Source organism: Nuphar pumila, chromosome 6, assembly GCF_984573655.1.
Source record: "Nuphar pumila chromosome 6, dmNupPumi1.hap1.1, whole genome shotgun sequence".
NCBI lineage: Eukaryota > Viridiplantae > Streptophyta > Magnoliopsida > Nymphaeales > Nymphaeaceae > Nuphar > Nuphar pumila.
The window spans coordinates 14,383,127-14,455,215 of record NC_143254.1 but is presented as its reverse complement, the minus strand read 5'-3'; the positions used below and the strand labels follow the sequence as shown (position 1 = coordinate 14,455,215).

The window sequence follows — 72,089 nt, the reverse complement described above, 5'->3', positions numbered from 1 at the left end:
ATGGAGGATACAAAATCATTTAGATTGATGCATGGAAGGAAGTCATGCTGGTTTGATTGTCACCGTCGATTTCTACCCAGCGACCATCCGTTCCGACGATAAAGGAATGTGTTTCGAGTAGGCACAACTAAAATAGAAGGTTCATCGACACAGTTGTCTGGCATAGAGATTTTAAGACGATTGTGATACTTTCCATATGGACTGACAGATGCCCGTAGTCTGACGCCCTTCCTTGGATTTGAGAAGGATCACAATTGGACAAAGAAATCTATATTTTAGAAACTACCATATTGGCTGACCTTATTGATACGACATAATTTGGATGTGATGCATGTGGAGAAAAATGTATTTGATAATGTGTTTAATACGGTAATGAATATCAAAGAAAAAATGAAAGATAATTCGAAGGCCTGTATGAATTTAAAAGTAATATGTGAAAGACCAGAATTGGAACTCAAAGAGTATAATGGCAAAGTACTAAAATCAAAGGTAATGTACGTGCTTGGACTGGATCAAGTAAAATAGGTATGTCAATGGTTGAGACAATTGAGATTTTCAAATGGATACGTCTCTAACATTGCTCGGGTTGTGAAGATAGACAAGGAGCAATTATATGGGTTGAAGAGCCATGATTGTCATGTCATTATGCAATGATTGATTCTCTTAGCATTTCATGATATGTTAGACAAACCTATATGGGGGGTATTATCAGAGTTGAGTAGATTTTTTAGAACATTGTGCGCATAAGAAGTTGTAGTAACTAAGATAAAGAATCTCGAAGATTCTGTTGTCCTACTATTTGTCAGCTAGAGAAGATATTTACGCAAGCATTTTTCGATGTTATGAAACATGTGATCATACATTTGCCATATGAACTTAGGTTGGTGGTCCTGTGCAATATCGACGAATATACCCATTTGAAAGGTATATTTTTATTTATATTTTTCTCTCTAATGTTATTGAGAATTTATTAAATTACGTGATGTGTATTGTTGACAGATGCACGTTTGACCTCAAAAAAAAAGGTTCGGAATAAAGCAAGAGTAGATGGTTCTATTTATGAGGCGTACACTTTAGAAGAGATTTCAAAATTCTCATTTATATACTTTGAACCTCACATTCTAACATGTTACACTTGCCCACTTCATAATGATGACAGAGAACAATTTACTGTAGCTAACAAACTATCGATATTTTAACCACTTGGGCATGCCTTTGGCAGTTGCCGGTCAAGACTCTTGGTAGATCAAGAGCAAGATGCAACATAGATCTATATTCTTTTTAATTGCTCAGCAATCAACCCCTACATCGAGTAAGTATACTTAATATGTAACACTAAGTTCTGTACGTACGTACATGGTTCGGTAATATAAATATTTGTTTAGTGCAGATGATTTGATCTGGGTTGCGAAGAAAACTTTTACATCTCACTGATTCAGAAGTACAAAAAAAAACGTGAAAATAAGTTTGTAGCATGGTTGAAAGAGTTGGTAAGGACAATGACATATAGTCTTTCCATAAAAACAACAATAAGTTAGTTAATTAGTCGTGATCATAGTCATTGTTTATGCTTGTAGGTCTGTCATAGTGATGTTAATGGCCAAGGAATATGTGATTTTGGAAATGGTCTGACCAAAGTTAGGCAATGTTACAATGGGTACATCATAAATGGTTATTAATTCTATACAAAAGACTACAATTTAAACAAGTCAATGATGAATAGTGGTGTGTGTGTCAAGGGTAGCGGTTACGATAAAAATGAATATGACTACTACGGTATTATAGAAGAAATCATAGAGTTGACTTACTTATGTAAAAATAACAGGGTAACTTTATTCAAGTGTTATTTATTTGATCCCACAACCATAAGAGTCGACAAAGTAGGCATTGTGGAGGTGAATCATAAATCAAGGTTTAGAACATATGAATCATTCATATTAGCCTCGTAAGCTCAACAAGTTTACTATACTTCATATATGAATACAAGGAAGTCAGATAGAAATGAATGATTGGTAGTTTGCAAGGTAAAATCTAAACTATACCCCGTGTATGATAAATTATAGGAAGATAAGATTGCTGAAGAGGGTGATTACTATCAATAAAATGATATATATGACTTTTTTTTGTCACAATGTCACATAAGGTATCCATGTCATATTTTCATTGTCTGATGGCACACGTATGGAAGAATGTGATCCAAATGATATACCAAGTGGATGGGTGCCCAATGAAGAAGAAGACGAATAGGACGAAAAGGAGGAGGAGAAAGAAGAAGAATATAAAAGTCAAACAAGTGATAAGGAAGCATACTTGAGTTAGTGAAATACATCTTCTAATACATATCACATCACTTTTTCATATGCTCTTATTTTTGGAGTTCGGATTCCATACTAGTCATGATAGTAGTTAGCAGGATATTCGAGTGCGTTTGCTACATGTATATATTTGACATTATTTTGATATGAATGATTTGAATGTATTGCAATATTTGATGTGACTGTATGCATGCTTCCATGAAGTGATTTTCGATTTGATTATGTATCCATAAAGATATAGAGTTGTGTAATTGATCCAAATAAAAATTTTATTTGTTAGAATATGGTTTGTGAAGGTCACAGTGGTCGAGCATTCAGTGGTAGTCAGTCTCAACCTTCATCTTCATGGGTTGCTTCGATAGGTATATCATTTAACTAATTATATACTTGATTAGTTTAAATGTGCATTGTGTGAATTTCTAACTCATTTTTCTATAGATGATGTTTCACCTGCACATGACTCACCTATACCAGCTATTTATACACGTCACGAGACAACGCTGGAGGCAGGGTCTTCTCAGTTTGACACACGATGACTCATTTAAATAGTGTATATCGATAGTCGACCATAAGTATTTTATTTTCACTTATCAAATACTTATCTTATAAATAGTGTAGATTGATAGTTAATGTATATCAATTCATGTGCAGTGCGAGGTTGGAGTCACAAGAAGTAATACGAGAAATTAGGCAATCACTAGTTCAGCATCTTCCAAAACTGATTGCCCAATAAAAAGAGTACTCAAATGAGGTGTTGGACAGATTGTGGTTCTCATTTATGGTATATAATTGTTTATCATAGCTAATGTATTTCATATTTAATTTTTTGTTATAGTCATGTCTACTAACTTTCTGAAATTATTTATAGAATTCAAATCGCTTCGCAACTACGATGAAAAAGCAGGACGTGCGGCAGGTGTAGAAAAATGTGGGATACTATCAGGTCAAATTTTTGGGATGCAATGTGTGACAAGTGGGCGGGGCATGAATTTCAAAACCGCTCAGCAAAGGCTACACAAAATCGAGCGAAGATGCTCGATGCCCATCTACATACAGGTGGATCTAGGACTTTTGAAAGCCATCTAAAGAAATTGGTAACTCATCAATATATATTATCAAATTTATAAGTAATATTGCATACTTTTTAAATGATTTTTTTATCATTTAACCTCGCAATAAGTAGAAAAAATAGGCATTGTGCCATACAAGGATGTGTTTGATGAAACACATAAACGTAAGAGCACGAAAAAGTTTATATCAGAGAAGGCGAGAGCGACAACAGTATGTATTTATTGTATTAATAGGTATTGTAATCTATAAGTTACCATGAATATTGTAATTCTTAATTATTAATCCATACTGTAATCTTTTCTTTGTAGGAGTCATACGAGCAGCAGATGATAGAGCGATATGGCAATGACTCCACTCAGCATCCGCCTTTTAATCCTGCAGCATGGGTGACTACAACCGATGAACCCAAAAAGGGCCGTGTGTTCAGGTTTGAGAGTAATATTAACATCACACCAGTCATTGCCTCCTCCAGCTAGGGTTCTCAGAGTTCTCTTGCCAGCATCAACTTCAAGCGTTCGATTGACCCAACTAATTCTTGGGCTAGTGTCTGCCAGCTTGTTAAGGACATAGTGCATGACTATTTACATGAAGAAATTTCCGACGTTGTTTGTAATAAGTTGTACAACTTTTTTGGGGATAGGAAAACTTCGTATGCAGGTGCCTGTGAAGTATGAAAGTTTCATGTCATTAGATTTCAAGCTAATATATGCATGATTTCATCACATATGAGCATGATTTCATCACTATGAAAGTTTTTGACTTCCTTATACACATATATGCATGATTGAATCACTATGAAAGTTTTTTGACAATAGTAGAAAACATATAAGCATGATTCCATCACTATGAAAGTTTTTACTACCTTAGAACACATATATGCATGATTGAATCACTATAAAAGTTTTTTGACAACCTTTGAACACATATATACATGATTGAATCACTATGAGAGTTTTTTGACAACATTAGAATGCATACAAGCATGATTTCATCACTATGAAAGTTTTTGACAACCTTAGAACACATATATGCATGTTTGAATCACTATGAGAGATTTTTGACAACCTTAGAACACATATATATTTGATTGAAGCACTATGAGAGTTTTTTTATAGCATTAGAGCAAATATAAGCATGATTTGATCACTATGAAAGTTTTTGACTGCCTTATAACACATAAATGCATGATTGAATCACTATGAAAGCTTTTTGACAATATTAGAACACGTATAAGTATGATTCCATCACTATGAAAGTTTTTTTTCTGCCTTATAACACATATATGCATAATTGAATCACTATGAAAGTTTTTTTACCACTTTTGAACATATATATGCATGATTAAATCATTATGAGAGTTTTTTGACAACATTAAAACACATATAAGCATGATTTCATCACTATGAAAGCTTTTGACAACCTCAGAACACAAATATGCATGCTTGAATCACTATGAGAGTTTTTTAACAAACTTAGAATACATATACGCTTGATTGAAGTACTATGAGAGTTTTTTTACAACATTAAAACACATATAAGCATGATTTCATCACTATGAAAGTTTTTGACTGCCTTATAACACATATATGCATGATTGAATCACTATAAAAGTTTTTTGACAACATCAGAACACATATAAGCATGATTCCATCACTATGAAAGTTTTTTGACTGTCTTATAACACATATATGCATGATTGTTGACAACTTTAATATATATATATATAGATAGATAGATAGATAGATATATGCGTGATTGAATCACTATGAAAGTTTTTTGACAACCTTAGAACACATATATAAGCATGATTTCATCACTATGAAATTGTTTGACTGCCTTAGAACACATATATGCATGCTTGAATCACTATGAAAGTTTTTTGACAATCTTAGAACACATATATGCATAATTGAATCACTATGAGAGTTTTTTTACAACATTAGAACACATATAAGCATGATTGTGATACAAAAGACATTTATTTGACAGCCTTATAACACATATATGCACGCTTGAATCACTATGATATTTTTTTGACAACCTTAGAACATATATCTGCATGATTGAATCACTATGAATTTTTTTTTGTCAGCCTTAGAACACTTATCTGAATTCTGTTAATGTCCTTCATTTTATTGCTAGCTAGTATATGTATAATTCATTTATGTTACTTTAATTGCTTTAGATTAGGTGCAATGCATATAATTTATTTCATTATATTTTGTTTATCAATACTAACCTTTTTTTCTCTTGTAGGATGCTGAAGATAATTAGCGTAGAGAAGCTGATGGAGGCATGTATGAAGGGGCAGATCGAGACAATGAAGGTGATGCTCATAATCTTGGCGATGATTAGATTCATGTGTTGAATTTGTTGCACATTCTTGTTGTTTCAAAAGAAACTCTTTGTAAATGTTCACTTGTAAATAATTAGAACTTGGCGAGGATTATAGTGGATCGATAATTTTTTCCACCTTATGTCTTATGTTAAATTTGTTTTAGTTGCTTTGTATATGTATTTTTTATGTGTACTTTGTTTTTTATACACAGGATATATAAATTGTATAACGAGATTTTTTTTTTCGATATTTATATTTCAAACAATTTTTTTTTATTTTGTTAATTTTTTACGATGAATTAACGACTGATATTATCCATCGTTAATTAGCATCAGCCTCCAATTTAGCGACGAATTAGGTACGGATATTTATCCGTTGGAAAACTGAATCGGCCGATATTTTGCGATGGATTATAATCTGTTGCAATTCCGTCACTACAATAGCGACGAAATTAGCCACGGATGTGTATATGTCGCAAAACAAAATCTCTGCGGATTAACGATGGCCTTGCGATGAATCATGGTATTTGTTAATTCATTGCAAATTAGCGATGAAAGTAACGACAGATATGTTATGTCACTAATTAGCAACTAAAAATTTGCGATGAAAGTTATCCGTCGCTAAACTGTTCAGCGACGGATTAGCGATGAATTACGACTGTCGCTAATCCACAGATTTCTTGTAGTGCCCATTTTTCATATAAGGGATCTGAGATGTTAGGCTTCAAATTTTTTCCAGTGATATATCCTAATTTGAATCTACCACTAAGAATCGATTTAATGGCCTTTGCCCAAGTTTGGTAATCAGTCCCTTCCCTGAGAATGTGTTTGTAATTTTAAGCAAAGGGGTTTGATCATGACGACTGACCTTATAGTTGACAGAGCTTTCCGCAGAATTGATAGGGTGGTCGGCCATGTTTGCTCCATCTTCTTGCATAGTATTGATGCCTGGAAATCTTTTCAACAATCGTGCTCGGATACCATGTTAAGAAAGCAAAAACAAGAACACCACAGAATAACGTGGTTCTGCACTGTTGGCCTACATCCACGGAGATGAGGACACTCCCTCACAATTTAGTCTGAACACTCGTACATCAGAGGTTTACATTAAACAGCTATATATAGGCAGCTCCAACCAATCCAAGAAAGGAGACAAGTGGCTGGAGATAGCCTTCCTCTCTTGGTTGATAACTATCATCTCTAAAAAAAGGCAAAAGACAATAACCATGGTAACAAAAAATACTGCTGTTAATCGTAAATGGAAGCATATCAGAGGCTAGAGGAAGATCACGCCATATGTGGAACGTCTACCAAAGGAACGAATAAGCATCAGTATTAACAACATTGACTACTCGGTTGGAGATCACCAAAAAGAACTTGAAGCAATGAGCGAGATCAACTATTGGGAACCTAACTAAGCGCATCAAATCCATCTAGGATAGCTGATTAATAACGAAGATTTCAAAGTGATCTCAAAAGAACTGCAATTGCAGGATGAGCTTCAGGCACTTTTAACAGAAATCTCGATGTAAATGGCTGGAGGAAGGTGATAAAAACACCTCCTTTTCCCACTTTTTATGCAACAAAAACGTCAAAAGGAATCTCATCTCCTTCTTAGTTCGCATGGATGGATCAATCATGCAGGATCCCCAGGAGATCAAAGATGAAGCAGTGCACTTATTTTCCCACTTGTTCAGTAAGACCTCTACTAGTGATGCACCCCTTGAAGGTGAGGGGGATCCAAAGGTCAGTGAGGAGGAAAACTTAGAGCTCAAGAAGGAGGTCACGGAGGAAGAGCTGAGACATACAATGTTTGAGTTGGATGGCGATAATACCTCGGGGCCAGACAGCTTCCTTGGATGCTTCTTCCAAATCTTTTGACACATTGTCGAAGGAGATACGGTGAAAGCAGTCAGAAGTTATTTTAAGACTGGTAAACTCCTGAGGCACGTTAATTGCACTCACAATACTCTTATTCCCAAGGTAGAAGGTGCAAATCGCTTCTCTTTTTTGGCCCATTGAATTAGGTAATTTCGTCTACAAAGTGATTACTAAGATCATGGTGAATCGGATGAGGAGAATTTTAGATTGTATTATCAACAAAAATCAGCAAGCTTTCCTCAAAGAGGCAGAGTATTCAAGAAAGTGTACCAATGGCTCACGAGATGATTGACTCATTGTTATCGTGTAAATACAAAAGTGTTATATATAAAACCGATCTAGCCAAGGCATATGATTGGGTTGACTGAGACTTAAGGAATCTCTCTTTTCTTTAAGGTTCGATGGGGGGTGGATTGGGAAAATTATGAGATGTGTCAAAACATCATCTTTTGTTGTGATTTTTAATGGGGAGGCATCCAGTCAGTTTTGGGGTAGTCGAGGGCTTAGACAGGGGGGTCCCATCTCCCCCTACCTCTTCCTGATCATCATAGAGAGACTCTCGAAGCACCTAAACTGGGTGTCTCCTGAAAGAAAGTCATGTCGGTCAAGATTGGAGGCTTCCACTGGCATAATTTTTTTTATGTGTATGATGCCTTCTTCTTTGTCAGAGACCAGAAGCAGTCTATTCAGCAGTTTTTCAAAAAGTATGAAACTTTTTGAAGAGGTCTCGAGCCACCTGATTAGCAAGAAAAAAATCAATCTTCGTTGCATGCAACATGACTCAAATTGAGATTAGATCTCTTGAATGCTTGAGTGGTTGGAAAGCAAAATCTCTTCCTCTCACGTATTTGGGACTTCCTCTCTTTAAAGGATGGTTAAGAAAGACCATGTGCAAACCTCTGATAAGTAAAATTCAAATCCAGGTTGAAATTCTGGGATAGAAAGCAGCTCTCCAGAGTGTTCTTACTCTTAGTATTCCAATATTTTTCTCTTTATTGGATGGGGTGTTTTTCCTTTCTACCTAAGTTCTTGCAGCCATTGATAGAATTCTTGGTTGATTTCTATGGAGTGGAGTCTCCAACACTGACCATATTCGTCTAATAAGTTGGGACAATGTTTGCAAACCCTTTCAAGAAGGTGGACAACTTCAAACATAATGACACAAATATATATAGGTTTTCACTCAACAAACCAACCCACTGGTTCATAAGGAAAAGTTCCACAAATTTGTTTGCTCAGGAATTTCTAAAATATGCAGAATAAGGCACCCCGTGTTTACAGGGACCTTGGAAACGGCCTGTTCTCCATGTGCAGCCACCCCGTGCACCACTTTAACAACCAACTGCAAGAGCCACCTCATGCACCACTTTAACAACCAACCTTCAGGCTTTTTCTTTTATGTTTTACTCGGAGAAACCGCCTCAGGCACAGAGACTGAGCCGTGCTGGCTCAGCCTGCCGTACTTACGTTATCTGTTCATGTTGGCATAAAACTCCGAGGGCAATCCCCTCGAATCCAGGGAGTCACCAAGCTTCGGCTTAACGGGGGTGACACCCATGGGATTTGAACCTAGACTGCCCGTAAAACGGTCTAGGCCCATCCCACTACGCCAAGTCCCTTGGTGCAAGAAATCACGTACATGTCGAAAATTATACAGAACGAAGATGGCAGTAGAAAATAACACAGGCCTAAACAAAATTCTAGAACAAATAATATGGCAGAATGCGCACCAAACCAGTAATTGACGTATTAGCAACATTCTTAAAAGCTAGAAGCCAAATAAAATAATTAACGGTCCATAAGAGGCATCAACCAAGCAATGCCTCATGAGACATCTCAGTGACTTCAAACTGCTGGATTCTCTATTATTGTACACGTTGCTTTTATTATTATTGGTTTTTGAAACAGAAGTCGCAGGAATTAATCTTGCATGACATTTCTTATTCCAGATATGCAATTACCCTGCAGACCCGAACGCCGAGGGAGGACCACCATCGGCACGCATTCTGTTGATAGGATAGGTTCCCAATGGCAAGGATCATTAAGCGTGCTGTCGAACAAAATCTCGTTAGTGGAAGGATGCTGCCACACCAGCGATTGAAGGGCGAGGGGAGTGCCGCATGAACTCCACAAACTGCTAGTTCAATGGTTCAATATGTTGATTTGTGTGCATTTTTCAATTTTTTATTTATTCTCGCAAGCATTTTGGTTATCAAATCTATTTGTCAAGCTATATCATGCATGTCTTTGTTTATTCCACTCAAGGATGCTCACTAAATTCGTGTTTGCTTTATGAACTCTCTTTGAAGGACTTTGTGAACTTTGCAGCATCATGCACAAGTTAGAAGTCTAGCTCTTACACCAATTGATGTAAACCAGGAATGTTCAATTTAAAAAAAAAACTAAATGGTGTTGTTCCTACAAAAACAAAAAAAAGCAGAAAAATATAAGAAATTGCAGAAAATCCAAAAAAAAAAAATAATCATCCAAATCATCAATTCTACCATCCCTAATGGCTTCCACATAAAAAAGTATTTATAAAAAAAAAATAAAACTCTAATTCCATGATGGATCTTGGATAAGATCGAAATATAGAAACAAACCCAAAACAAAAATCCAAATCTTAATTACTAACTATAAATACAATTGGATCATAAGATCGCTTATGAACCCGACGTGCACAGAGCTCCCTGCATCACTAATGCAACAAGCATAAGGCTGTTTCCATGAAATCTAATAAAGAATGTAATGCTTATTAATTATACACAGTAGTGTGATTGTTCCCTTGCGACTTACAATGTACAGTTGCGCTAAGAGTCTGTTTTGCTTTTGTTGAGTCTGATGTAAGTTGCCCGATTCAGGTGAATCAATACACCGAAGGGGCAACCCGTATACTTGAACTGTAATAGCCTGCGGGCAAAATTGTGAATGAAGTAAATGCGTTGAGCTTTCCTTTGTCCACCCTCGTTGTGATTACAATTTCTCTCCCTCTATTTTCTCTTGCTCTCTTGCACTCTGATTACAAGCTTCCGCGGACGGCAAGCGAGCTGACGAGTAGGCTTGCGGCGGTGAGGAAGGATCGTCGCATCGCGCTGGCCCATTTGAAGGAAATAGGCCCGTGACAAGTGGTACCAGAGCCCGTTCTCGTGCTGAGGAAGAGACTCCGTAGTCGGTGTCGACAGACATGCCGACAGACTGCGATTTGTGAGCAAGACATCGTGGTGCCTTATCAAAACTTGCGCAACACCAAAGGCAAGGCAGTTGCTGAAGCTGAGAAGATGAGTTCACCTCGGGGCCAAGAAGAGTTGACTGCAACTGTTAACAAGCTGGTGGAAGAGGTGACTTCGCATGATGAAGCAATTTCACGCGCATGTGAATCATTCAATGGACTGAATGATGTGGTGGCGAGCCTGCAAGAACAGGTATCCTTATTAATGGAGTAGGTCACTTCATTGATGACTACAGTGGTCGACTTGCAGACTGAAGTAGGGGAGCTTCAGTTGAAGAACCGTACGTTGCAGCGGACGGTGACTCTAAATGGCGAAAATGGTGAGAGGCCATCAATGATTGATGTGCCAAGACCCGCAAAATTCAATGGTTCTCATGACAGCAAGGCCATTGAGAACTTCTTGTTTCAAGTAGAAGACTACTTGGATATCCAGAATGTGACCCTCGAAGATCTGAGGATTAAGGCTGCAACGGCCTTACTTGATGGAGATGCTATCGCTTAGTGGAGGCGGAAGCGCAATGACATGGAGAGAGGTCAATGTGTGATAGACACCTTTGATGACTTCAAAGTGGAGTTGTGCAACTACTTCATGCCAAGAAATGCGTAGAGGCGGGCTTACCGGATGGTTCGTGAGCTCAAACACACTGGTTCGTTGCAAGACTATGTCAGAACATTCCAGAAGCTTATGTTGGAGATACCTCACATGCCAGAAGACGACTTGCTCAACTGGTTCATTGTGGGACTTCAACCATGGGTACAGTCTGAAGTTGAAAGGAGTAACCTTCGTATTTTGGAGGATGCATATGTGGCGGCAGAGCGCTTAGTTGACTCTCAGCGCAAGCCTTTCACCCCATCAACCAAAGTTGGGAAGAAACCTGACCACGGAGGCAAGGAGGATGAGCAGCGCAATGATAAAGGTGAGGCGTCGACACGCCATCAATCCGAAAAGAAGCAGAACTTCACAAAGCATAACAACAGCAACAAGGGTGTGATTGTGACATGTTGGTTCTGCGGTGATAGACATATTCTCAGGCAGTGCCCAAAGCACCTTATAAAGGACAACGGGCAAGCCAATGTTGCACGGGAAGAATGCAGTGATACTGAATGCAGTGACACTGAGACTATGCAACCAAGGATGGGGGTCATGCGATCGATTAACACAGCTAGAAGTTGCGCAGCTAAAAACATGCAGGTCTGTAAGGAACTTATGTACGTAAAAGTCATTATGAATGGAAAGTCTACTTCAGCTATGATAGACTCCGGGGTCACACACAACTTTGTCTCGCAGGAAGAGGTAGATCGGTTGAGCTTGAAAACTGGGCCAAAGCAGAGGACTATCAAAACAGTAAACTTTGAGGCCAAGTCCATCATTGGTGAAGCAAGAGATGTGACTACTCAAGTGGGGAGTTGGGTCGGCAAAGCCAACTTCTCTGTGGTGCCACTGGACGATTTCAAGGTGATTCTGGGTATGGAGTTTCTGCGAAGCCAGAATGTTATGATGCTGCCAAGGTTTAACACGTTGACGATCATGGGGTCAGACCTGTCCCACACAGTATAGTGCCTTACACAGAAAGACAAGTCTTCAGTGTTATCGGCAATGCAACTGAAGAAGGGTGTCAAGCATGGAGAACAGACATTCTTAGTTGCAGATGGAGGGAAGGTAGAAGCAGCAGTGCCACCGACCCTAACTCCACTATTGGAGGAGTTTCGGGGGGTGATGCCTTCGGAATTGCCAAAGCGTCTTCCGCCAAGACGTGAGGTCGACCACAAGATTGAGTTGACCCCGGGAGCGAAACCTCACGCAATGGTTCCATACCGTATAGGGCCAGCTAAACTGAAGGAGTTGCGCAGGCAGTTAGACGAGATGTTGGACGCATACATTATTCGTTCATCAAAAGCCCCATTTGGTGCCCCAGTCCTTTTCCAGATAAAACATGATGGCTCTAAACGGTTATGTGTGGATTATCGTGCTCTGAATAAGGTCACGGTGAAGAACAAGTACTCATTGCCATTGATAGCGAACTTGTTCGATCAGCTAGGCAGTGCCCGTATCTTTTTCAAGCTAGATTTGTAATCGGGTTACTAGCGGGTAAGGATTGCCGAAGGTGATGAGCCGAAAACAACTTATGTCACCCGCTATGGTGCTTACGAATTTCTAGTAATGCCATTCGGGTTGACAAATGCTCCAGCCACGTTCACGACTTTAATGAACCAGATCTTCTACCCTTACTTAGACAAGTTTGTGGTAGTCTACCTGGATGATATGGTGATCTACAGCAGTAACATGGAGGAACATGTCGGGCACTTGCGAACAGTGTTTCAGGTGCTGAAGGAGAATGACCTCTGTGTCAAACGAGAGAAGTGTCTCTTCGGGCAGGAGGAGATCAGCTTCCTTGGCCACGTTGTGGGGTATGGTGTGCTGCGTATGGATGGGCAGAAGATAAGGGTCATCCAGGAATGGGTTTCGCCAAGCAAAGTACCAGAATTGCGGTCATTTCTCAGTTTGTCAAACTATTATCGGCGTTTCATCGAATGTTATTTCCTCATTGTTGCGCCCATCACAGATTTGTTAAAGAAGAATCAGGTATGTCTCTAGACAGGAGCATGCCAAGATGCCTTCGATGGCTTGAAGAAAGCCTTATTGAAGGAGCCATTATTGTGACTGCCTGATCATTCGAGACCCTTTGAAGTCCACACTGATGCCTCAGACTTTTCCATTGGCAGAGTTATTATGCAAGATGGTCATCCGATCGCATATGAGAGTCGCAAGCTGAAAGATGCAGAGAGGTGTTACACAACGCATGAACGTGAGATGACCGTCATTGTGTATTGCCTCAGGACCTGGCGACACTACCTTTTGGGTGTCGAGTTCGTCGTCAAGACGGACAATGTGGCCACGAGCTATTTTCAGACGCAGAAGAAGTCGACGCCTAAACAAGTTCGATGGCAGATGTTTTTGGCTGAGTTCGACTTTGCCTTGGAGTACAAGGTTGGAAAGACCAATGTTGTAGCAGATGCCTTGAGCCGTAGGGCTGAATTGGCAGCTGCGCGCGCGGAGCCTACAGAAGTGCAATTGGAGGGTGTATTGCTGAGCCGCATCCGCGAGGGTACGCAGCAGGATCCGACCGCACAATACCTTGTTTCTCTGGCGCAGGTAGGGAAGACTCAGCGATTTTGGTTACCAGATGTCCTCCTCGTAACAAAAGAGAGGCGCATCTTTGTGCCTTGGTGGAAAAGCCTTCGCCGAGAGCTACTCAAGAAGTGCCATGATACACTATGGACCGGCCATCCTGGTTAGGAGCGTACCTTAGCACTCTTTGAGTGTGGCTACTATTGGCCGCAGATGAGAGACGATGTTGAGGGGTATGTGCGAACATGCCTCATCTGCCAGCAAGATAAGAGGACAAACCAGAAGGTTGCCGGTCTCCTTGAGCCTCTACCAATTCTAGAACGTCCTTAGTTCTATTTTGGTTATGGTGGATCGTTTCTCAAAGTATGTTAGCATTATACAAGCTTCCAAGGAGTGCCCTGCAGAGAAGACTGCAGAGTTGTTCGTAAAGTATGTGGTGAAGCACTGGGGCATACCAAAGAACATTGTGAGTGATCGCGATGCTTGCTTCACGAGCAAGTTCTGGCGTGAAGTATTTCGGCTACTTGGCTCTGAGTTGCTGTTTTCAACAAGCTTCCATCCGCAGACAGATGGGCAAACAGAACGCATCAACGGGATACTGGAGCAGTACCTTAGGCACTTTGTTAGTGCCAATTAGAAAAATTGGGTAAAGCTCCTTGATGTGGCACAGTTTTGTTATAATCTGCAGAAGAGTAAGTCTTCAGACCACAGTCTGTTTGAGATAGCCACGGAGCAGCAACCACTAACCCTGCACACTCTTGCCACACAAGAAAAGGAAATGTCATCCTTCGCCTATCAGTTTGTTCGCGACTGGCACGAGCAAAATGAGTTCGCGAAGGCATTTTTACACAAAGCGGCAAAGAGAATGAAGAAGTGGGCGGACAAACACCGTCAGCTCACAGGGTTCCAAGCTGGGGACCAAGTGTTGGTGAAGTTATATCCTAGTCGCACATGCATCTTCCGCGGGCAGCACCCCGAACTACTCAGAAAGTATGAGAGACCCTTCACCATCACAAAAAAGGTGAACAAGCTGACATACAAACTGAAGGTTCCTCCAGACTTCAAGGTGCACCCGGTGTTGCACGTGTGCAACCTCAAGCAGTTTCATCCAGATGATGGAAACCCGGAACGCAGTGTTGCACAATGCGCTCTCATCATGTAGAGACAATCAACAGCACAACGGGCTAAGAAACACCTCAGTCAGATCCTTCGCCACAAGGCCAACTACTTGGGACAAACGAAGAAATACTTGATGCAGTGAGAGAAAACAGCAGTTGCAACGTGAGAGCCTGCATTTCGAATGAACAGTCGCTACCCGGCTGAAGTCAGGGCTTACCACGAAACAAATGGCACCGAGAACGACGCATGATTTGAAGGGAGGAGCATGTTCCCTTGCGACTTACAGTGTACAATTGCGCTTAGAGTTTGTTTTGCTTTTGTTGAATCTGATGTAAGTTGCTCGGTTCAGGTGAATTACCCCGAAGGGGCAGCTCGTATACTTGAACTGTAATAACCTGCGAGCAAAATTGTGAATAAAGTAAATGTGTTTAGCTTTTTTTTGTTCACCCTCGTTGTGATTGCTTCCTGTGATTGCAATTTCTCTCCCTCTATTCTTTCTTGCTCTCTTGCACTCTGATTATAAGCTTTCGTGATCGGCAAGCGAACGAGTAAGCTTGCAGCGGTGAGTAAGGACCATCGATCCACGCTGGCCCATTAAAGGAAATAGGCCCGTGACGGTGATGTTTGATATATAAATCACTTGAAAAGAAGTATCTTGAAAATGCAAACTCAAGTTAACATACTATAGGTTGTTATACATGCTGCCCCTTTAAACATGTACTAGCATCAAGTCAACCAGGGAAGTAAAAATGTCGGGAGACACCAAGTCTATGCACAATAGAAATTAGCCATGAAAAGAAGTCTAAAAAATCAACAGTGCTTGTGTGTGTATGTGATTCACGAATGCTAGAGCCGATGTGTTTGATAAAATATATGCAAAAAAGTAAAGGATTCATCAATGCTAGATCAAATGAGCTTGATAAAGATATGCAAAATTTATGCATTCAACAACCGCTGGCAAAATTAATCCCCAAGCAAATCATAAAACTAGCGATGTCATGCATTAAACTGGCAGTTTGCTGAGGAGCCGGGATCTCACTTTTCGGTGCGCAGGAGTAGGGATCTCACTTGTTCTGTCACTGAATTTTTTTCAAAATATGTTTTCTGCAGCCTAGTCCATTCCCTTTCCTATGGTACATGCTGAGTTGTGGGCCAGATATCTCCTGTTTGGCCCAAAGGAGTTCACCCAGCTGGAAACGCTGGTGCCACTGAACGACCACCACCTGGTGGAGAATATGGAAGCGAGAACTTTCAGAGACTTCCTCTAACGACAACATACAACGTCAAGTACTTTCAGATATGTTAATGGTAGAAGGGATTTCCGATATGTTAATGGTGGGCGTAAGTGTGGATTTCGGCTCGCCCCACTATTTAAATGTAATCGGCAATGGGGTTAATGTCCGAAATTTTATTCGATTAAATGAAATGTATATTTTCCACACAAAAAATCTTGGGGGATATAAACCAACGAAATGATAACTGATTACTTTGGAGAAAAGAAAGGTTTGAGACAAGTAACGATGGGAAGGAGCAACCATCCATGCAACATGAGAGGGCTACAATGACCAACGTGATAAAGTAAACATGAAATTATTTACACAATTCAGATTGTAATAAGCATTGTCGAGTTCACTCAGACATCAGCCAGAACAATATCGATGAAATATTAGGGTAGATATATTGGATGGCTTAGCATGCAATATTCAATAACCTACATCCGAAGAGAAACAAAACGAGGGTTAAAGGTCACCAACGGCCATAAAATGAAAATCCAAAAATAGGATACCCTCACTTTGTCATACACCGTGCTGCGGCTCTCTCCCGTTCTATCCATTCCCGTGGTTATAGAACTCTGTGGCTACCATGAGTCTCCTCAGTTGGATAGCAGCTGATATTGAGACGTTCTGTTGTAGTGTTAAAACATATCATATTAATGGTTTCCATTTGTTTGGAAGATTGGTGTATCATTTACAAATCAAGCCAAAGGCAATTAGCATTTACATTTTCCAGCCACAGAAGCCAACTTAAACAGTTCTTCAGTCAATGCTTTTTACACATAACTCTTTGAGATCACATGCATACACAACCTTATATAAGAGATGCATGACAGCAAGCACGCCTTAGCAACTCGGCCATGAAAGGCTTAGGCGATGCTCACGAAAAACCTAGAAACCTAAAAGATGGAAGCTAGTCACAGAAAAAAGACTCAGCAAAAGAAAAAGTACATTCCTCAGACAAATTCCCTGATACTCTAGAAAGAAAAAAAACAGAACTTATTGACATACAATAGAAAAATGAGAAGAGAGGGAACTTCGTGGGTAACTTGAACGACATCATTTCATGGGTACAGAACTGAAAGTAGAAAGAAAAAACGATAAAGAAAATTGCAACTTCAGAGAAATAAGATTTCAAGAAAAAAGTATCAGGTGATTTTAACTTGCTTTTCCTTCGGCTGTGCGTTTAGTTATGCAAGAGAAAACATGAGAGGCATTTTAACTCAATCACTCTGAAGGTTTCTTTTAGTTATTTGCTTGCATTAATTACATTTATGTTATGATTAATGCAATTATTGCTGCCCAAATACCTTTTTTTTTTACATTTACACGAAGAAACCAACCCCAGGATCATAGACCTAACAGTGATGGCTCTGCACGAAATTACAACTAAACGAAGAAACCGCCCACAGGATCATAAACCATAAGGATCAAACCATCTACAAATAATCAATCAAGTAATCTGTAGTGTGATCAGAAACAACAAGGATCTAGTAACTAAGTGACGACAGGACAAAGCAACTTGGTGTGATCCATACAGTATGACCCCAAATCATCACCCCCCCATAAGACTAACCCAAATTTAAGTCAGACTCCATTGATAAAGGTAAAGCCAATAAATTCCTCTTTGAATAATGTCAACGTTGCTCAGTAGCCTAATCAAGGAAATAAAAACTGAAAAAACCCATTAAAGGTTACCACTCACAGAGGAAGCAGAAACAAACAATTAAAAATATTTAGCAGTGAAAATCAACGGTAAATTCTCAAACAATTTTTTTTTCTGTAGAAGAATTCCGAAGTCCATAAGAAAAACCAGTTCTAATGAGAGAAGCTAAATGGCCATTCACTATTTTTTTTACCATGTCGGAAATTCCTACAAAAACACATTTATTGCTTGTTACTCGACTTTGAAACAAATTGCATCAGCTTCATTGAATTTCACTTGCCTGTCCCAATTAGCGGTTTATATTTTAACATGATCAGGAGAATCTTAATCAATATCATGGTTTAGCTCCATCACATGCTTGCGATTCTTCTTTCTTTCCTTCATATGCTTTGATACTTGGAACTAGACGGGAAATTTGGTAAGGTGTATGAATTCAATGGTTCTGATTGTAAGAAAATGTATTGGAGTAATGCTTGGATCCCTAGGTCTGATCCGATTATGGATAAGACCTGAACCGAGATTTTGAAGTGGATCAGACCAGTCCCTATTTGGGGATGGGTCTATCCTGCTTCTTTATTTCGGTACAAAGATCAAAAGGAAAAAAGATATGGGTAGAATGCAGTCATGCGGGTTTCATGGGAAGCACATGATTGTAGAACCGAAATTTCACATTGAGACTGAATGTATTATAACGATAGAATCACTCCATATGATAATAGAAGATAGATCCTTATAAACCATTTTTAACCAACATAAACTTGAAAACCCCAGAAAGATCAACATAAGATTGTTAAAATAGAATCCAAAGCTTATTCTAAAGAAAATCAGAGCAAGTATTAGAAGCACAGATGCCATAGGCAAAATAAGCATCTGAAACCAGAAAGATTGGAGATAAACAAAAAATAGAAGGCCTTGTATTTCTTTTTATGATAGGCATGCTGACATTTGTCAGACCCCTACCAGTAACATTAACAAAAAAATGGCTGTACAAGTACACACAAAGCAATTTGTATATAAGGCAGCCAATCTGGGGACTCATTCTCCAAGTAGGCAGCTTACCTTGCCTGATGCCATTAGAGCCAAGCCAAGGCTTTAGCAAGAGCACAAAATATAAGCATTAGTTGAAGCTACGGAACAGAGAATGGCATCAAATTTCTAACCCCAAAAAAGACAACATATCAGGATCAATAAATAAGCTCTCCGAGGCAATTTAGATATCAAATATACAACAACGGCATATCCAAGTGAAACCTTTAACAAGGACACACACACAAAAGAAGCGCCATAAAGAACCCGTTAATCAGTCCTATGCATCGCCTAAAAAGCAAGAGCGAGTGATCATTAAAGTTTAACAGTAGCCATACCTAATATATTAATCTAAAAACAAATGCATCAATAGTAAAATAACACGATAAAGCAAACCACGTATCCCTAGGTGATAGTTACCAAGCTTACGTAGCAATGACTACAGCAGTAAAAGAGCTAAATCTTTAGGCCAATGGACCATGTACCACCATCGACTTTAACAACGATCATGCGATGTAGATCAACTAATACTAAATGCAAGCAATGAATCTATTTATTCAAAAGGCCACCTTCAATACTAACTACCATTGTAATCAAGCAATTGCTACTAGTAAAATAAGTAGTAGTGTCCATGGAACATTCTGGCGTTGCCCACAACTTCCAGCCAAAAGAAACCACCCACCATAAATTAAAAACATCCAGGGGGAGAGAGCAGCTCACATGAATGATGTACAATGGTTTTTTAATGGATGACTTGCTTTAAGCCTTTGAGTTAATCATACTTACAGCAAAAAAGCCATCCACCATGAATTAAAAAAATACGAGAGAGAGAGAGAGAGAGAAATAGAGTAGTCAATGGATCATTTGTTTTGAGTTCCCCACGCTTCCAGCCAAAAGAAACCATCCACCATGAATTAAAACATACGGGTGGTCTAGAGAAAGAAAGGCTTAGATGAATGATGTACAATGGTTTTCAATAGAGGCCTTGCCTTGAGGATGTTGGGAAACGAAAAGTAGAGCTCCCTTCAATCCAAAGAAGGGTCTAACATGAATAATGCAGCTCCTGGGTCATGCAAGCCACAAGCCTATCCGGGTCTTGAACCCAATGGGTAGGACAGTGGGATCCATAACTCAGCAGCTCTATCTATTCAGCAAGATCCTCATTTGGACCTAAAGGAACTCCACTCATCATCCCCCTCACAAAACCACCAAAACACCAAAAGGAAAACAACTCAATCAACTGAACCAAAAACAACCATGAATCACATCTATAAACTCAGCTAAGGAATCTATGGCGAACAGTACCCAAAAGGAGGAAGAGAAAGGCTACAACAGAAAAATTACATGGTAAAAACTTCATCAATATGGAACAGCAAAACGCCCGAGGAGCCAAAACTCCAATGAAACCATAGACTCATCCAAGGAAACTAGCAAATAAAACACAGTAAAGAAAACCGAACTGTAACTATGATCTTCATGAACACCAACTACTAAAGGAACTAAAGTCTCGAAACTGTTGCCAAACGCATTGAAAATAATTTTGCAACTTCTCAAGAAAACTCAACCATAAAAAAAATGAAGCTTTGAAACAAGCAAAGCCCATTTATCTTCGTAGGGGCTAAACTCCACCCACAAAAACCAAGGCAAAGGTAGGAAGAAAAATCTGGACTTGATAACTACCACGGAGTTCCAGCAAAATCTTAGCAACCTTCCTCAACCACAAGACAAATCAAAATATCTAATGAGAAACAAGAGGACGACTAGGCCAAGTTGAGAAGGAACTATAGGACAAGGACAACATTATGTTTCTCACATACCAAATAAGTAAAAACTAAAGAAGATGGAAATTGGATTGGGATAAGGCTTGGAGACTTCCCTAGTTCCTCCTACCACTCGAGGTTTGTTAGGCGGCTTTAAAACCGGCCTAACGCCCAGCGGATTAACAACATCCATAAAGAGAACAGTAGAACCTGTGAAACCAATACCACTGGACTAGAGAGCCTGAAGGTGGTCTTTTAGAGACAGAGAGAGAGATAAGATTTAGGAAGCGACATGGTTTAGTGTGTAGAGTAGGCAGAGTGGTTTTTTGACTTTTTCCTCAACTTGAGAGGCCTCGGGAAGAGCCTAGATTCCCTGAATCAATTATGATCACACGTGATGAGAGAGAGAGAGAATATAGGCAAAGGTAGAGACGACGAAAATCGGTTAGAGAGAGAGAGAGAGTTGGCAAAGTGAGTTATGGGTTGGGTAGAGAAAGTGGGTGTACAACGGTACCAGAGACAGAGAGAGAGAGAGATGAACAGGAGCACCATGAAAAGAGATGGGTAGGAGTGAAGCTATCAAGCCATGGTCGGCGAGAGAGAGAGAGAAAGAGAGGTGGTCAGGAGAGAGAAAGGGGCAAGAGAGAGTTGGGTAGCAGTATAGAGAATCCAGATGCAGTTGGAGACACAAAGGAGGCAAGAGAGAGAGAAAGAATGGTGGGTGTGTAAAAGATGGAGGGAATGGGGGAATAGGATGGCATCTTATACGTGTCCGAGGGTGGGGGTGGGATGTCAGAACATGAATTAATAGTGAAAGAAAAAGACCGTGGATTAGGGTTCTCTGACCTTAAATCATGTGTATTTGAAAAAATGAAAAAAGAGACGTGGACGTGACGTGACGATCAGGTGGCAGTAATCAACAGGCTTAGGAGAGTGGGCTGCTCCTTATTCAATGCCTCCTCCTCCTCTCTCTCTCTCTCTCTCTCTCTCTCTTCCCGGCAACGCTCTTTCTCTCTTATCCCAGTTACGAACATACTCTCTCTCCCCTATTAAAATAAAACAACAAAATCCAGCAATAGATTCTCTTGCCGGTTGCCGCCTCCTTATCCTTTCAATCTTTTTTCCAAAAGAGAGAGAGGACTTGGTGATACGGTTGGAATGATAAAGTGGGCATACAGTAGCATATACGTATGCTGTAGGAGTTTGATTTTGAAAACTCATACAGAAATCTCACAATTTCCCCCTTCTTCACTGTAAATAAGACTCTTGATAAAATCAAAATTCGTGCAATAATGGACTTACTCTTGCAACCGCGATTCTCGTTAAAAAAAATTTATTATTATACCTTTATACATATTATAAAAATAGATATATATATATATATAACCCTAATGTAAAATACTTTTTCAAATCTCTCCTCTCTCCTTCCAAACTTGGGGTGCCCGTCGGTTCAAACGCGTTCAAGTTCTGTGATTCGGGACCTCTTGTTTGGTCTTATGAGTTTACGAAACAAAAAAAAAGGAAGATTATTGTGGCGGGTATGGTTGTTTTCAGCATGGTGGGTGATATGGACCGAAAGAAACAATATCTTTTTCAGGGGCATTAAATTCAATTTTGAAAGTTATGTTTGATGTGTATCTGACTCTTAAATTACATAGTAGAGACGGGGTTTAGATCTACTTGTACTCTGAACTGTGCACAGTCACCATCTAGATGGTGGCTGTGTTACTCTTATGTTCCTCTCTCATCTAATATTCGGTTGGATGTATTTTGGTAATGTTGAATGATAAATGTTCGTCTCTCCTTCCTCACTTTCATTTCTTTTCTCTCTTTCCTCTTTCTCATTTTTCTTCTTTTCTTTTCTCTCTTTTCTTTAACAAACTGGGCAAGTTTCTATTTCTGTCATCTCCGTTCTCTAACAGTGAAAAAATGAAGTCTTGTCCCACGGGAGATGAAGGATATGAAACTAAGAATGAACCGGGAATGAAGATTAAAATCAAGACCCATGCTAAGATAAAAGTAGAAATGGAAGGCAAAATTTTGAGATGGGACGGAGCGTGGGTGGGAGACCTTGCTCCCTGCCCACTGCCATCCCTATTTATACACATTTTTTAAAGATGCTAGCTAAGAAAATAGTCCAAAAACGTGCTATTCTTGTGTTCAAAACTATGCATGAGAAAAAAAAGGACTCGGACGAGTTGTGACCTTTCCTGTTTTATTTGTTGAAGTTTGAATTTTGAAACACATTCTTGCACGGAACGTGGGCCTTAACCCTTCATCTTTGATAAAAGCTCACAACTACCCTTTCTTACTTTTGATTGCCTATACTTTCATTGGTTTAATATCTTAAGAAAAAAAAAAGTTCCTCCCTTTTTCTCTTTCTTCTACCTGGTCGGACGGACTAACTAATGTCATCAACATTTTGAAAATATTGTGAAAATGCGATATTTAAATCACCATTTTAAATGGCCAAAATGTTGTGATATTCAATATTTAATGTTTTTGTTTTATAGTTACTCATTTTCAACGTATTTACTTCTGCTGAGATTTTGCTAATAAAATGTGAGAAAACAAAAAAACATGTCAATATAACGATATTTTCACAGACGATAAATTGATTTGTCACTGTCGGTGATGCAATGTACTCATATTATCATATATACAAAAGATAAATGAAAACTAGAACCTTAAAGATCGACAAAACATACCATAGTCACAAATATCAGCCATTTCAACGTGAGATTTTCAAAAACTGTTATAATCCAAAAAACAATGATATTTTCAAATTGCTGTTTATTTTGAAATCTGTTTTTATCGTGATTGTATCATGTTATTAATGCAAAATTTATATTTTTATATTTTCATCTACTTTTTCTTAAAACTTTTATATCTTTTCTTATATATTTTAAATTTCAAACATACCGATATTTTGTTGATATATTTCCATGAAAAACAATTTTTTTTTTATCCCAAGCTTTTCCTTTGCAGAAAAATTCCCCCACAAAGGGATTTGTGACTGTGTGACTATGTTATGTATAAACAGATGCTCATAGTCAGCAAAAGCATGCAACAGTTGCTTGATTTTAACCGAGCCAATTTCTTTAGTGCTGGAATTTTTATTTTTATTTTTATTTTTTTGACATAGAAAGCTGGGGTTAGGCGGACCCCTACCAGTTTATTGAATGATGAAACAGAAATCAAAGCAACTTTACAAAGGAGGAACCCAGTCTGGGTTCATCGAGGACCAGAATTGTTCCTCCATAGAGATAGCAGAAACAGCCATGGATCTGGCCATTCTATTACATTCTTTAGGAACATAAGAAACCACACATCGATCAAAACGGATGAGACAGCCTATGAGATGGTCTAGTTGAACCTGAGACAGCCATGGTTGGTAGTGCTGGAAATTAAAAAAAAATCTCTCAATATGGTTGGACCAACCTCAAAACCAAAACCCAGATTGCTCTTAGGTTTGGCACATATTTGGTAAAATATTAGCCCTTAGACCCAAGCGTAGCCTGATCAACCATGTGTTGCTCAAGGCCTAGCTCAGGTCAACCACTGGGTCTCACTCGAGGTAAAAAAATTGTGAGCCAAAACAGTTAAATTTATTGGCCCATTGTTGGGCCAGCCTCAATGACTTCAAAATTCAAAGGGCTATACATTAATTATTTTGCAGTAGGTAGTGAATGGCTCATTCAAGGTCCATGCCCAAATGGTCCTGCTGGCCTCTGGCCACCTTAAACCAACCACAGTAGATTTACTAAAATGAAACAAAATCATCATTGAAATGTTGACACTGCCGTCCAAAAGGATACTTTTTGTATACTAGTTGCAAGACGACCCACAATGGGAATGATGCAAGCAATTGGAGGGACTCAAAGAGAAAGAGCTATGCAGGGTATCTTAAACAACCCCCATAGGAAAAACACTTAAGTTTGTACACATTCATAGGCGATGGTACCTAGTATGATAGTATCCCCCCAAATCCTTAGTATCTTAAAGGGGACTTTATCAGAGCTTGACAAGAATTGCTTAAAACAGTGAAATGTTTAGGAGCTTTAACTTGTTTAGGAATTGAACGATGAACACGTGAAAGCAAGCCATGTAGGGCTTTGTAATTAATTTTTTGCACAAAAAATTAAAGCACACATGGAGTATTATTACACCCTATCATTTTAGCTCTTTTTCTTATATAGTACTCTTTTGTTTACAAGACAAAGGAACTCCTCAAACCTAATCTTCTCAAAGCAGAAACGATCCTCTCATCCTATTGGCTTTGAATGCAATCCAGTACTTTTAACTTCTAAGAGCTGCATAGGAAAGATCTAAAAAGGAGAAAGGAGAAATTTTTATTCTTTTAGAAAAAAAAATCTTCTTATTGAAGCAGGTAGCAGGCAGACCATGAAAACAACACCTATCGCTACATCACTAGTGAGCAATGTCAGGAAGCAAGGGCAGACCCCATGCAAGGTAAAACTCGGGGTTGAGGATGCAACCACCCAGCCTTAAGTGCCCCAAGGCCGCCACCAACTATGATAAAGCAAGGGCAGCCCTACACAAACCGAAGCAGGTTATATGTTCCCCCCCCCCTCCCCCGAACATGAATACGTGGCGCTCATTCGACCCCCCGAACACAGACGTGGGATTTAGTGAATCATCGGGGGCGAACATACACCACCCTCTCTACACAAACCTTTAGGGAAAGTACCAACAACCAAAAGGCCTAGGCTTACCGTTTGGTGCTTGACCATTTGGTTTCTAACCAAACTGAAATTCTAGATAGGGCTTCAACGTATAGATGGTATATTTTTTTTTTTTTTTGAGAAATGCTACACAGACACAGACCCTCTAGGGGTCTGTATAACGCTGACCATAGATCTCATCACTTCATTTGGACGTCATCTATTGGTGGATCCTATTCCACCTGTGAGCCAGTTTCTACTTCAAGAGAGAGAGGCGTGGGCCATGTTTTATCTCCAAGCCTTTCTTTTTAATTTTGGAATGAAAGGTGAACCGTTTTATAGCAACTTAATCCCTCTCTCCCACTCTCTCTCTATCTGTCGATGATCGATTGGGATGGATCAGGCAACTCTTGCATACGAAGGAGAAGTGGGTCAACAATTAATAATCAAGTCTGGCTTGTGGGCTCCTTAAACCTATTGAGAAGCTTGGACCCTACTTTGTCAAAACTGGATCCCGGATATTGTTCATTTAGTAGTAGAGATAAGCTCAAGGTAGTTATGAGCCCGTTCGCCTAGATAAGCTGGACTCCAAACCCGTGTTTGAGAGTATCATAAAGCTCAATTGAGGGTCATGCCTCAACGTGTAAGTAGGACTCGTAATTAACCGAACCGAGTGGCATGTTACTCGGCTGGGTTCGGCTCATGATGAACTTGTTTGGCAAGCCGAGCCATGAACACCACCCTGCATAAGCTGAAGCTTGGCGACTCTATGGGGTCGAGGAGTATAAGCCCTTGGACTCTACGTATGGCAGGCTGAGCCAGTGTGGCTAAGTCTGCGCCTGGGGTGGTTTCTCCGAGTAAAAAAAAACACGGGTTTCTTTTTTTTATTAATTTATTACAAAGCCAACCTAAGAGATGTGATTGGCTGTTGAATTGTCGGATTACCACACATAAGCAGGACTTTATAAGGCTTAAAAAACTGGTGGCTTGCAATGTGTGATACTTTCTTAGGTCAATAAATAGCATTTTTTCATCGCAAAAACACGATCCAAAAGTTGGTTATCACAATTTTCAACACGTTGAATTCATCCATAAGGTCAGATTGGATCAAAACAACTTTTACATGAGAGAGCTAGAGGCATTTGTATGCAATTATGCTATTACTTAAAACATTATCATATATATATATATATATAAAGAGAGAGAGAGAGAGAGAAACTAGAACATAGCCCATCCATATGAACAGTTCACATACATACATATAACATGATGAGTAAAAACACATGCACATGATGATGGGACTTAATCTGCGCTCTCTCTCTCTCTCTCTCTCTAAGGCCATCATAGTATCCCCATAAAAGTAGTTTTTCTAATTTCTCTTACCCATATGATCCCATGTAAATAGCTTTTTTAATCTCTCTTCAACATCCCCGTATAATCACATTTAAGAATTCGGAAATTGCCTTACAAATCTGAGAACCCTTTTTCCAAGTATGATTAGCATAGCACTCCAGCTGCTAGGAGGACCATTCAAGCGGTAGGAAAATCCCCTTTAGCAATCCACCACCCCACCATCGACATTAAAAAGCCTTGTTGAAAATGGAAATTTTCTTAATGGCTAGACCGACCACCACCACCACACACACACACACACACACAACGTGATGGACGTGTAACCCCCTCCGATTGACAAGGACCTTAGCGAGACCCTTACCCTCTAAAAATAACTTTGAGAAAATCAAATTCAATCTCGAATCGAACTTCTTTAGTGAAAAATAGCGATGTGGTGCAACGTGAGGCTACTCAACACAGGATGGGTTAGTGTTACCTTTGTTGGTTTAGAGAGGTATAACCCTTGTCAAGTTTCAATTCGACCACGAACCTTTTCTTCCAGAGCAACCCACATATCTTGCAAGTGTCACTTGTGCAGAATTTTTAAACCCAAATAATCCATGGTGGCATTTAATTTTGGCACCTAAATAATATTTCTGCCAAACGAACATGGTGGGGAGGCGCATTGACAAAAACAAGCTTATACTTGTTTTTACTAATTGTTAGCTCAAAGATCATTTCAAACACTTTTAAAATCAGTTTTAGACACTTAATTTTTTGAAGATGCCTAAAATACTAACATCTTTGAAAGAATCAAGCTGCAGGTTGGAGTTCACAAAGAAGATAACATGAGAAAACCGAGAGAATATATTAGACAAATATCTCAGTTTAGCGGTCTGACACTAGACGAGTATCTCAGTTTAGCAGTCAGACCCTATACGACTATCTCAGTTTAACAATCCGACACTAGACGACTATCTCAGTTGAATTACTCAGTTGAAGTCGTTATTATATGAGAGATTTCACATAAAGGACTTGTGACCTCTGAGTACAGGTGGACCAACAACTAGATTATTGTCATTTCTTAGCAAAAATATGCCCATGACATTTTGCAGTCAGACCCTATACGACTATCTCAGTTTAACAATCCGACACTAGACGACTATCTCAGTTGAATTACTCAGTTGAAGTCGTTATTATATGAGAGATTTCACATAAAGGACTTGTGACCTCTGAGTACAGGTGGACCAACAACTAGATTATTGTCATTTCTTAGCAAAAATATGCCCATGACATTTTGCATTGTGGATACTCCAATGGTTGTTCACACACATTTGAGTGCAGATTCAGTACATGATCATTATTTGGCTGATTTTGAAAAATATCTAAGTATTGTTAAATCTCTTCAATGCATGACATTCACTAGACTTGATTTGATCTTCTTTGTAAATCACGCATATCAGTACATGCATGAGCATAAGACAAGACACATGAAAGTCATGAATACTCATCATTTTATTAAGGTAATTGCATATTCGGATGCTGATTGGGCTCATGATCCCCATGATGAGATGATCTATTATAGGCTATGGTGTTTATTTAGGTTCTCACCTCATCTCTTGGGCAACTAGGAAACAGAAAATCGATGCTCGATCAAGTACGAAGGCTAAATATTAGGCCATGGCAACTGTTACTACTGAAGCTGCTTGGATCAAGTATATTTTATGTAGTTTACATCAACACATTTTCAATTCTTTGTTGTATTATGGCAATCATAGTACAGTTTCTATTTTCACTAATCCGATTCAACATGAAAAAATGAAACACGTGGTGATCGATCAACATTTTGTCAAAGAAAAAGTTGAATCCAAGGAAATACATCCTATATTTATTTGGAGAGAAGATCAAGTGATAGATTTAATTACCAAGACACATTCTGTGAATCGGTATTGACTTTTAAAATCCAAATTGTCCATGGTTCTTTCCCATGTTCAGTTTGTGGGAGCATGTTTAGGATTGGATCTGGTATCATGATTAGTTATAACAAGGGTACAAATTGAGATTCATCATCTTCTCTTTTCTTTTTCCATTTTCTGTCTGTTGTTTGTGCACGAACCTTACTCCAGAGGAGTCCTCACTGGGGGGGGGGGGGGGGGGTGGCTCCTCCATTTAGCATAAGCTTCGTATCATTGACAGATACTTTATATATACCTGTGAGAGGCATGATAAAGACCAAAAGATGTTATACAATGTTGGACTTGGGCACCCTAATGACACAATTATTCAATATTGTGGAAAGCACTTGCATGTTTGTGCTTAGGATGCCTTCCATGTTGCCAACAGGGAATTAATCGACCTGTTACTGCTAAGCAGGTTCACAAACTTGTAATGATGTACCCAAAGGTCTTCAATGAAAGAAATCCAGCATTAAGATTTCTGGAAGTAGAGGGTGGAGTGGAAGTCTACCTCCCAGTCCAATAACCTCACATAAATAATTAATGTTGGACGGAATGACATTCAATTCACCCCATCCTCCTCTCACCATGAATTGAAGTGAATTCACCTGACTGTTTCACGACCTTTCATATAAAAGAGGCCCTCTTTTGTAAGAAATGAATCTCCTTTTTCATAAGAGTAAAACACATCTTCATAAAAATATGGTTGTGCCCACATAACAAATGAAGAAAAAACACCTTTTGTGTAAGAATGGATAAAAATAAATAAATAAATAAATAAGCACTTTTGTACAAATGGCACCTGTTAGGAAGAACCAAGACCATGTTTTTTTACCAATGGGGGGCTCCGCTTGTTTGGTAGGAGCAGTTAGTGCACGTCACCTTGTGTTGGAAAGTTGCAAGTTCGAAACCCAATGGTATGAGTTGTATAACTGGTTGGGGCATGCCTAACCCCAGCTTTCTTCGTCAAAGAAAAAATTTCCATGTTTTTTGGAAATGGCTCTGCGTGAGTAGCTTCCTCCATGAAGCTCCATTTTTACCCACACAAAGAAAAGAAAAATCTGAACTCAAACTGGGGCAGACATTTTATAACTTTATCAAACAGTTTAGATCTATGCTCAGAGGGCTTTGGCGCAGTGGGATAGGGCATAGGCTGCTAGGCAAGTGGTCTAGGTTCAAATCCCATGAGCGTCATCCCTTGCGCAAGTTGAAGCGTGGCGACTCCCTTAAGTTAAGGGGTAAGCCCATGGAGTTTTACCCTGATAGGCCAGTGATTGTAAGTACAACAGGCAGAGCCAGCGCAACTAGGTCTCTCATCCTAGGGGCGGTTTGTTTGTGTAAATACAAAAAAAAAAAAACAGTTTAGATCTAAATCATGTAGTGCTCATTATAAAATTATAATTATATAGGATTCATCAATAAATTCAAAGTAGCCCCCCATGCACCCTAATCAAATGGATGAGAAAGATATGACCAATTTATTAAAACATAAAAATCAGTTGACTTGTGCCTAAGAAAATGTGGTGAAAATAGGCTAAATAAAAAAAACACCTGTTTTGAAAATCTTGCATTTTGATGCAATTTTAATGTGACACTAACACTTTAAAAATGATTTGTATAGTTTTATGATATTGAGATTATCATGATTTTCCCTTGCCTAAAACTATCGACATATGTGCTATGACTCGCCTCTCTCTCATTGTTTGTAAACTTAGAGTCAATTGTTGCCTGATACTCATAATCTGCAAAGTATTTTGCATAATTCGATCATGTTTGCCTTTGTGCTATTATGATTGAGACTAAATTAATTGCATGTAATTGCATTAGGGAAAATCAGGCCCTTATTAGTTATTGACTTTGATAAAAATAAAGGCTATTTCGGTCTTCTTAATGTGACTAATTAATTTGAAAATATAAAATGAAATGCCCAAGAACATGTATATGCATGGAATGATTTGAGCTCGGATCCATTAAAAACGAATAAATCTTGAGAATCATGATATTAAAGTGGCATTTTTAAACCATGTCAGAATAATGTAAGGCTCACTTGACATCATCTATTATATGTTAGCTGAAAATTATTAGTGATGAGTTATTTAAGATGAAATGAAATTAAAAAACCTTGAACATTATAAGTGGTCTCATTTGAAAGAGGTAAATAAAGAGGAGCAAAGCATGTTTCCTGCTGTTAATATCTCCATACTTATAATTTGCTCATGAGCAAAAGATGAGAAATAAAAATGTAAGGAGACAATAAATATCCTTATAAAAACATTATTTCTCAAAATAAATTTGATAAAAAATGGTAGGATGGAAGACCAAAATGACGAATAAGGGTTTCTTAATCGATTGGTTAGGTGTTTCCTAATTGATCAGGTATATCTGCAATCTAGAAAACAAAAAATGAAATCGTTAATTTTGTATATTTCTAAAATAAAAAAATGATGGAACCTAAGACAATTAAAGACCAATTTGTAAATGACAACAAAAACTAAGCATTCACCTTGTCATTTTTTAAAATGTTGCATGACGTGGGTATCTCCCATCAAAATTGAAAAAGTAAACAATTACAAAAAATCACAAAAAAACCTGCAATACTCACCTTTTTCATTTTTTAAATGTCACAACACATCTAATTTTTGGTTCACTGCTACCCTTTATTGCTCCTTTATAAGTAGTAAAGATTCACGAGTTTTCTTCATCATGATAGTTTTTTTTTTAATTCATAAAACTATTTAAACATATAAAGAAGTTAATATCTACTTTTGAATTTATATTATATGCATTTACGATTTTTCTTTATAATGATAGTTACTTTTTTTAATTGAAGAAAATATTTAAACATCTGTAGTTTTTTTTTTTTTTGAAAGGCAAGCTGGGTTTAGGCAGACCCCTACCGGTTATTATTCAACATGCCACTAGGGTTTTGAACCTGCAAGGTCCCACCACAAGGAGACGTGCACTGACAGCTCCTACCAACCACCCCGAGCCCCGGTGGTTAAAACATCCATAGTTGTTTGCATATTTGGTAAAACCCTTGAGCTCCCTCATACCGGAAAGTACACCCAGCTTCTACCTTGCGTCAAGGGATGTCATATGTGGGTTTTGAACTTGCAACATTGGGTGACATTCACAAGTTACTCCTACCAGATGAGATGAGTGAAGCCCTTGTAGATATATTTTTGTAATAATATAAATGAGCAGGATCTTTTGAATTTCTCAAGTCTTCATGAAGTATGCGGTTATTTTTTATGCAATGACGGTGCATGCTTACCATAAAGCTCCACTATTGCTGACCATCCATCTTAACATTTTTCAAGATAGAAGACAACCTCCTTACCATAAAGCTCCACTATTGCTGACCATCCATCTTAACATTTCTCACGATAGAAGACAACCTACACCATCTCAAGATAAATGGCAGTCACCCTAAGGGGTTGGTGTAGTGGGCGGTTTCTTGATTGTTAGACAGGCAATCAAAGTTCCATTCTTAGGATGGTCGCCCTTTGCTCAAGGCACGCACCGCATAGGCCCTCGGGGACAGGGCTGGCTGAGCCAGCGAACTACCAGTTTCGGGTGTAGATTCCAAGGGTCAAGCCGAATGATCCTGAGCGGGCCGGTTTATAAAGAACGGGAGGGTTTCCAAAATTAAAAATAAAAGAAGAGCGCATCTTAGTAGATAAAGTTTAATTGTTGCTACGTTGCACGAAATCATGCACGGCTTATTGTTGAAATGTTTAATACTTTAACATCGTTTTCTGCCCTTTCGCAGGGCGACGTATAAAGAACATCTCTTTCGCGGAATCCTACTCATTTTTCGTCTCTTCTCTCTCATCAGACTTTGCCCAGAGAAACCACCTGAGCGCCCCTTTTCTACTACACTGGTAAGCCTTCTTCTCCTCTTTCTTGCGAGCTGTAGGGTTTCTGCACATATTGCTGTTGTTGTTGATCAAGAATCGTTCTTTTTTCTTTTTGTGTGTGGTTTCCTATGCTATTCATGTGATTGGTGATATTGGTACTTCGTTAGAAGGGGTGAAGATGGTGGGAAGCGTTTCTTTAGACGAAGTTTCTGCGCAATTGGATGATTTTCAAGTGCACCAACATCCTGAAACTGCCGATAATGGCAAGGTACGTGAATTTCTGATTGTTGGTCATGTAAAATGAGCCTCTTCTTTTCTTTTCTTTTCTTTTCTCGGCCTTTATTTGGATTTGTGTTTCAAAATCTCACTGTGGTTTGTGATGCGTGGTGATTGAAAGCATAGGACATCCATTGCATTTTTAATGTGTTATATCGTATTAGGATTGGAGTTGATTTATGGTGTATGTAGAATACGAATTGAAGGCTCTTAGATGGCTTGGAAAATTAGGCTTATAATGAATGGAGTTGTCCAGTTCATATGCTTAGGATGACATGCTAAGGAATCTGTGAACGACGGAGTTTAATGCCTTTTGGGAGTCTCTGTTGAGGAAACCCACTTCTTTAAAACAACGTAAATTTTGTTAGGTTTTGTAATCCAAGCTTGTGGTAGCAGACACATTCTTTGATGCAGTTTTGAACGACTGCCAGAGGGCATAGGGCTATCAGTGAGAGTTGTTATGTGTGTGCATGCGTGTGTTAGGAAACACCTAGGAACAATAGGAATCACACTTTTCAATAACTGCAATTCCATGTAGAAAGGGTGAGAAATCACGATTCTCCATATTTAGGAACAAGGGAATCTGAATCAGTTGCATAAAATTTTGTTAATTGTTTTAAAAAAGTATTATTGGCATATCTCCTAATGTTTATCTAGATATGTTAGTGGACCTTATATAATATGTGCGTTGCATAAAATTGTCTACAACAAACAACAACAACAACAACAACTACGCCTTCATCCCAAAACAATTGGGGTCAGCGATATGAACCAAAAAAGAAATTTATTTTGGGTCTTCCACATGAATCCTTTTCCTCCAATCATTTCTATCCAACGCCATGTCCTCGGTGAGGTTCAAAGCATTCATATCCTTTCCTATCATCTCCATCCAAGTCTTCCTAGGCCTACCCCGACCTCTTTTAACTAATATATTTTCCCATTTCTCCAACCTTCTAACTGGAGCATCATTAGGCCTTCGCCGAATATGTCCAAACCACCGTAAACGATTCTCTCGCATCTTATTTTCAATGGGTGCAACACCTACCTTCTTACGTATCTCTTCGTTCCGAATCTTATCTTTTATTGTATTTCCACACATCCATCTAAGCATCCGCATCTCAGCTACACTCATTTTTTGAATATGATGTCTCTTGGCAGCCCAACATTCCGTATCATATAGTAAAGCGGGTCTAATAGTCGTCCTATAAAACTTTCCCTTCAACCGCAATGGCATTCTACGATCGCACAGCACTCCAGTAGCACTTTTCCATTTCATCCACCCAACCTTTATCCTATGATTTACATCTCCATCAATTTCTCCATACTTTTGAATGATGGATCCCAAATATTTGAAATAATCATTCACCGGTATATCTTGCTCACCAAGCTTCACTACACTCCCATCACTACTTTGTTGCTTACTAAACCGACATTCCATATATTCAGTCTTACTCTTACTCAACTTAAAACCTCTAGCTTCCAATGTCTGTCTCCATAATTCTAACTTAGCATTAACCCCAGCTCTAGACTCATCAATCAAAACAATATCATCAGCAAACAACATACACCACGGTACATTTTCTTGAATTGATCTCGTAAGCTCATCCATCACTATCGCAAATAGGAAAGGGCTTAAAGCAGATCCTTGATGTAACCCAACCGTTATCGGAAAATTGGTTGTCACCCCTCCACAAGTGCGGACATTGGTTACTACTCCTTCATACATATCTTTAATTATACTAATGTACTTGAGAGAAACACCTTTCTTCATCATTGTTCACCAGAGAACGTCCCTAGGTACTCTATCGTATGCCTTCTCTAAATCAATAAAAACCATATGCAAATCTTTGTTCCTCTCTCTATATCTTTCAATAAGTTGTCTAAGAAGATGTATAGCTTCCATAGTTGATCTTCCAGGCATAAAACCAAATTGATTCTCCGATATCATGACAACCTTCCTCAACCTAGACTCAATCACCCTCTCCCAAAGTTTCATAGTATGACTCATGAGTTTTATAGCACGATAGTTTGTGCAATCTTGTATATCACCCTTATTCTTATATAAAGGCACCAAAGTACTCTTCCTCCACTCATTAGGCATCTTATTTGTTCGCCAAATCAAGTTAAAAAGATTTGTCAACCATTCTAAACCTTTCTCTCCCAAGCATTTCCAAGCCTCGATAGGTATACCATCTGGGCCAACTGCCCTTCTTGATTTCATTTTCTTCAAAGCCTCTGCAATTTCTTTCTTTTGAATCTTGCGCATGAAGTCACGATTTATCTCATGAAAAGGAATGGAGAAGTCTCCAAGATCTTGAGCATGACTATCATTAAATAGCTTATCAAAATAATCTTTCCATCTCTCCTTAATCTCCTCATCTTTGACTAAAACCCTTTGCGTTTCATCTTTGATACATCTAACCATACCCAAATCCTTCGATTTCCTATCTCTCATCTTTGCAAGCCTATAAATATCCTTCTCGCCTTCTTTGGTATCCAACTTGTCATAAACCTCCTTATATACCTTAGCCCTCGCGTTTCGAACAACTTTTTTAGCTTCCTTCTTTGCTATCATATACTTCTCCAAATTCTCATTATCACGACTCTTACTTAGATTTCTATAACACTCTCTTTTAACCTTAATAGCTAATTTGACATCCTCGTTCCACCATGATGTATCCTTACCTAGTGGTGCACCGCCTTTAGACTCACCCAATACCTCCTTAGCTACTTTTCTCATACCACCCGCTATCTTATTCCACATTGATTCTGAATCCTCCTCGAGACACCAATCAACTTCCTTAACTACCTGCTCTACAAACATTCCTTGTTTAGCTCCTTTCAGTGCCCACCACTTAATTCTAGGATCTATCCTATGTCTATCCCTTTTGCGGCATTGTCTAATTCTAAGATCTAAAATTAAGACTCTATGTTGTGTAGCTACACTTTCTCCTAGTATAACCTTACAATCGATGCAACAACCCCTATCTCTCTTTCTAAGTAGGAAAAAATCTATCTGACTCGTATTAACCCCACTTTTAAATGTTATTAAGTGAGACTCCCTCTTCCTAAACCAAGTGTTTGCTAAGATCATATCATAGGACAAACAAAAATCTAAAATCCTTTCTCCACTTTCATTTCTTTCTCCTATACCATAGCCTCCATGGATATTCTCAAATCCATCCCTACTAATGCCTACATGTCCATTAAGGTCACCGCCGATGAAAAGCTTTTCTCCATAAGATGTCTCTTGTACTACTCCATCTAAATCTTCTCAAAATTGATGCTTAATGGAATCATCTAAACCTACTTGAGGTGCATAAACACTAATAATATTAATAATATCCGTACCTAATACTAATTTAATAAGTAAAATTCTATCACCCTTCCTACGGACCTCAACTACATTATCTATAAACTGATGACTCATAACAATCCCTACTCCATTCCTATTCCTATTTATTCCTGTATACCAAATCTTATATCCCCAAGGTTCTATCACTTTAGCTTTCTCACCTACCCATTTGGTCTCTTGAAGACATAAAATATCAATCTTTCTCCTACACATAACATCTACTAACTCTACCAACTTACCAGTTAAAGACCCTATGTTCCAAGTGGCTAACCTAATTTTATGGTCTTGGACTAACTTCTTTACCCCCACCCGTCCAACAAAGTGAGGGAACCCTTGCCTATTTGACACCACACCCGGGCGCCGGTGTGACGCGTCGCTTCTGGGCGACGACCTAGCAACCCTTGCACATTTATCACTGCCTCCGGGCCTAGAGAGTACAGCGCGTCGCTCAGTAGGGAACGCCCCAACGAAATTCTCATATTGGTTCATTTTCATAGGATATGACAAAGTTTTTATGCTGGCTGTCACAGGCCTACCGCAACCCTCCTCCTTTATCCGGGCTTGGGACCGGCAGTGTATAACTACACAGGCGGAGTTGTTGCATAAAATTGTCTGATTATTTTAATTACCTCTATGTAGCTTATGGATTATCATTTATCTTGATACCATAACCATGGCTAGACGAAGCTCGCGATAATAAAGATTGCATTGGTAAATCTCCGGAAAATATCAGAACAATCTCAGCACTAAAAATTAAAAATTATAAAAAACAAAAATAGGTAAGACAAGAATATATTTAATAATAAAGTTATTGTAGAAATGTAAATATAGTTATAAAATTTTGAAATCTAAAAAAATATAAATGACAGAAGAAGAAAATATTTAAAATGTAGAAAAGAAATAGAGAAGTAAAAGTGACTGAAAATAGCACCATCTTACGGCAATGATATCATGATAATATAGCAATAAATATGAATTTGCAAATCTCTTGTTATTTTGCCTTTAATATCATTTGGCCATTAAAAAGATGGATATAGGCGATATTTTCAAAATATAGCCGATGTCTGTGACTATGCTTGATACACCTTTCTTAAAAAGTTTCATCTTGCTTCCCTTTCTTCTCCATCACTTTATGCATGTATCCTATTTTTATTTTCCATTGATTTCCTATGCCACTTGCTTCTCCTCACTTCCTAAATCCTCTTAAAGCCATTGCTTCTTGCCTTGAATTTCTGCATTTCTTCTCGCTTTCATTTCATTCTTGCAAATATATATATATATATATATATATATATATATATATATATATATATATATATATATATATAATTTTGGGTGATATTGCCAGATGCATCATTTATTACTTTGTTGCTGTTTACTGTATATCACACATTTAAAAAAAACTCATGATTACACTGTGATTGTGGGAGTTGCTATTCTGAGACCTGCCACTAAAATGAAATATCAGTAGTTTAACTAAATTGACACAGTAGCATGTACTTTTTCTGTCTGGACTCTGTTATTATTTGCTAGTTCTCTTGACAGTTATATTGATTTAATTTTTGAATTGTGGAGGCAGCAATATATACTTTGTTGATACCTGATATGGATTTCATTTCTTAATTCATTGTTTCTTGTCATATACGAACTCTTTCATGCAGTGTTTTTGGGTAATTGCTTAATTCATTATTTCTTGTCATATACAAACCCTTCCATGAAAATGCCTTTGGAGAATTCATAAGTTATGTTTTTTTTTCATTTACATTGTTCATACTCATGTGGGTGGCTTTTTGCTTGCCTTCTTTGAATTATTTTTCAAGCCTCTTCTTCTTCTTCTCTCTCTTTCTCTCTCTAGCATAATCATATTATTTATTTTTCCTGTAGAATGTGGTTGCCAAGAAGAAAAAGAAGAAGAAGAAGGCTGTAGCTCCGGATGAGTCAACGGCCAATGTTGAGCCTGAAGAAGGTGATAATGAAGTTGACACCATTTCACCATCTTTGCAAGAAGATGAAGAAGAGATTCAAGGGGATGGTGCAGGTACAGTAGATAGTAGCTTCCAGCCATATTAAACATGTTAATTTTTTTCTGCAATAGCATGCATGTGACATAGCACCTCCAATGTTTTGTCAAAATTAATATATTGATAATAGGCAGAAAGTTGCTGAACCTCTATGGGAATGTGAATTTTTGTTTCTGGAAATATGGGTGCTTAGGCATGTTGGCGGGGAATTTTGTGTTGCTTGCTTAGGGTAGTGTAGAATAACTAAAAACAGTTTTTACAAACATCATTTTTTCCATTTTGGCATTACATTAAGGTATATCTTTTAAATTCATTCCGCTAAACTCATAAAAGTTTTAACCTTAAATTTGGACACTCCTACTTAGGCCAAGGGTGCAGCTCGCTGATGCTAATCAAGATCTTGCACACAATCAAACTAGATGTACACGTGACAGGATGATGGTTCTACAACTCAAACTGCTTTTATGTAGCATATGGAAGATGCTTTATTGACTCTCAACCACCTAAGATTTAGATATAGGCTACGTTACATAGATATGGGTGCGGGTGTGGGGTATGACATGGGTACAAAGAGTACAACATAGCAATTTATAGAATGGGTTGTAACGAGATATTGCGGAAATATAAAGAGTGCATACAAGCACTTACAACAATGAATAAAAGAGTCAATATCACAAGTCCACAAAGGGACAATACAAGCACAAGCCTTTAAGAAGGCAACAATATAAAAAGCCTCTTATTGAGAAGAGAAAGAGCTCTCAAGAATGAAAAATATACAAGGGGATCACCCCTATTTATACAAAAGGGAGAGGAGAGAAGGGGAGGCCAAATGCCTCAAAAGGAGAGCCCAAAAGGGGGCTCCCATGGAGTCGTTGGGAGCCCCCAACGGTCACATCTGTGACCGTTGGGGGCTCCAACGACTCTATGGTTGGAGCCCCTTTTGAGATATAAAAAATACAAAAAATAAAGAAGAAAAATAAAAAAGAAAAAATACATTTTAACAAAATCTGAAAATAGTTGTTTTCTAAAACAACTAGTGAAATTACAAAAATACCCCTATCGGGTATTGATGTAATAAACAGAATATATATATATATATATATATATATATATATATATATATATATATATATATATATAAGATACATTTTAACACCCTCCCTCAAACTTTACGGGGAAATGACAGAAAGTTTGCCAAGAAGAAACATGAAGCGAGGAGCCGGAAGAGCTTTAGTGAAGAAGTCCGCCAACTGATATTCTGAAGTGACATAGGGAAGAGCAATAGTTCCTCGCAAGAATTCGTCACGAACATAGTGGCAATCCATTTCGATATGTTTTGTACGCTCATGAAAAGTATGATTGCTCGCAATATAGATGGCACTCTTGTTGTCGCAACATAGCTTTGAGGCTTCGGTAATATCAACTCCCATGTCAAACTGCGAAGCCATACGAGTTTCATTGTCGTGGTTGCCATAGCCCGGTACTCAGCTTCAGTGGATGATAGTGAAACTTTCTGCTGCTTCTTGCATCGCCAGGCAATCAAAGAGTCTCCTAAAAAAACACAAAAACCAGTAGTTGAGACTCGATCATTGGGATTACCTCCCCAATCTGCATCAGTATAAGCAAGAAGATTCAAGGAAGAAGAGGAGGATAGAAATAGCCCTTTATTGATGGTATTCCGAATGTAGCGGATGATTCGGAGAACGGCACTCATATGCACAGTTGTAGGAGCATGCTGAAATTGGCTAACAGAGTGAACCGCATGAGTGATATCTGGTCTGGTGATGGTTAAATAGGTAAGAGACCCAATGAGTTGTCTGTAAGGTGTGGGATCTTTCAGAAGAACCCCATCCTCCAACCGCAATTTGGCATTAATAACCTCGGGAGTCTCTACTTTCTTATCATTAGAAATCCCAGACTTAGAACATATATCCGCAGCAAGCTTCATCTGTGACAAAATATATCCTCTAGGAGAATATGCAACTTCAATTCCAAGAAAATATCTGAGAAATCCTAAGTCAGACATATCAAAATTATTTTTTAACATCAATAATACTATTTTGATCATTCCCAGTGATAATCATATCATCAACATAAAGCAACAAAATTACGATATTAGAACCTGCATGTTTAACAAAAAGAGCAGTGTCAGTATAACAAGAGTGAAATCCTAACTTTATCATGATATCACTGAAACGATCATACCAAGCCTTAGGCGCTTGTTTAAGGCCATACAATGCTTTCAAAAGCCGAAGAGTTTGACCTTGCTTAATATTTATTCCGGGTGGCGGGTCCATATAAACTTCTTCACTTAAACTTCCATTTAAAAAAGCATTTTTTACGTCAAGTTGATAAATAGGCCATTTTTTGGTTGATGCAACAGCTATTAAGGTCCTGACACTAGTCATTCGAGCTACGGGAGCGAATGTTTCTTCGTAATCAATGCCATACTCTTGGGAGTATCCCTTAGCAACTAATCTAGCTTTATATCGTTCTAAAGAGCCATCGCTTTTTGTTTTAACTTTGAAGACCCTGCGGCAACCAATAGGTTTTTTGTGTGAGGGTAGATTAACTATTTCCCAAGTATTGGCCTTTTTTAATGCATTAAGTTCAACTTGCATTGCTTCAACCCAATGAGGTATAGATTTAGCTTGATTATATTGTGTTGGTTCAAAATAAGAATGTAGGGTTATCAAACATGCCCGATAGTTGGGAGTTAAGGAATCATAGGATACAAACCTATTTGGAGGTATTGATATTCTAGAAGAATGCCTAACTTGTGGTTCCTCAGTGGATTCCGAAATTTGAGAGTATTTTTCGAGGGCACTAATAGGATTTTCTTGATTTCTTCTTGAGTAAACATTTATATTGGTATCACTATCATGAACATTTATATTTAAATCACTATCATTTGAGGGAGTTATGTCAAGAGGGGATACCTCATGAGAATGATCAATGTTTTCAAGAAAATCTTCTTGTATGTCATCAATAAGATCATATAAGAATATATAGTCAATTTCATTTGTTTCTTCTAGTTTATCAAAACCGTTTTCCTCTTCTAGAAATGTTACATCTTTTGAAATATATAGTTTATCATTCTTAAAATCATAACATCTATACCCTTTTTGATTTTCACCATATCCTAAAAAAACACATTCAATTGCTTTTGGAGATAACTTATCCCTTTTATGTAATAGAACAAAACATTTGCAACCAAAAATACGAAGACGATTGAAATCGGGTGAAAATTTAAAGAGTTTTTCATAGGGAGAAACATTTTTTAACTTAGAAGAGGGCATTCTATTGATTAGATAGGTTGAGGTTAGAACGGCTTCGGCCCAAAACTTCTTTGGAATATTTCTAGAAACAAGTAATGTTCTAGCGGTTTCTATAATGTGCCTATGTTTCCTTTTCGCTAGGCCATTTTGTTGGGGAGTCCTAGGACATAACTTTTGATGGCAAATGCCATTTTGGGTTAAATAGTTTTGGAATTCGTGAGATAAGTACTCGCCACCGGAATCGGACCTTAAAATGGATATGTTACTTTGAAATTGATTTTGAACTTTTTTATGAAAATCTTTAAAGAAAGCAAATACTTCCGATTTATGACTAAGGAAATAAATCCAAACATACCGAGTAAAGTCATCAATAAACGTAACATAATATGAATAACCCCCTTTAGACATAACCGGAGAGGGCCCCCACACATCCGAATGCACCAATTCAAAAGGCCTTGATGAAAGAAAAGTTCTAGTTGGAAATGGAGTAGACTTCATTTTTCCAAAAATGCAATCTTTGCAATTAATTTCTTTTTCCTTACAAAATTTGTTTCCAAAAGGAAAGAGATACATTTTAGAATAACTTGGATGACCAAGTCTTTTATGCCAAGTTTCCATGTTTTTCTCTTGGACATAAGAAAAAAAAAAGTTTGTAGGGAGATCAAGATGGTCCATATAATAGAGGTCTCCCTTTCTATGGCCTTGCCCAATCCGCTTCCCGGACCGGAGATCCTGCACAAAGCAACCATTAGATGAGAAAGATATTTCACATCCATGGTCGGCAATTTGAGAAACCGAAAATAGGTTTAAATTTAGTTTGGGAACAACTCTTACTTTTGGGACACAAAAATTTTGTGAATCTTTAAAAGAGCCAATACTTGAAATTTTTAAAAAGGTTCCATCGGCCGTAGAGACACAAGAGTCCTTTGAATTGGTGCAAACATCAATAAGTGCATTTTCATGAGGGGTCATATGAAAGGAAGCTCCAGAGTCAAGGATCCAAGAATACGTACCGGGTGAAGATGATGAAGCAATAGCCGCACCCGATGTGGAGGAAGAAACCTTTAGCATTTGTTGGAGAGCCATAGATATTTGTCCAAGAGTTTCTTTGATGTCATTGTTCTTGCCTTCATCTTCTTTGGTGGTGGTTTCCTCAAGAGAAGCCACTTTAGGCTTGAAGGTTCCACTAAGCTTTGGACAAGTGGGTCTAATGTGACCCGGCTCATTGCAATAATGGCAAACAATCATTTTTCTTCCTCCATTGTAGTTTCCTTGTTTCCCAAAATGAGGAGGCTTATAGGTTCTAACATTATTACCCAGTTTTGATACGACAAGGACTTCATCGACATGCTTACTCATGCCAAGCCTTGTCTCCTCTTGAGTGATTTCGGCAATAGCATCCTCAATAGGAGGAAAAATAGATCTATGGAGAAGTGAAGATCTCACTTGCTCAAATTCGGGACGTAGCCCGAAAAGAAATTGAAACAATCACTCTTGTTCCATTTGTTTTTGCCTTAAATCAATATCTTCCATAAAAACCCATTTTGGCTCTAAGAGAGCCAATTCATCCCATAGTGGGTTTAAAGCACTATAATAGTCTTGAATGCTAGAATCACCTTGCTTGGTGGTTCTAATCTTATCTTGCAAGAAATATGCCCTTGCAAGATCCTTTTGGGTATACATACCCTTCATAAAGGACCAAGCCTCATTGGCTCTACGAAATTTAGCTATATTAGCACATACCTTAAGCTCCACATTGTTCATAAACCACGCAAGGATTTTTGCGTGATTGCTTTCCCAATCTTCCACTTCCTTTTGATGACTTTCAATGGCTTTGAGGCGAGCATCTTCTTCAAGAGCCTTTTCTTGACCTTCTTCCATCTTTGTGAGCATAAGCTTAGGTTCCGGAACGGCACCCATGACAAAACCCCAAAGCTTCTTTCCTTTGAGATTATTTTTCATTGCCGATGCCCACATCATATAATTCTTTCCATTGAGCTTGAAAGATAGGTCAATCTTTGTCTCCATGATGTTGCCAAGAAGTGAGAAGATATCCACTAAATATGAAATACACGAACCACACTTTTCCTTCAAGAATCGAGTGGCTTTGATACCATGTAACGAGATATTGCGGAAATATAAAGAGTGCATACAAGCACTTACAACAATGAATAAAAGAGACAATATCACAAGTCCACAAAGGGACAATACAAGCACAAGCCTTTAAGAAGGCAACAATATAAAAAGCCTCTTATTGAGAAGAGAGAGAGCTCTCAAGAATGAAAAATATACAAGGGGATCACCCCTATTTATACAAAAGGGAGAGGAGAGAAGGGGAGGCCAAATGCCTCAAAAGGAGAGCCCAAAAGGGGGCTCCCATGGAGTCGTTGGGAGCCCCCAACGGTCACATTTGTGACCGTTGGGGGCTCCAACGACTCTATGGTTGGAGCCCCTTTTGAGATATAAAAAATACAAAAAATAAAGAAGAAAAATAAAAAAGAAAAAATACATTTTAACAAAATCTGAAAATAGTTGTTTTCTAAAACGACTAGTGAAATTACAAAAATACCCCTATCGGGTATTGATGTAATAAACAGAATATATATATATATATATAAGATACATTTTAACATGGGTATGGAGGTCTCTATACATGTATGTATGTATGTATGTATGTATGTATGTATGTATGTATGTATGTATGTATGTATATAGAGACACATAGAAAAATGCCCAAGTATACTACATTTTGGAAAATGCTCCATGTATAAAGATGTGGACTGTCAATTACGAACTAAAAGTCTAAAACATGTCTTCTTTGAGACATTTCCAAAAAAATAAAGATTAATTTATTGTTGGACTGTCAGAAACATCACTCCCAATGTGGTGGGTTAGTATTCATATATAACCTGAAAAAAATAGAAAGGAATAGGACTACTCTTCAAACTGCAACAAAAAAGAAAAACCATCACCTCTCTAAACCCAATTCTTTCATCGCCAGGATCTTTCAGAAAATTGATTCCTATTCGAAGAGTGCATAACCGCATGGATAGGCTCATAGAAAGTTTCTGTGATTATATAAGTTAATGTTTCCTTGCCTAAAAGTAAGTAAAAAAGGTTGTGATCATGTTGGCCAAAGGGTGAAAGGGGCTGTTGTAAAATGGCGATTCCCCCCTTTTCCTTAACTAGCTAAACTAACAGAATCTTCTCTGGGCCTAGTGGAATAGAACGAACGGTCTACTTCCTGAGAGCGAGCCACAATTGTCTTGTCTCGAAAGGAAGATGGATGAAAGACAGCTAATAAGTAGTGTGTTTTCCACTTCATATGTCGCCACACGCTTCCTTAAAGAGCAACTATTTGTAAGGTAGTTGTCCTGCCCCTGGACAATGCACCTTTGCTACCGGCCCCGGACCAGAGGGTTGATCGTCAGGTTCCCGTCTGTATCAACTCAGGAGATTTGCAAAAGAGGATAAATCGGCCACATTAAGATTACCATTTGAAGAGGTTCGTTTGATATCCAAAAACTGCTCAGCAACAGTCGGACAAGTGGGTAATGTTGGGGTGGGAACATCACAGTGATGGGACCATTATGATTCCATTCACCTATTGTTTATGATAAAGAAAATAGTACTTCTGATGCAGGTGACTCGGACACTACAGTGGAAGTGTGTTGAATCAAGAGCAGACAGCAAACGCCTTTATTAAAGACACATTGTTAACTTACAGTTAATAATCAAGAAATATATGCTTTTGATCCTGAGTGGTGATCACGTGTTGGCTGGACCATAAAATGGGCAAAATTCATTGAGTCATGTACTAAGTCACACGGACTCGGCTAGGGAGGCGCCATACCCGAGTCGACACGCCCCGACACTGGTGTGGCTTCGGACACGGGCTGGACTCGGTCAACGCCGAGTCAGACTCGGTCAACGAGTCGAGGCCGAGTTCGTCCTTGTTTTGGACTCGGTCAATGTTGACTGAGTCCAAAAATGTCCATTTTTAGGGCAAAAAAAAAATAAACTTTTGATATATTTAATATATCTATATATAGCATGAGTCTCAAACATAAGCCCCAGAAAAAAAAATCCGGGGGTGGGGGGGGGGGGGGGGGGGGTTGCGCTGCCCCCCTACGCCCCCCCCCGCTAGGGGCAGCACCCCCTGGACCCCCGTCCGCTGACCGCGCAGCAGGACCCGCGCCGGGGGGGAGCCCCCGGACCCCCCTTTCTGCAAGGACAAAAGTACAATTTGCAAAGTTTGTAAAAACACTCATGCTGGTGCAAACTTTAGAGGACAATATCCACATATATGCACACACTGGATATATTATTATTATATATATATATTTTTAAAAATATATATATACATATATATATATAGCGGTGTCCCCGTGTCCAAAATTTTTGAAATTACGCCGCACCCGTGTCGCACCCGCACCCGCACCCGCACCCATGTGACATAGGTCATGTATGAAATCCAGTTAACTCATACCTGAATTACCCAGGTACTAGTATGGGTACGGCACAAGTATGGTGGGCTGGTAAAGCACCCATGTTACAGAGGATCAACGTTCTTGCTGATGTTAGGATATTGTGTTCGGATACTTGGAAAAGAGTATTGGAGATGATAAAGAGGTCATAGTAGTGCCATATCCTAAACACATCTAGCCATGGACTGGTGTTTGGCTTGCAAAGAACAAAGATAAAAACACAATAATGAAAGAAAAAAGTAGGCATTATGGAACTCACTATGACTTGAAAAAGTAGAAGAAAATAATAAAATGTCGATGAGACACTTGTTCAAGGGTAAAGTGATGTAACTTTTTCTAAGTGACATGAAGATCCTCAGAGTCAAGACACAAGACACCACACACCCCCACAACACCACCGCCCCCTCCCCTCACCCACACACCCTGCAAAGAAAAAAAAAAGGCTCTTTAAGAATATCCATGTGCATGACTCACTAAAAATAGGCATATAATTTCTCATACATGAGTGTCCAAAACACGTCTGCAATGAATCAAAATGCATCCTTACTGTAAGCTTGAATGTATCATTAGCTTCATACTGCAGGCAAATGTATATGTTCATAGAATTGTTTTATGCATTTATGCCAGTGTATATACAAAGAAGAAATAGTCGTTATTCTATGTATTATCGGTGCTTTAAGTGCCTGGGAATACCTATGTTGATGTTGATACTTTAAGGTGTTGGAGTTTGGTGTATCCAAAGACACACAATATGTTTTTTTAGTATATTACATATTTTTCCCTCAAAATATGTTAAGTCTCTCTCTCTCTCTCTCTCTCTCTGAGGCTACTAAAATCGTCTTAGGCCTTGTTGCGAGAGAGAACTTGCTGATGGCCATTTCCAGATAACTGGTTTGAACTTTGAAGTTGTTCAGCTTCTTTATCTTGCACATGTTTTATTAAAAGTTAGCCATATCTCATCGCATGGCAAGCCTAGATGCGTCCAATCTGAGGAGACCTATCTCAGTACAATGTAACCTTGAATGTCAGTTCCATGAGCCTTTGCTTAGGGAATTAAGCTGATTGTTTGATGATGTAGCTACTGTGTCTATTTGAAAGGAAGAGTTGAAATTTGGGCACATTGGGTTCCATTAATTTACTTTCTTTGAAATCTAAGCCTTATTTTTGGAGATTAGATAGGTTTCCATGGTAGCCTAGATGACTGGTCAATTAGTTGAGATTTAGATGGTCTAGGTTGGACAAGAGTGTTGTTAATGGACTTAGAGTGGTAGCTATTGCGAGCATCTGGTTCTGGCAGAACAAGTCCATCAAATGCTCATTATAAGTTTGATTTATTGCATACCTGCCTCATGTGATACTTCCTAAGCGATATTGGTGTACATGTAAAAATTATTCTTCTCTCTTTCCATTTTCTTGATGGATGCATTAAGTTTCATTTTATATGGTAACTTACTTATTTTTGCTGTGTAAGTGTGTATCTTGTATGAACTGCTTATTATACGTTTTTACATTTGTGTAATTATTGAAGTTTCACTTATATTGTGAAAATTGTTCCACCAGAAACAACAAAAAAGAAGAAGAAGAAAAGCAAAAGCAAGTGAGTGCTATTCTTGGTAACAGTTCTAATATATATCTTTCTAAAGCATATATTTTAGTGACCTAATTTTGAAGATCAAGTGTTTCTAATTATTAGATTGGCATCTTTAGGAAAAAGAAAGAACCACTTGAGCAGACTGATCCACCATCAATTTCTGTGATTGACCTCTTTCCTTCTGGCGAGTTCCCTGAGGGTGAAATTCAGCAATATAAAGATGAGTAAGTATATGTTCTATTTGTTAATCTCTGTTGGGTTGACTTGAGAGGCAAATCAAGTAAAATACTTGATATCTAGCAAATTATGTTGTGTTTATAATTATATTGGACATTATACCTTTGCACTTATTGAATGTTCTTAGTCTGTGTTGAATTAACTTGAGAACTTTGTAAAGTGGGTACTTCTACCAGCCCCCTGTACCTGTGTCGTACTCACACTAGTGTTTGGGTACTTCAGGTATGGGTCAATTGGGTTGTGGACTTGACTCATTTGATCTATTTTATGATCTAAACGATGTGTAGTCCATGTTCATGATTAAAAGCATCCAATGTTACCTATATACCTTTTTATTATTGTTACTTCACCATATATCCTTGATGTGTTTAAAACTTTTAGTTTATAATTGACAATCTGCAACTTCATATATAGAGCATTTTGTAAGGAATAACATAGTTGTGCATTTTTTCTATGTGCACGTGTGTGTCTGTGGTGTGTGTGTACATGCACGCGTGTGTGTGAAATACTAATGAAGGTACAGAACTATTGAGCTGGAAAGCATAGGTACAAGTTTTATCAACTCAATCTAACCGTATATATGTATTCACACTGTATTTTTGCTAAGGATTAGACCTCAGATTATATTTTTTTGACATGAGAGCATGATTTTTTGAGTTGTGAAATTTTACTACATTGTGGACCATTTATTTTCAAAGCTCTTAAAAACCTGCTTGCATGTCACAATAACATGGTTAAAACCCATTTCCTACTAAAGAAGATCACATCTATAAGGTCCGACCTCTAAAAAAGTCAAAAAAATGTAAAAGAGGATGAATTTCCACTCAATAATTCCATACCTTCTTCAGTACCAAAACCACATATATATATATATATATAGAGAGAGAGAGAGAGAGAGAGAGAGAGAGAGAGAGAGAGAGCTGAACATATTAGCCTTAGGCCCTCTTTTCTCGTTCTGTCTCATTAGGCCCAATAGTTTGAAGTGTTTGATAGATCTGAACCATTAAATGTGTTAAGCATGCTCGATTTAGTGGGAATCGACTCTTGGATCATGTTTTTTCGACAAAAAAATGTATTTTTATGAGCTGGAAAAATTGATGCCTTCATAGCCATTGATTTTGGATGACCGAAAAAACTGTATACAGGTCAGATTCCGGTGATCCAAAAGCAGGTTCCCACTAAACAAAACCTATACATCACATCTATGGTGTTAGATGTGACGAAAAGTACCAAAAACTATGATTTTTGAAGGGGCCTAACAGGGCAGAACGAGCGCATTACTTATATATATATTCTCGTAACCCGTCATCCTTTTAGAAGTTTTCGTGTCATACCGTTTACCTGCACCCCTGCCTATATGCAATGTTGCAAAAAGCATACTGTAACCGTATTGAAAGGGCTAGGGATACAAGTGTATAGTATGGTATGGTATGGTATTGTATCATAAAATACTGAAAAATCCTTATTAAAAATTACAAAAAATCAAAAGAATACATATAAAATCAGAAGAATATCAAAAAATCAGAAAAGAGCTAGAAAAAAATGCAATAAAAAAGAAATGAAGTTTAAGCATTATGATAAATTACACAATAGATATGCTTATGCTTAGACATGCAAAGCAATATGTAATAACTAATAAAATAAAATCTCTACTATTTAGAATTGCATTAAATGATAAAAGAAATGTAATATTCAAATCTGCCTAAATTTGTCATTCATGTAAAAAACGATAATAGAATGGGTGTATCGTATGGTGTATTATGATACATCATCATGCGATATGGGCTGATGCAACCCGATAATCAGAATCTAACAATACTTGATGCAGTATTGTATCGGTCTAAAGGCTGATGTAGTGGTGCAGCATATCATATCATGAGATACAATAAGATACTGACAACTCTACTTATATAACATAGCTTGACTTGATAGTCAAAAAGTGCTATTTGGCGCTTAGGTGCCAGTCCCTTAAAAGGCCTAGTCAGGACTAGTTGGCTTAGTCGGGACCATAAAAAGAAAAAACAAAGAATTAAAATTACAATGAATTTTTACAAATAATCGATAAAACATATTCAACAATTTTTGAAGCTAAACAACAGAAATTTAGAAAACACAATTCATGAATGAAGATAAACAATTAAAACATAATTACAATTCTTACATTCAAATCCATCTAAACAAAATATGTCTTTAGTTATGTTTCATAGGAACCCACAAAAGAATATAACTATTTAAAATAAAATAGTAAAAATAAAAAGCTTGGATGTTTCAAAATGCACTACCAAAACATGATTATAATGTTTGAAACATTATGAAGTAACAAATATAAAATGCTAACCTTGGTTCCTCTCCACCTAGGTAATTTCCTAGGTACCTAGGCACTCCTAAGCGGTAAGCTTGGACCTAAGTGAGATTTTAACTATTAAGTAGCTTAAGAGGCAATCGAGCAAAATTCTTCATGTGGCATGTTATGTTGTACTTATACAACTAACTGGAGATTATAGCTGTGTAGTTATTAACATTTGACTGCTTCTTTGAAACAATGAATAAAAATTATATACTTATAATACGTAATTTTTTTTAAATGTCATGATATCATCATGATATTTATGTTATGGAGTTATTTTAGAAATATTGCAACATTTTCACATTTTTTCTGCCTGTTGCAAAAACAAAGTGATTATATCTCAATATTTTAAGAATATCGGTCCTATTGGTGACTAGTTTGAATGTACAGTATCACACTTGCATGAAGTGTGCTTGCTCATGATGTATGGCCATTAGGAGTGCAAATGGATCGGATTTGGTTGGACTTTCAATATAAATTTGATGCATTTTTAGTTTTGGATTTTACACTAGAAACAAAATGTGTTCTTGGTTGGACTCTTTATGGGCACATGCTTTTCATATTTGGACTCATATTTCAGATCAATATTTTTTGGTTGGATCTATGTTCAGTTCCAGATGAACCCCAATCTATTTGTACTTGTTACATTTGAGTGCATGTTTCAACCTATTTTAGCGGATATGATAGTACCATATAAAAGTCTCATTCGGATTCGGTTCTACTTCATCAGACCCCATTATTAATATGATATGCTTTCGGAATTACTGCTTAATATTCAGTTTCAGATTCAGATCAACCATGATCCAACCTACGGCAGACCTGTTTGTACTCTTGGCCAGTCCTTGCGGTTTTGCAAGACCATGGTGTTGTACCAAGCATGTTCTTGTCATGTGGCATACCTCTGTCCATGTCTATCTGAGATAGATCCATGTGGTATGATTTGGTATTTTCGGATTAGAGATCTTGCATTTATGTTAAGGTTACAGCATACACTGTTCACTTGATGGAGATCTAGTGTGATGCAGACCCATGGTGCTCGTTGAGGATTATGGTTGAATGTAGGGGTGGCAATTTCTGACACGACCCGCCAACCCGCTTCTTAGCCGGGTTCGGGTTTGGCTTAAACGGGTTCGTGTCATAAACGGGTCAACCCGCCTAACCCGTTTATTAAACGGGTCGGGTTCGTGTTAGGGGTATGTCAACCTGTTTAATAAACGGGTTAGGCGGGCGGGTCAACCCGTTTACCCGACCCGCCAACCCGCCCGCCAACCCGTAAACTTTTCAACGCAAAACCCTGAACCCGACCCGCTAACCCGCCAACCCGTTTACCCGACCTGACCCGTTTATTAAACGGGTTAACCGTGTCATGTCGGGTTACCCGTTTAATAAATGGGTCGGGTTCGTGTTTGCCACAGCCGACCCGTTTAATAAACAGGTCGGGTTCGTGTTGAGGTATGCTGACCCGCCAACCCGCCGACACGACCCGCCAACCCGACCCGATTGCCACCCCTAGTTGAATGTAGACATGGTAACCATGAGTCCATGATATAAACTGGTCTTTATTTTTGGTTCAACTTCTAGAACCCTCTTGACATTTAGCTTGTTTTTAATGCCATACCCATCTTGGGCATATGTTCTGAAGTTCCAGACTCCAAATATTTTTAGTATTAGATACCTAGTGCATATGTATTTATCATTCATTGTTGTTTTTTCACCACAGTATGCCAAATTTGAAGCCAAATAGTGTGTAAACAGAAGTTTCATCACATTCCATGCAGTTTTGACCAGAGTTACCGGAAGCTTCTTAGGTAGGTGGGAAGCTCACTTCCCGGAAACTCGCTTCGGAAGCGCAATACTCCTCGCTTCCGAAACTTCATGGGAAGCTCGATTCCCCCACGCTTCTTCTATGCTTCTCATACACATGGTCTATGCATGCTATATACTATTCTCACGTTTCTTTTCATCTTTTTCATGTATTTTCTCTCACGCTTTCACTAACTTTCCATGTACCTTCTTTAAATTGGTAACCATCATTGTTAGATTTTAACAAAAAATTAACTATTTTACAGAAAAATCATGAAATATAAGAATGATCAATTTTATTTTAGTTTTTATTTGTTTCTTGTTTGATTCCATATTGCTTCATTTTTTATTCATATTTCACTTTTAAATTGAAACTTCGCTTCCCGCTTCGTATAAATTTTAAAATGCCTCGCTTCTCGCTTCGGCTTCCCGTATCGTTTCCCGCTTCCGCTTCCTGGTTTGGCAACCTTGGTTTTGACCATTCCAACTTCTATAGCAAGACTGGCATCAGAATTGGTAGGCTAATCAACTGTTAGTCCAGCCGCTATAAAGATTATTTACTCATGAATCTACCATTTGCCAGAATGAGTTGTGTCATATTGATCCCATTATCAAGTCAGTCCCACTATGTCTATCCTAACATGGCCTTGCTAAGCCTTGATAATCACTTATTGATCAGTAACTGTTGCTCTCTTGGTGTTCAAACCTTAACATCCTCAAGATGAAGCTACAAGGTCAACCAACCATCCTTCATAACCATTCTGGAATGATGTGATCCTGCTTTCCTGGTCTTTAGATCTTAGACAAATGTATCTGTCTACCGTCCATAAGGACAAACTTATGTGTTAAACTGAAACTAGTTTAGGACAAACCCTAAGCCTGACTCATGGTTTTGCTTGTTTATGGAACCTGTTTCTGGTCTCCCCTCTCATGATTATGTGCATACATATGATAAATAAGCAGCAGAGGTGTTGTGTCTATGTATTCCAGTGCATATGCTTGTGATTATTTCTATATATATCTTTATGGATGCAATTTACTAAAACCCTCATCAACATCAAATAATGGATAATATAGGGGAGTGCAGTTGTTCAGTCTCCTACTTTGGTTAATCATTCATGATCTGCAACCTGTAGTCTCTGTCCCATGTCTCTTGCAAACTGGCACTCCGTATCTAGTGAACTGTAGGATCTATGGCACACACACACAAATGTGTTATTTACTCGAGTTATTTTCAAAGAGTAACACTATGCACTAGATTGTAGCTTTGAAAAAATATGCTTGTACGCAAACAGATGCATACACGTCTGAACCCAAAATATGAAAAAATCTTGGGCAGTTAGCCACTGTCATGATGCCAGGGAAGTGGATAATATCTAATGGTTTCTTTTAATTAGTCACTCTAGACAAATGTGATTGTTGCTAAGTTGTTTCATGAATGTGTGCATTTTTTTAAATGATGGTTCTGATCAATCAACCAAAATTGTTCTTTTTGTTCTTTAAAAAAAGCACATGATTATATCTGCATGTCAATTACTTGCCCATTCCTTAACTCAGTAGTAGATTCCTTGTTGTCAGACTTGCGTTTAGTATGATTTTCCCTGTTATGTTTATTTATAAAGATGATCGCTCTACTTTAGTAATCTCTGGCGAACAACTTCTGAAGAAAAGAGGGAACTTGAGCGACTGGAGAAACCAATATACAATGCACTTCGACAAGCTGCTGAAGTTCATCGACAGGTTGAAATTTGATTTTACATGATGCCACCTCTCTCTCTCTCACGCATACATACACACATGCCCGCACACACACACACACACACACACACACACACACATTTGACACTATCACCCATTTTTTATAGCATTTTAGATGAAAATTTGTTGTTTCATGTCTTATCATTAGGTCCGGAAATATATAAGGAGCATTTTGAAGCCAGGAATGTTAATGATTGATCTCTGTGAAACTTTAGAGAACACAGTTCGGAAATTGATTTCAGAAAATGGTCTCCAAGCAGGCATTGCCTTCCCTACAGGATGCTCATTGAATTGGTAATATTTGTCTTCCTGATAAAGCACCAATAAGTATGATTGTCCATCTCAGTTGCATGTCTAAGGTCTGGCATTGCAAATTAGGGTTGCAGCTCATTGGACTCCCAATTCTGGTGATAAAACTGTACTTCAGTATGATGATGTCATGAAGTTGGATTTTGGAACACATATTGATGGTACTCTCTCTCTCTCTCTCTCTTTCTCTCTCCACACACACACACACACACACTACACATTGTTTTCAGTTCATAAATGTCACTTGATATCCTTCAAGGTTTCATAGTATTGCTCATTTCAGTTCTGTTGCCTGCTTGATGGCATGGATATTGATTTATATAAACTTTCTTGATGTTTCTGTTTACAATTTTTGCAGGGCATATAGTCGATTGTGCTTTTACTGTGGCATTTAATCCCATGTTTAATCCATTACTAGAAGCATCAAAGGAGGCTACAAACACTGGTGTGAAAGTGAGTATCAGCTCCATGTTTGAGCCTAGATTTTAACATTAATCATTCATATGGTTGAGAAAATACATGAGCATTAAGATGAGCCTCCATCTTTTCTTCCTCAAGAAAAACCCATGCAGTAGATTATCGATTGTTTGAAGAATGCAAAAGACAGAATACACTGTAATGTATAGTTCTGATTTTTTCTGTCCTAGATATGAGAAATTAACTAAATTGCTTGGTGAAGAAATGTTAAGACCCTAATGTGCTGCTTTTGTAGAATTCTTATTTTTTATTTTCATTTTTTCTTGCCAGGAAGCTGGAATAGATGTACGCCTGTGTGATGTTGGTGCTGCAATCCAAGAGGTAATGGAGTCTTATGAAGTTGAGATCAATGGCAAGACTTATCAAGGTATTAAATCCCTTTTTGGCGATCAAAAGCTTCTGTCAATGTCATTCTCAACCTAGCAATTATGCATGTTGCACATGCACATGGGCATGTGCGTGCACAAGGGCAGAAGGCCGTGCCAGCCTACCTTCATTGTGTATTTATTTTCAAATGATTGGGAGTCTTTTCCTTAAGATTTAGGTGTTCCTCTGATAGTTGTTTTTCCTGGTCCTTTGTGTCAACTTTTTATGCATATTTATGTGAATAACTTTAGGTTTACCCTTCCGAGCAAAAAACCCGATGTTCATGCAGGAGAATCATTTTGAAGTCACCCCACTGACCATGCTGTACCAATTTAACTGCATGCTGCATAATTCAAAACTGGGGTCACAACAATCTTCACCGGAACCTATGCTGCTAATAACTGAGCTTGACCTGATGCAACTCTAAACCAACCAGAATCAGTTGTGATCCTTTCTTAACCATCCTGACTTGACATCTAGGCCATACAAATACAACTGTCTCTACTTTTGCACTTTATCCCATGTGCACTTTTTTTGATGAAAGGCTTCACCCAGATAACCTTGTTCTTCACCCCATAGCCATGTCTGTGTGAGCTAACCTGATGTCAGACACATTTTCCCACACTAAGGGTCTGAACATGAACCCTCGCCAAACTATTTTTCCTTGACTAGAGCGAAACCCTTCAGCACAATGACAAACCCAAACACAGTTCAAAATCAAACTCCTTTGTGTCGAAACCAGCTAGATTTTCCCAACATCTCATTGGTTGCAACTGACATAAAACATGACTCATCCCATATGTTGATAATATCTACCAAAAATAGCTAGTTGTGCTAGTCCACAGATAGTTCATAATATCAAGTAGCTGCAAGAGCATGTGAGCTAGGGTTTTATGTAGCGCTGCTTACCTGTGAATTAAGAAATGGCCTAAGTGATTTTTTTTGCTGGGAAAAAGTTGAGGATGATCCATGGAGAACCAAAGAAAATATTGTTTCTTCATAATTTTAACTGACATTTATCTCATTGTTTTATCTTGTAAAATATATCTTCGTGGACATCGTTAGTTTGGCTTTTAACATGCTATCAGTTGAGCTGATAAGTCTTTTTTGTTCAATGCAGTTAAAAGTGTCCGGAACTTAAATGGGCATAGCATTGGTAGCTATCAAATTCATGCTGGAAAATCTGTCCCCATTGTGAAAGGAGGAGAACAAACTAAGATGGAGGAGGGTGAATTTTATGCAATTGAGACTTTTGGATCAACAGGTAGCAATATGTTTTATGTGTGCTTTTGTGTTACAGGATTTGAATTTCATTTACTATGATTGCTGGATATCAAATGATTTATTCAGACACAGGCATCTGAATGTTGTCTTTAGCATGAAATTACCACTGACGGGGACAAATTGATCCTTGTTCTTTATTGCTTTTCTTTTCAGGGAAGGGATATGTAAGGGAGGACCTGGAGTGCAGTCACTACATGAAAAATTTTGATGTTGGGCACATACCATTAAGATTGCCTCGAGCAAAACAACTTCTTGGCGTTATCAACAAGAACTTTTCCACATTGGCCTTCTGTAGGCGCTATTTAGATAGACTGGGAGAGACAAAATACCTGATGGCACTTAAGAACCTGTGTGATGCTGGAATAGTTCAGGTATGTTCTTATCTGTCCTTGCATTTTTAAATGTTTCATGATTACTTGAACCCTTCTAGCATCAATTCTGGTTTCGGACAAATATAATTATTTCCTTAATTGATTTATCCTGAATATTATCTGCTTGTTGTGGATTAGTTTCTTAGTCTATTTTGGAGTAGGTGATCCCTCGCAGGTTGGGGTTATGCAGTAACCTTTTAAATGAATAGGTTCCTGCAAACATTCTTCCACTTGGAAGCACAGTGTTAAACTGAAAACTATCTTTGATCCTACAATGTACTCTAAGGGTGCTTTTGACAGCTGATAAACTTTTTTTGTGATAAAAACATCCAAGAAAGATTTCTCCGGATGAATTTTTTCATGGTATAAACATCATGGGAAACAAAGAGTGAGAGGGGGATGGAGTGATGAAGCTTTCCCCAACCAAAAAGGATTGAGAGAGAGAGATTTTGTACTGGTGAATCGTCAGTAGTGACCGACTCCTCCTCTGGGAAACAGAACCGGCCGAACTGCTGCCGGGTCTCCTTGTCAGCCGTCATTTTCTCCACCACCTGGAAGTTGCCGAAGTCCTGCTCCCTGATCCATCACTCCTCCCTCGCCCCAGAGACCTCTTTCCAGCGGAAGCTCCAGCCGATCTTCGACCGCGTCTCTCCGATGTTCTCTGGGGACAATCTGGAGAATCAATGCCCCTGCCTTCTGTGCTTGATGGAGACTGGCCACGGTCAGCGGGATCTGGTGGTCGGGGATGGTCATGAAGGTGACTGTCGCAGTTGCCCTGTCTCCCACCGTCAGGGGCATGCATCTCCTGATTTCGGGGGTTCGTCCCCACTTTTTTTTTTTTGCGTGAAAAATTAGAGGGGGGAAAAAGTCGTGTGGGGGGAGATGCGACTCCCCCTCACTGTCAAACGCACTCTGAAAAACGTGTCTCTTATTCTAAAATCCTTTCCAACTGTCATATCAGCGGGTTGACCCATCAAAGCATGACAAAAACATGGCGTAACATGAATGTTTTCCAAGACACTGTCGCCTAATTTATATTGCTAGCTTTGTTATGAAAAGTGTTGTCTCTACCCATCTTATACATGTATGTGTTCCACGCAGCTGTTTATCACATCAGTTTCTTTTGTTCTTTTTATGGACTCATGCTGCTGTCATGTTTGGTGTCATGATCTTCGAAACCATCACTTTTGCATCTATAACATGTACTTGCAGTTGTGCATCTGTTATCATGCATTATTCCAGCCACTATTCTGATTTCTTTTGTTATATTTCTTTATCCATCATAAAACAAATAATGTGTGGTTTTCATTGTTGAGAAGATTATTCTATAATTCTTGTGCAGCCGTATCCTCCCTTATGTGATGTACGGGGAAGCTATGTGGCACAGTTTGAGCATACTATCCTACTTCGACCAACTTGCAAGGAGGTTGTATCCAGAGGCGACGACTACTGACAAGTTGCTTACTTATATATCGTAAACTGCATTTTGGTGTCGATTCCTGTTAATCATTTTCATCATGATGAATGTAAAAATCAAGAACAATGATTTGGTTCTGCATACATTGCTTTCAAGACCGATATCTGTTTATGGTAATGTTTCATGGTATTAGTTGCAACTCCATATAACTGAGCAAGTTGGTAAGGCCCTGTATTTTGTATAGTTATTGGAATGGTGCTTACGATCAAGTCTGATTTGTAAGCTGCTTGTCTTCGACTGTTCTGAAAGTTCCCGTCTTTTTAGTAGCAATGTACCGTGCTATGCACCAAACACCAAAGGCACAAACAGTGAATTTTGATTTTAGATTTCTTCGTACATTACTAAATCTGAATCCATCTAGCATCCAAATCAGAATAAACGGAAAAAGTGATACTGTAATGTGAATTGACTCTTGACCATTGACACACACACACACACATGGGCATACACGCATGCGCAGTCATGCCAACCTATCCTGAGCCCTACCAACTTTTACAAAGTTGTAAAAAAATATACATGTAAATGAAAAAAGAGCACATTCAATGGTTAAAATTGGGGTAAGATTGGGGAAGAGAAGCGATAATTTAAGTTTGTTATGCAAAATCTGGATTTAATAACCATTCTGGTAATGGGTAAATATTGTTTATAAATCCTAATATAATGGTGAAGCAATGGCAAAAAAAAAGGAATACAAATGAAAGAGTTAGAGGGACGTAAACTTGCAGTGAACATTTTCTTTGGCTACATAATTTATGAAAGTAGGAATGTATTAAAAGCAAGTTGCTAAATACAGTTCTCAAGAAATTCTCTGCGAGCAAAATCCTTCTATGCGTTCTAAGTTTTTTTTTTTTTGAGAAAATATCAAGGAATTATTTGTATCGTGATGGCGAACCTATCAAGCTTCCAAATATTGCAATAAAATTGTGATATTTTCAAAATATTGCTGACATTTGTAAATAATTTTGAATTTATTTTTACGGGTTGGATCCATGTCAACCTGCAGCCCGGTCCGACGTACGCCTGGTTCAGGGTCGCCACTGTCCAAGATCTCATCTATGTATGCACCCCTACTTGGTATTCACTGTTGGTCTTGGCTGTAGCGCCTATTGTTCTATCATCATGCACTATTCCTATCAGCATGTTTTGTGAGAAACTAAATAAATAGTGTCACGAGCAACTTGGCATGGTCCTCTTATGTGCAATACTTTTGGAGTTCAAAAGGTTTCATTTTTTTTTTTGTTCTTTTTTCTTTATGAAGGCAAGCTGGGAGATGACCCCCATGGGATTCGAACCTGAGATACCTTGGTCACGAGAGTGCGAACTAACCGTATTATTACCACGGGAAAATGAAGGCTTTACTGGCTAGTAAAGCCTCTTTGCTCTTTATGAGTATCTGCCTTGAAAGTTAAATACTCATTCTGTCATGCAGCAAATTTTATAAAATCAGTTGTATCTTTGGAGTTAAAAAGAAAAGATAAATGGGACTTTTGAAGAGAAAACTGTGATGACTTAGTTTATAGGGGAAGCATGCAGCTGTCAAGATTTAAAACCAGTGTTTTTGCTGTGACGAAAATATCGCACGAGATTTTGTTAACCATTCAAAATCTCACAATATTTTGAAAATATCATGTTTTTGCTGTGACATTTACTATTTTATCAGGTATATCTTTTGAAAATGACCTTTTTTTTTTATTGATTACATGTTTTCTTGATCTTTGTTTATTTTTACCGATATTTTTGCCCCATTAAAATGAAAAAAGGGAAAATTTTAATTTCTCACAAGAATTTTGCTGATATCATTTTACCGTTTTAAAACTTGTCACCATGACTTGAACACATGGGTGCAGTTAGATATCATGTTTATTGTACTTTTTTGCATTTTCTCTAAAACACCGGTATTAATTTCATGGGCTCTCAACTCGTCTACCAGAAAAAATGGGGCACTTTCTATCTGCATTTGGCTTGAGTAAAAATTTGAGATCATCTTGGATTCATCCAAAGGATTTTTTATATACTTTCCTTTTTTGGATAATTAGGGAAAACCATTTCACTCACTCAGGAGCTTATTGGTGTAAAAGCCCCTTGTCTCCTTTGCCCACCAGGATGGAACCAGCAAAGTTAAAAAAAAAAAAACTTTAAACTTGAGTTGTCAATAGGGCTGCAAACGGATTAGATATGGTCAGACATTCAATCTGAGTCAGTCCGACATGTTAATTTTAAATATAGATCCTTTAAGTAAAATCTGAATGTGCATTCAGATCGGATTAGGATATATTCAATTGGATTACTTTCAGATTTGAATCAAACATTATAAGTCAGATCTGGAGTTGATACGAATCAAAGTCCAACCTGATTGAATTTTTTACATGTAAATAGCTTGTTTTAATTTGTTCTATTTTTCTGGCTCCAGTATTACATGTATTTTCTATTCGGATTCAACCTTACCTCTTCAAATCTGATTCCGATCTACTGTTGTTTACATTTCATATTTGAATTTGGATAGCCTAAATCCAACCTGTTTGCACCCCTAGTTGTCAATACCTCCAGTCTAATATTATATTATGTTCTTTTCTTCCAACCATGGGGATAACCCCCATGTGATTCGAACCTGTGACCCAAGACCAAACTATCCAGATACCTCATTCAAGCTCAAATCCATGGTGTAAGTTACAATAACATATAAGCTTGACCAGAGGGAAGTATCCTCAGCTATTCTCTTTCATCAGTCCAACGGCATAGCTAAGTATTCTTGCCATTAACTTCATAATTTCCCACAAAGATCTCACGTCTTTGTGCAGTAGTGCCACTTAAGCAAGCTCTTCAAGATGGATGAGCATTTGCAAGCTCCATCCACAGTCTGTTGCAAAACAGCTGAGATACTGGTAACATGCAATGCATCACATTAAATTCAGAACCTCCTAGTGGTCTCTGCTAAAGCTTACAATGCTGATAGAAGACATCATCAGTGGGAGAGATGCACGGGCTGAGGCAGAAATCCTCTAAGCGATCTGGTGACAGACCATACCGATAAAGGTCTTACGCGTTAATAGAGAGAGAGAGAGAGAGAGAGAGAGAGAGAGAGAGAGAGAGAGAGATTGTCCTATTTTATCCTACTCTTCATCATGGACAATCCTCAACATCATTATGGCTTAAACAATCGATGAAATGGTTGAGCTGCGCATCTTCAGATGCTTGATCTGATTTCTTTGTCTTCTCACTCATAATACACAACGTAGAAAGCAATATGCTTGGTTTACACAAAGTTCTGCTTTTAGGAGATTTAGACTTGATGAAAGACTCCAATCCAACATAAAAGAAGGAAAAAATGCCAATTTGAATGCAGTCTTTGCTAACACTACACAAATTATGCAAAAGGTATGAACGTGCAACTCATTTTGCAACAGCCTAGTGAAGTGAGGCCACTTTTTAAGTGAACAAAATCCAAATGCAGCTACATTCTCCATGGCCTTAATTCCATGCATGTGTCATACCCGGGTTATAACTGAACTCTTCCATACAATGCCCTATTAATGCTGTCTAAGCTTATGGGGTTTTACATGATCAAAGGAGCAGCATATTTTTATGTTAGGATCCCTTGCTGGGTGATGTGGTGGTGCTTTTTCCTTTGATTATAGGCTATCAAATGGATATGTGTTATAGCATTAGATAGGAAGACTGAAGAACTAGGATTCCTGAAGTTGACCCCCTCTAGTTTTGAAAGTTTGATGATGAAGATGTTCTGTAGTAGACGAACCAACCACTGAATTGTCATGGGAAGGAGAAAGAATGCACTACATGCCGAATCATATATCGATGACCTTCCTGAAGTTGACCCCATCTAGTTTTCAAAGTTTGATGATGAAGATGTTCTGTAGTAGACGAACCAACCACTGAATTGTCATGGGAAGGAGAAAGAATGCACAGCGTGCCGAATCATATATGGATGACCTTTTACAAAGTTCATTTCAAATTTCCAACTCAAATACAAACATTTTAGTACATAGCCTTCATGATTCTTCTAAAGCACCATTGGCTTGGTTTGTGCCAGCTTTTTGATACTCTTCAGATGACATGCTAATCATTCCATTTGCAGATCTACTAGTGGCTTGCATAGTCACAGAATTGGAATAGGCAGCATATACAGAAACAGAGCTGCCACGAGACTGTCGATGTTGTGCAGCTGAAGTACTGCGTGTGGCCTTTAGCCGTGCCTTCCGACCCTGTATCTCAGCAAGGGACATCAAGAAGAATGACCATTTGATCCCACAATGCAATTAGTGTAGTAGGAATCAAGAGGTTGAAAAGAAAAGCTGTACTTGCATACAGATGTTAAAGCAAACATTGATTGTATACATGATCTACATTTCTAGTCATGGAAGCCAAAGAGTTGCTCCAAGTGAACTTTTTTTAAACATTTTATTTTAAACCAAGCATTATCAATATCAAGATGCATAAATAAATGTTGTTGATTTTAGAAACACAGGAAAGTTTTGATAGTTCCAGATGTGATCATAGGACTAATGGTTTCTTTGCAATCCATGCCATGTTTCTGAATATTGTTTTACTCTGGACAACAAAGTATCTATCTTAAGGAGCAGTCAAAGGGTTATTTAGCAGGAGTTTTTAATGTAAACACCACCACTCCAGCTTCATTCTTTCACTGAAATATGTCACTTATTTGAATTTATTTTCACTTAATCTCAAGTTAAGCAACTTTTAAAGATCATCATCATCTTATTATTATTATTATTTTAGTATTATTATTGAGTCTTTTACATTGGTGCATTTCAAACTTCTTTATGCCTTGAGGTACCCTTGAGGCCAATGCTTCGCCTCAAACTACTACTGCCTTGCATTGGCTTTCCTTTGCCTTTTAAATCCTTGCTTCAGAATAACCATGAATAATGACTTAATTTTAGATTTATGACCAGAGACAAATGCCTCTAATTTCACATGCATAGCCCTTTAGCCTCAACAGATTTTTGTTCTTTTGGATGAGAAACAGGAACCTGTTTGTCATACTTGTATAAGTGTAGTGATTTCTTCACCAGATGCCTTGACTGCAGCTCATTCTTCAAGAAATATTAGCTCCTTTTAGATAGAGTTATGCAACTTATAAATTTTCTATTTAGAAGGATGAATATTCAATGATATTAAGATATTGAATTTCCCTACTAGCTTCTGAAACGAGGATGCCATTGACAAATGGCAGCATCAGATGGCATGGCTTAAGTGCAGATAATGCAAGCAGATTAACCTATGTCCTACATAGTAATGAACAATGAACTAATAATATTAGTCTACTTAGGAATTAAGGCTTCAAGAGGGGGCGATATCCTGAAATGGAGGAACATGATTAATTCCAAGAGCTGGCAGGTATATCATGCTCGGTCAAGATTCTCCTGTAGAACTAGTAGTTCCATCATGCTGACATGATTTTTCAATTGATTGAAAAGGACACCTACAATCGCTCGAAGAAAAAGAACTTGTCTGGATACATGCTAAATCAGCAGATCTTTTCTGTTCTAAAGTAGACCAGGCATGTCTTTCCCATCGCTTTCCTTTGGTTCTAGTGTGCTTCATAATTCTCAGATACTTGCAAAATTGCCATAAACCATAAATCTTATATCTGCGATTACAACTGCAATTTACCATTTAAAGGTATAGTGACAAATTAGAACTGATGATAATATTAGGTAACGTTCTAGTCACATGCTTGTGTCTTTGTTGATTCCCAATTTTAATGGCATGGTGGAAAAATGAGTCTTCTAATTCTTGTGTTTCTTTTTCAGTTCTGTAATGCATTATCATTCCCAAATTGTTTATAGGTTTGTCATATTACACATCATGATTTCTTTGCAATTTCTTTTCCCCCTCTTTGAATTGCATAAACAGAATGGCACATCAGAAGAAAATTGGTCTTAGCTCATAGAGAAGCTCATCTACATTAACTATTTATATATGTTACCACACAAATCCTTTCAATTCCTTGTTTTATTTGTGATCATATCAACATCCAAACATGCATGTTTGGTGCTTCAGGTTCTCTTCATTTGCTATGTACTTCAGGTTTGGATGATGTTAAACAAAATCCACATGCATGGAGTGCAAGCTTTACAAATCTTCTTCTTTACGTTCAGGACATGGGGTTCTGCAGTATTTAAACATATCCCTTTAGACTATAATTTATTTATTTAGGTATATTTTTAGAGGTCTTTGAGTAAATTTCCCCTTTTACCTCCATTTATCATGGGGAGTTGGGCCTAATCAAGACGAAGCTGGAATTCAGTCTTCCATTCTTGAAGTGTCATTACTCATTACACTTGGATCATATCATGAATATCTGTATTACTTTTGAGCAATTTAATAAAACAAACAAGATGAGAACATAGAAGACTGTAAAGTTAGGAGAACTCACCTTTCCCATGCACTTCTCTAAATGAGGAGCAAACCTTCCTGCCATAATTGAACGCCCACAATTCATGCACTCAAATATCTCATTGGCAATAGTTGGATGTGTTTGTCCAAATATGTCAGAGATATACTTTCCATTGGATTCCCCACTATTGCTAGGATCTGCAACCATTGCCCGAGCTTGTGCTGAAAGCCTTAGCTCCTCTTCTTCATCATCCAAATTACTATCGAGACCTAGCTTTGCCACTCTGTGGCATTCAGATGCAATGTCTATGATTACTGAGTCAAGAAGCTCTCCAAAAAGATGGGATGTTAACTGTAGAAGCAATGAAAATCAAAATAATTTAGAAGAAATTGAAGAAATGAAAACCGCCCAAGAGGAAAAAGTTCCAGAGTAAAAAAAACAAAATAACAAGGAACAACAGCCTCAAGCCTACAACAATTAATTTAAACTGCACGTTTAAAATAAATTTGGAGTGCAGGAGTTGTATGTCAGACTGGATATTGTGCACGTCTAATACATGTTTTACACAAAAATTAAAGCAATAGCCACCAACAATAATTATCAATAACATTCATTGGCACTAGATTTAAGAATTCAAACATCATTTAGAGAGAGGAAGCAGTTACTGTAAAATGAAATTGCATCAAGCTGTTGCTAAAAATGGAAGGGAAGTGTAAAAAAGGAAAAGAAAAAAGTGTCAATCAGATTAGGAGTGACCTGAACATAGGAAGATGCCTTTTCATCGTTAGGAGCTGACATTTTTGTTGCAATTTTAATTGCCGAAACTTCAACCCTGCTTTATTATATGAATAACTTCTTCAGTGAAGAGCTGCAACAAAACAAGATAGATTTTAGCCATTTATTTTGAACTTTGACTCTGCAAACTGCAAATAATGGAACAAACTATCTAATGAATAAGAGAAACCAAATTTAAGCTTCACATCTCCCCTATGCACCCCTTTTCCTGTCCGTCCATTCACTTTATGGGATCATCCATGTTAGGGATCGGAAACTGGTTGTTGGATCATAGCATTATTTTTGGCTCATTCCTTTTTACATTATCCAAAGAACAAACTCTACATGTAACATTTTTAAGTTCAACCGTCTTTAATTAAGCAACAGATAAACTTTTATTTTTCCATTTTTGATCAAATGTCCAGATCAAGCACATCTTCAATCTTTATTCATCTCTACAGGCATCAATTGGAAAGCTCAAATTCACCCATGATTTCCATTAATTCTATGCAGTTTGTAAGAAATACCAGGATAGTTTTAGCAAAGAGCATTATTTTTTTCTTGAAAGATAGGTACTCCAACTTGGGTTACTTCGAATTTTCTACGTGGATCTTTCCTATCTTTATCTTGAAAGAGAAAATGATAATCTTTATCTTTGTTTCTACGTGGATCTTTCCTATCCTTGACTCCTCTTACTACCAATCATCAGAACCACACGTAAATAACAAAGAGAACAAAAACTAAATGGCTACATAAACCCAAGCTCAACTTGGTCAATCTGCAAACTTAAAACTTTGATATCACAATAAAAAAATAAAGAAATGGGAACCTTGAATTTTCCATTCTGATCATCAAAATTCAATTCCACAAAGAGAAAGAAAATCGTAAAACACTATATATGGTACCCACAATCATCATAAGCTATAGGACAAAGCTATAAAATGAAAGAACAACGACCAACAAAGAGAAAACAAGAAAAAGACAACGACTTCATTCTGTAAATTCATTACAAAGAATCGACCACACCTCTGTTGGATGAAAAACAATGGCCGATCCTTCTATTGAAGAAAAAGAATGAAATGGGGAACTGGGTCATGGATGGTAAGAAGGAAAAAAGAGGGGAGAAACAATGGGGGATCGAGAGAAAAGCTGATTCATACCTTTCTTGGGATCATAAATTGGGCAGTTCGGAGAAGATTATGATGATGGGCTTCGCCGAATCATGGCCAGGAAACGATTCGAACAGCGAGACACGACTGCCAAAAGATATGGAAATATCTGAAAAACGGTACGAGACGAATAGACTTGGTTTTGTGAACCCTTATTAACGGGTCGGGTTTGGTTTGGATACTGTTAGAACCAGATTCAAACCTGACTTGAGATGATGGTACCGGGTCCGGTTCCTGATCTAATCGGACTGACCATAAGATAAACCATACGTGAATCCTATAAGGATTACATGAAACAGACCAAGACCATACCCACAAAAATAATATTTTTTATTATTTTTACATTTAAAATTTGTGGATCTTAATCGTAACTCTGGTCAGGCCCAGCTTTGGTATGAAATTTCACAAACCATACTCGGCTCCATATATTAATGCCTTCGGGTCTGACCCGAATTTTAATCAGGCCTTATTTATCACCCAACCCTAACCCTATAGGGTATGGTACAAGTCGGAGACAAACCCAACCCATTGACACCCCTACTTGTAGGCATTTGCATGGCACGTAAAAAACCTGATTTCTTGGAAACTAGGTGAAGGGAGATCAAGAAAACTGGCTTTGATGCTTGGTTGACAGTTAAATTGCTGATTATTTACTAAAATAGGTCATAAAGTTGCTCTTAGAGTAATCATATATATTATCATAATACGTTTCTTTTATGTAATTGAACACATTAACTCTGTAAAACGGAAAGCAAGGATCATACGCATAAATTCAATGTTGTTAAATGTAGATTGGTTTCTTAAAAAACCTAAGAATTGAATCAAATTGAATTATTTGTGAAAGATTTACAACCTTTTATCACACGTGTCTTATATAATAAAAAGTAGTAAACAAAATTTTAATCCCCTTGAAAAAATGTTAAAAAATAAATTGAATCGGTTGTGAAACGGCCCCTTTTGAATCGTCGTTGGACCGAAACTATACATTATTTCAATATTCTATATTTGATTTGACTTATGGAAGGATACATTTCATGCTTGTTTGAGTAATAGCAATGAGATTCTCAATATAGCAGCTACATTCAAAGTTATAGAAAGAAAGACAACAAACTAGAGTAGGAGAGTTAGAATCTAAAAAAAGTATTCCTCACTTCTTTTTCTCATTCAAAACTGTGCATGAGACTTTCATCTTGCGCGTCTCCCAAGTGATAAAATAAATAAGAACTCATCTTCTTTGTTTTTTTATTACTTTCTTCGCGTATGTATAAAACCAAATGCATTTGATTTCTAAAAAGGATTACTAATCAACTTTTCTATAAATCTTTTATCAATGGTTGTGAATGACGGACTTTCTCAATCTTTTCTACTTTCTCAGGATAAAACTTTTGCAAATTTTGGCTATTTTGGATCCCGATATATTGTGATTTGTGATTTGTAATTCAATGACATCCCAATGTATTTTGTGATTTGTAATTCAAACTGTTTGCCTCCCTACTATACATCTAAGCAATTTGTAGAACTGCCTAACGTTTAAGAAAGTTGACCACTTACACACATAGGAGAAAATCTATTGTGCATGAGACTTTCATCTCCAAAAAAGTATTATTCCTCACTTCTTTCTCTCATTCAAAACTGTGCATTAGACTTAATTTCATCTTGCAACCCTCCTAAATGATAAAAGAAATAAATCTTTTTTTTATTACTTTCTTGACTTGTGTATAAAACCAAATGCATTTGATTTATAAAAATGATTACTAATCCTTAACTTTTATAAAAAGAAATAAATCTTTTTTTATTACTTTCTACACTTGTGTATAAAACCAAATGCATTTGATTTATAAAAATGATTACTAATCCTTAACTTTTCGATAAATCCTTCATCAGTGGTTGTGAATGACGGACTTTCTCAATCTTTTCAAGGATGAGATTTTTGCAAATTTTAGCTATTTTGGATCCCATACAATCTGACTTCCCAATGTATTTTGTGATTTAAAATCCAAACTGTGTGCATCCCTACTATACATCCAAGCAATCCACGGAAGTGCCTAATGTTCAAGAAAGTTGACCACTTACACACATATGAGAAAATCTATTGTGCATGAGACTTTCATCTCGAAAAAAGTATTCCTCACTTCTTTACCTCGTTCAAAAGCATGCATGAGACTTTCATCTCACACGGCTTCTAAGGGATAAAAGAAATAAGAAATCTCCTTTGTTTTTTTATTACTTTCTTTGTGTATGTATAAAACCAAATGCAATTTATTTCTAAAAAGGATTGCTAATCCTTTAACTTTTCAATAAATCCTTCATAAGTGGTTGTGAATGACTGATTTTATCAATCTTTTTCGACTTTCTCAGGATAAGACTTTTGCAAATTTTGGCTGTTTTGAATCCGATACAATCTGACTTCCCAATGTATTTTGTGATCTGAAATCCAAACTGTTTGCCTCCCTGCTATACATCAAAGCAATTCATGGAACCACCTTACGTTGAAGAAAGTTGACCACTTACATATGAGAAAATCTATTGTGGTTCTAAACTGCGATAAGAATTTCATAACATACCCTTTATGCATGTGGATCTAGTCACCAAGTTTTAGATCCATACGGAAGTAACAAGCAGGTGTGAAAAGCAATATGTGAAGCATGACGCGATAAACAAGTGTTCAAAAAATGCTTGGGTGCAAAAAAGTATGAAACATTAAAAAAAACATGAGGAGAATTGTTCAAGAAACAACAATAGAAACAGGCAGACCCTATTTGGAAAATAAGAGGCAAAACCAAGGTTTTTGCCTTAAAACCAAGTTTTTGGGGATGCTGATTTTCAAAATCATTGGATTTCATGTGCTTGACTGATCTGGTTTCTGTTTTGCAATAATTTGAAAAAAAAAAAAGCCAAACCTTTTTTCTGCCACCTATTGGCCGAAAATAGTAAGATGGCATCGTCTGAGACAGATAACCTCATGCCAGCCATTTTCTGACCGAAGGTTAATTTTTTATTGAAAAACGAAGTTTATACCGGCCATTTTTCAGCCACTCACTAGCTAGAAAGTGGCCGAGATGGTTATGCTTAACGTAGGAGATTAATTCTTTTAAAGGGTTAAATTTATTATAGCCATTTTTTGGCCATCAACATACTGTATAAAATGACAGATCATAAAAAAAAGGGTAAAGAAATATAATCATTTTATTCACTTTCAAAATTTTACGAGATTTCAATTCTCATAAGACTCCATGAGAAAGTAAATCTCACATAAAATATATTCAATTTTTAAATCCCATTTTGGGGTTTTGTACTAACTCATTTTTTATGAGACTTGTTTTTTGAGTTACTGAGTTATGTGTCAAAAAAGTTGTATGATTAATTGCATTTTGGTATTGCTAAAATGAGACTCACTTTTTAAATCTCATGCGATTCCAAATCACATAAAATGCAACCAAACTTACCCTAATGCATGATAACACACAAAGAGAGATAGATAGAGAGAGAAGAGTTAATAAAGGATCATGCAACTTTTACAAGGGCACCCTTAGTAACAATAAGAAAATGATTAATAATTTAAAAAGCTAAAGAAAAATATGTCTCATATTATTAAACTAATTATTTAAAACTAAAAAAACTAATAAATTAATAAAATGAGTTAATAAACATGCTGTCATCAATTATGAGTATTTTGAATCCCTGATTTTAGGTAGTCAACCCTGTTTGGTTGACAAAGAGCAAAACCAGGTTTTTAGCAAACCCAGTTTGCCAAAAAATCAGTTTTATTCTTGTCTGGATGATCAAAAACTAGTAAAACCTAGTTTTTTGTCATCAAAAACCAAGAAAATAAAAAAGAATTAAAAGAAATTTAATTTTGTTCAGTCACCATCCAGAAAATGGCTGCATGGTACCTTCCAATAAGAACAGTACCAAGCCTGCCATTTTCGAGCCAGTTGCTGGCTGGATAGATTTTTTTTTTTTTAAAGCTATATATTTCCCAGCTTTTTCTGGCCAAAAAATGGCTGGTTGGTACCTTCCTTGCCATGACATACAGGAAGACCATTTTGTGGCCAGTGTTTGGCCAAAAAATGGCTAAAAAAAAAAAAAAATCAGCCATGACAGGCTGGAAAATGGCTGATCAAAAGTCACTGATGCTGAGCCGTGCCAGGCCAACCCTTTTCTGGCCAATTACAGGCCAGACTTGGGCTAATGTCCTTGACTACTCTAGAGCTCCTCACTGTGTGGCACTTCACCATCGTTCACAGCTACCACAAGACATCCATCAAATCCTGCAGCATCATTCGTGGAACATTGGCTTGCAAGATCAACTTGTTTGGACTAAAGCTAGATCTTTCTCAATCTCATCCGCTTGGCAATTGTATAGCGTCCCAGGTGAGCCCCTTGCTTGAGTGAAGTTTATCTTGTGTAGAAACTTCTTGCCAAGAGCTGCAATTACATTATGTTTAGCAGTTTCTGTAAGGCTCCCTAGTCATGAAAGATTGATCTAGCTTGGTATCAATAATGTTAGCAAGTGTCATAAGGCCATTGAAACATCATCTCACTTATTTTTCACTTGCCTTGTTTGTGCTCAAATTTGGAAAAAGATTACCCTTCTTTTTGGACGTTGGAGAGTACCTCAGTTGCAAATGAAGGATGAGCTCATACGTTGGGTTAAGAATAGGTTTCAACATATATAAGATCATCTATCAATGTTGGTTAGTAGCCTTTCAAATAATTGTGTGGAAAATATGGCAAACCCTTAACCAGCTAATATTTGATGCTTCAAGTAAATTCAGGTCTCAAATTGTCTATCACTGTCTTAACTCAGTTAGGGACTATATTTTGCAAACTAGTCATAGTTGTAGCCATCCTATTATTAATAAGTGGAGGAATGCAGAGAGATGGAATCACCCTCCATTGTGGCTTAAATTGAACATCTATAGCATTTATGACCTACTCTCTAATTGATGGCAAATTCGTTTTACAATAAGAGACTCTTTAGGAGCTTACTTGATAGCTGGCCGGTATCATGAGTGTCATCATGTTTCCTATAAAAAATGAAACTGTATGTTGATAGAACTAGTCGAGTCATTATATATTGAATCTTCAAGAAGAGACACAATGGCCATCCTAAATAGTCAACTTGAGACCAACTGGGGCTCCGCTTGTCTGGTAGGAGGAGCTAGTGCACATAACCTTGTGTTAGGAAGTTGCAGGTTCAAAACCCAATGGTATAGTTGTATAACTAGTAGGGGTCTGCCTAACCCCGACTTACCTATAAAAAAAAAATCAAATCGAGGGACGTGGACGTCCGAATCTGATTCAGGAAGAGCTTCTACATACTCTCTTCGAGTTTCAAAGGATTCGAATTGTCAGAGCTGCATTGGGTGGCAAGGGACTCGGCCCCACCACTCGACAAACCAGATTTTCATAAACTTAACCGAAAAAATAGGGTTGGGGCGGGTTTTTACAAGCCTGTGTGTACCTCAAACAGTGAACAATAAACCAGGTTTAGGTTCTAAACCTGGTTTGATACCCAAAATTAAGTTACTAACCTGGTTTTGGGTGTCGTCCAAACAAGGTGTTAGATTCTCCCTTTAAGCAGTGGCATTGTTGTAATTATTCATCATCATTTTGCAAAGTGCCATTTATATGACCTAGTCAAAGTTTATAATATACTAAAAATCAATGTCACATATATACATCGT

At 37.8% G+C, this 72,089-nt stretch overlaps 2 protein-coding genes across 3 annotated transcripts; one reads left to right on the top strand and one right to left on the bottom strand.

Moving 5' to 3' along the window:
* The first annotated feature begins 32,600 nt into the window (after window positions 1–32,600).
* Window positions 32,601–58,218, top strand: LOC149834051 (methionine aminopeptidase 2B-like). Of its 2 annotated transcripts, none has more exons than XM_090009946.1 (13): window positions 32,601–32,664; window positions 32,808–32,908; window positions 38,156–38,309; window positions 47,618–47,654; window positions 47,765–47,872; window positions 53,676–53,775; window positions 53,942–54,087; window positions 54,172–54,263; window positions 54,461–54,555; window positions 54,850–54,946; window positions 56,066–56,209; window positions 56,383–56,600; window positions 57,943–58,218. In XM_090009946.1, the coding sequence occupies exons 2-13, from the start codon at window positions 32,819–32,821 to the stop codon at window positions 58,051–58,053; spliced, it is 1,392 nt and encodes a 463-aa protein (XP_089866072.1). In that variant the 5' UTR covers window positions 32,601–32,664; window positions 32,808–32,818; the 3' UTR covers window positions 58,054–58,218. The 2 variants fall into 2 exon arrangements, with proteins under 2 accessions (XP_089866072.1, XP_089866073.1); XM_090009947.1 differs by having other exon boundaries at window positions 32,629–32,664; window positions 32,811–32,908.
* A 3,767-nt stretch (window positions 58,219–61,985) lies between these two features.
* Window positions 61,986–66,503, bottom strand: LOC149834050 (SAGA-associated factor 11-like). The gene is made up of 4 exons (XM_090009945.1): window positions 66,391–66,503; window positions 65,213–65,324; window positions 64,496–64,807; window positions 61,986–62,297 (listed from the first exon to the last, which is right to left on the bottom strand). The coding sequence occupies exons 2-4, from the start codon at window positions 65,252–65,254 to the stop codon at window positions 62,085–62,087; spliced, it is 567 nt and encodes a 188-aa protein (XP_089866071.1). The 5' UTR covers window positions 65,255–65,324; window positions 66,391–66,503; the 3' UTR covers window positions 61,986–62,084.
* Between the last annotated feature and the right edge of the window lie 5,586 nt (window positions 66,504–72,089).

Coding starts and splice junctions, on each gene's coding strand:
- LOC149834051 (XM_090009946.1), top strand. CDS start 32,819: ATGGTGGGAAGCGTTTCTTTAGACGAAGTTTCTGCGCAATTGGATGAT. Junction 38,310..47,617: donor GATTCAAGGGGATGGTGCAG/GTACAGTAGATA, acceptor TTGTTCCACCAG/AAACAACAAAAAAGAAGAAG. Junction 54,088..54,171: donor ACAGGATGCTCATTGAATTG/GTAATATTTGTC, acceptor ATTGCAAATTAG/GGTTGCAGCTCATTGGACTC.
- LOC149834050 (XM_090009945.1), bottom strand. CDS start 65,254: ATGTCAGCTCCTAACGATGAAAAGGCATCTTCCTATGTTCAG. Junction 64,808..65,212: donor AGGCATCTTCCTATGTTCAG/GTCACTCCTAAT, acceptor TTGCTTCTACAG/TTAACATCCCATCTTTTTGG. Junction 62,298..64,495: donor TAGAGAAGTGCATGGGAAAG/GTGAGTTCTCCT, acceptor GCTGAGATACAG/GGTCGGAAGGCACGGCTAAA.